At 40.4% G+C, this 72,089-nt stretch overlaps 1 protein-coding gene across 12 annotated transcripts; it reads left to right on the forward strand.

Annotated features, from left to right (window-relative positions):
• The first annotated feature begins 1,270 nt into the window (after positions 1-1,270).
• C2H10orf71 (chromosome 2 C10orf71 homolog) lies at positions 1,271-49,759 on the forward strand. Of its 12 annotated transcripts, XM_043988313.1 has the most exons (6): positions 2,985-3,125; positions 3,233-3,327; positions 4,858-5,185; positions 6,410-6,779; positions 37,892-38,001; positions 40,358-49,759. In XM_043988313.1, exon 6 carries the CDS (start codon positions 40,496-40,498, stop codon positions 44,927-44,929), a length of 4,434 nt encoding a protein of 1,477 aa, XP_043844248.1. In that variant the 5' UTR covers positions 2,985-3,125; positions 3,233-3,327; positions 4,858-5,185; positions 6,410-6,779; positions 37,892-38,001; positions 40,358-40,495; the 3' UTR covers positions 44,930-49,759. The 12 variants fall into 12 exon arrangements, 11 of the variants coding, with proteins under 11 accessions (XP_043844253.1, XP_043844252.1, XP_043844248.1 ...); XM_043988318.1 differs by lacking the exons at positions 2,985-3,125; positions 4,858-5,185 and adding an exon at positions 1,271-1,388 and having other exon boundaries at positions 37,892-37,969; XM_043988314.1 differs by lacking the exon at positions 6,410-6,779.
• Positions 49,760-72,089: the final 22,330 nt, after the last annotated feature.

A 72,089-nucleotide genomic window follows, 5' to 3' on the forward strand; every position in this document is an offset into this window, starting at 1 on the left:
GAATTAACCTGAGTAGCACTGCTTCCTCCATGAGAGCTGCTCAGAAAGATTAAGGTCTAATTCGGGCATGTTACCTGCAGTACTATGGTTTGATTTATGGGAATTTTATGTCTTATTTTCAGGCATGCAGAGAGTATCTTCTGTAACAGCTGGAGACTAGGTGTACTTATACTTAACACTTGCTGCCCTCTGAGGTCCATGATCTCCAGATTCACATGTATGGGTGGGTGGGGGGAACCAAAAACACTGTTTCCTCACAGAAATGTATCCCCAGCTTGTCTGTTATGGCTAACACATACATAGCACTTTTGTGCAGTGCACTTTACATATACCATCTCATTTGAGTCTCATGACAACCTTGTGAGTCTAATGCTCTTTACTATTCTCATTTTATAGATGAGAAAACTGAAACTAGAGATGTTAAGTGACTTGCCCAAGGTCACGCTATAAGTGTCTGAGGCAGGATTCAAACTCAGGTCTTCCTGTCTCCAGATCCAGCACTCTATCCACTATGCCTAACCATTTTTCATGGCATATCTTAAATGCTACCTTCTCCATAAAGCCTTCCCTGAGCCACCACCCACCCCCATTAAAAATGATACTCTTTCCTTGGGTTTTAACATGACAGTTTTCACTTCTTTCATTCGTGTACACTTTGAACTATAGCTATTCATGTGCCCCCCATTAGGTTGTCAGATCTATAAATGCAAGAACCATATCTCTATATCATCCCCATGTGCCTAACACAGTGTTCTGCACAAAGCCTACGCTTGATAAATTATTTTTAACTGAAGGTAATGGTTAAGTGTATTTGTTTAAAGTGTTAAGTTTCAGCATCATTACTGTCACGGGGTACTCGGCAACCAGGGAAAAGACTAATAAAAAAATCTGCCCAGTACATCAAGACATAAGTTATGGTCTTTCAAACTGTGAAATTAGTCCTTGATGTTTAGAAGATAAGAGACAGCCTTGGCTATCACAGTGCCCACAAGTCTACATTTAGAATTGTGTCTTCATCCACATTCTTTCCATACAGCTCAGAGGTTCCTGGATCCTGGAGAACTGCTCCTTCAGCTGGGTTATTCCCTTTGAAACATTCACAGCCAGGCTCCCATATAGAATCTAAGATTATCCATTCTCAATTGCAGTGGACAGACTCTGAGTATGATTTTATCACCAAGTTGCCCAGAACTGAGTTGCAACTGAAATGTTGCTGATGAGAAAGATTGCCATCTCCAGAGATACTCTATCTTTGGCATGGGGCAGGTAAATAAATTCTTGTTGAGAAATCTGATCCCACCTCAGTCAGCTGTGGTCAGTACTCATTGGTTCCTGTCCTGACTCTTGACAGTTGGAATACACTCTCTCAGAGAGCACCTCCTAGACAGGTTAGTGTCTTGTTCTCTCTCCCTCTCTCATATTATTCTTATTCTATCCACTCTGCTATGCTCCGGGCTTCTTTTACTATGGTGCTGGCTTTTCAATTTTCCTTTAACTCCTCACTCTTCCCCCGCCCCCCCCCCAAAAATGCCTCCTGTGTATTCCCTAAATCCCTAACCTCTGACTCTGTCACCTTCATGTAAACCCCATCCCTTCCAGTAGCAGGAGCTATGTAAAATACATACTTCCTGGTAACCTAAACAAGACATGAGGTCACATTCTCCACTTAAGAATGAGAATGAAGACATAGTGAAAGAGGAAGAATGAAGCTAATTAGCAAACACCAGTGGACCTGTCTCTCATTTTCCCTTATGGTCATCCGTTCTCCTAACTCCAACCTCAACTTAATTCTCTTAGATTGTTAGCCCCCAGAGGTTTTATTCTGTTTTATTTTTATTTTGTTTCCTCCTGGAGAAGGAGGAGAAGGGGATGTCAACAAGGAACATGGAAGGACTTGGTTTGTTCCTCCCTAAAACCATTTCCAAGACTTGGATGAACAGCTTAGCATTCAGATTTGTAAAGGCAACCAATGAACCCGTAATGGGCCTCTCTCCATTTCTTCCCAGTTTGAACTAATTCCCACCCCACCCCTCAATAAACCAGGCTTCTACAACATGATTCAGAAATGGGAAGATGGTTTGTTCAAATGGCGAGTGGAAATCAACACTACAGAACCTTCCTTCTCAGTCCTATGTATGGAAGATAGGCTCTTCCCTGCAAATCCAAAATATTTCTGGACCTTAGCCTCAAAAGTAAGAGGTGAAAAGGGAGGGGGCTGTGGGCGGGGTTGGGGGAGGGGAGAGTGCAGATTAAAATCTTAGTGAGACCTAAGAGGAAAAGCTCCTGAGAAAAGCTATGTGCTTTTCACAAGCCCCATGGACCAAAGCCAGTTCCCTCCATGAGGATCCTGAGATTCAAACCTTGTCCTATGCAAGGAAATTAGTTAAAGAGCAGCGGTTGGAATAATTGTTTCACTTACTGTTTCTGTTTTCCAGACGGTTGTCCTTGTTTATAACTGTGCTTCTAAAACTTAAGGTTATCTTGCTTCATTACATATCTCCCCTATTATTTCATAACCTATTGCAATTCTCAACCTGAAACCTAACCCCTCTGGCTTGTCTCCTCCCCTACAGCCCGTAGTGTTATTTTGCTCTGGGAAGACGGGAGAGAGTGGCCTCCTTACTCGAGGAATGCAGGATACATGTGTCCAGGGTTGATGATGAAATAGGCTATTTCTGAACCTCCACATCAACAGCCCCAACGTGGGTCGCCCAAAGCACATACTTGATCTGCTTTTTTATGGTGACTTAAATAAATATTTTTCTTTATCGTCTTGAGACATTGATCTTTATCGAGGTGTTACATAGTTGCACAGAAGGCTTTGAGTTGAGTTTTGAATCCAGGTTAGCAGCCGTCTCAACAGGCATCGTTATTTTTCACCCCCTTAGTTATCCATTGCCACGGCCAGATCTGAATGTAAAAATAGCTGATGAGTCTGTTTGTTTAATCTGTCTGTTACTTGACACCAAATGGTTGTTCTAGTGCGTACTGTTTGCTTCTTCTCCACCAAGAACTCTATTTGGTTTCCCCCTCGCTTGCTGTATATCTAAGTATATTTTAGTAACTTTGTATCTCTAGCTTGCTTTTTGTTTCATCTAGCTTGGCAGATCCGTGAGAATTCAAAGGTTTGACTTTTCAACTCACTTTCTTTTATTCATCTTCAAGCAACTGAGTTAAAGAGGAAAGCCCAGAATGTTTTGAATAATGGAAGGTCGTTGTTTTGCTATCCTAGTGACTGAGATGCTGTGAAATCCAGTAGCTTACTGGGATCCTGGGAAAGGGACAAAGAGCTGATTTGCCCTTGATTGGAAATGTGGAACTTAGAAGGTAAGATGAGAAGAATGGCTGAGGTTTGTTTTGGGGTGTTTTTTTTTTCAGTGACACTGAGTGGAAGCTGACGAGTCAGATATGAGCCTAGTGCCTGAGTACACTATTTAGGTCTGAGTGTGATCTGGTGTGGTGTGGACATCGTGTGTAGAATTGCATTTTGTGTTGATAGGTGCTGTGTGTCTTGGTACATATTTGCTTCTGGGCAAGGGTGCCTGCATTCAGACCCCTGTGAGATTATGGCCAGTTGTTTTCATTGGTCAAATGAGGCCACAGAATTAGAATCAGAAAATTTCAGAGCTGGAAGGGGCCTGGGAAATCAGTTTAAATCCATCATTGTACAAATGAGGCCCAGAGAGATTATGTGACTTGTCTGCTAGTAATGGTAAAGCAAAGACAAGTAACCAAGTTTCCTGAGCTCTCATCCAATGTTCTTTCCATGACACCAAGCTGCCTCCCATAGCTTAAGGCTAAAGAGGAAAAATACTATGATTTCCTGGCCTATTGTTTTACTGAGTATATGATTTACCAGCCTAGTCTAAAAAAATAATAATAAGGAAAATCATCCTTTGTGAATTACAGCCAATAACATAAGGCATTGAATGTGTTTCCACTGCTAAAACCCTTTCAGTCTGTCCCTGTCCTGTCATATTTACAGGGAGGGATTCCCCTACCTAAATTTCCCTCTTGGTGTTTTTTTACAGATAATCAGCAGTTATCGCTTTTTCTCCCGTTGGGAAGGGATTAAATGCTAAACAAAGAGCTCTTGAGTTGATATAAAAAACAAACATCTTGCATCAATAAAAATGATTTTTCAGGTTTTTTTAAGTCTTAAACTGTTATATGCAGGACTCAGATAAAAATAAATATGTGCAATTAATCAAAGTCTGATTTTTAAAAAAATGATCAACTCCATAAAATGAAGAGAACAAAAGATCCCTGATAAGAAAGTAGGACGCCATGAAATTTGCCCATTTTTGTACCAAACAGTTACAGGGAAGTGTCAAATCTTTTTTAAGGCCATATCATGGGCATACTCCAGGACATATGGATAACTGAACTGGGTCCAGGGTTTCTAGTGCAATAAAATCAGGGAATCTCAAGCTTGCCATTAGGAGGCACAAGGCTGGGTGAGCTCATGAACAAAAACCATTCCTGTGAGAAACACCCTTGTACAGCTGACACCATGAAGGAGAGTTAGATTTTGCTTATCAGAATGATTTATAAATAGATACTCTCTTAGGTGATGGGAGTCAGAAAGAGGATTCCACTTCTGGGCCTTTGGGATGATAGAAATTAAGCATCTCTTTAAATGGAGCCTTTAGAAAGCAAAGTGTCTCCTTTGGGCCTGAACTCGGAAATCCAACCGGGGCACCCTGTGCTAAACTTTGTGCCAGTAATAAGCAGAGGAAATTTAACACAATGGAAAGTTGAGGTGAGCACAGATAATTGAAGAGAAAGGAAGGGCCAAAGAGAAATCAAGTCATTCCATAAAGAATAATATGGCCAACTATAATGTCTTTTCACCAGGACACAGTGAAATGTGTTTGAATTCTCTGCTTCTTTGCTCCTGGTCATAAGGAAGTCATGAAGATCCTTGCAAAGGAAGATAAGCCCCTCGTCTTGAAATAGCCATATTCCAATCATGCATGCCAGAAATCTTGGAAATTGAAACCTTCGACTATGAACCAGGTCTGAGCTGTTTTCCTCATTGGCTCTTGGGATTTGGTTACAACGGCCCCAATGTTACATGAGTGGAGCAAAGAGCCTTAAGGAAAGTCTGCCCAGATGGAGGGCTGAACTTCAGATCCCGACCAAACTCCTCTTGGTTAACATGTGGCTGATCTTATCAAGGAGGGTAGGTAGTGAAAGGAGTGTGGGTTGGGGCTTCTTGAGGTTTTCGGATTAAACCCAAGTTTTCAGGGCCCCAGTGTTCAATAGGCTGTTGCCAAATGTCACATCCTCAGGGTTTTTCTATGTAGGATTTTTTGAAGGCCAAAAGAATAAAAAAGGGAAGAAAGAAAGAAAGAAAGAAAGAAAGAAAGAAAGAAAGAAAGAAAGAAAGAAAGAAAGAAAGAAAGAAAGAAAGAAAGAAAGAAAGAAAAAGGCAATCATACTTTCTGTGTAGATGTAAGGCATATCAAGTCCAAGGGATTGTCTTGAGGTGAATCAGTTTGTGCCAAGAGCAGCAAGAAGGGAGAGGGTGAGTGTGTGAGTCTATGTGCATGTGAGTGTGTGTGTGTGTGTATGTGTGTGTGTGTGTGTATTGGGGGTGGGGTGAGGGATGGGACAAACAGATGGATCAGGGTATATGAATCAAGCATGCCCATGTAAGGACTGTGTATTGAAAGGGTCCGTGTGGTCAGAGTATGCTGACTAGTATCATTGTCAGTTAGAAGCATTAGGCTGGCTGTCATTTTGTCAAGTTCATGAATGCTGAAGGTGTGAGAAAAAAATAGTTTATATGACAATGCTCTGTTGATATGGTGACACTCGTACTTCGTTGTATGAGTATGCATGAAGACTTTTATGAGAAAAATCTTCCTTATCACAATAGGAATCCTTGTGCCTCCCACGTCTGAGGTTATGAACATAATACTAGCGATGGATATGGTTTGAGTTTAATTCATAAGGCTCATCAGAAGTGACAATTATTGCACCTGAGATTATTTTTTGATCTGTGATTTCATTGGTATGGAGTTATTCTAGATGAATGAATTCCTCGTACAATGCAAGTCGGCACCTTCTCTGAAACTCATAGTCTTAGAGTTACCTAGAAGATTGAGAGGTTAAGGACTTACCCAGGTTCACACAGCCTTTATGTGTCAGAGGCAGTACTTGAATTGAGGCTTTCAATGGTCAACTGTCTATACACTATACTACATTGCCTGTCACTTGCACTTTAAATGAGAGACAGAGACAGAGACAGAGAGAGAGAGAGAGGCATCATTTCCACCTGCTTAAAGGGAAAGGGAAGTTTGTTAGAAACCAGAAAACGTAAAGTAGGACAATTAGCTTTACTTCCTCTTAGAGGTCCCAGGCTATTCCATTACCATAGGCACTTTTATGTGTTTCTCTCCAGGTCTGGTCTCCCTGATCACCTTGCTTCTCCAAGTTACCCTTTCTCCTTGCCTCCAGCAGCCAGAAACATTGCCCTGAGGGCAATGGAAAGCAACATGTTAGATTCTTTTTTGGATGGGATTTAAGCTCAAAGGTACCATATCTCACAGCCTTTAACTTGAAATTTAAGGAGGAAGAAGGAGGAAAAAAGGAAACTCTTCAATTTGCTTGAAAAGTCTCTGAAGAAGCTTTGGGAGGTTAATGTTGGATGCCGACCAAATGAATCTGTAGAGTCAGCATGGCATTATCTGCCAGTCCAGGGCTACAGTAGCTCCTTACTATGAGACCTGCCTCTGTCTGCCTGTCAGCTGTATTCTGGCTCTTCTGTTACAGTGAGTCCTGCTTCTATCTGTCATGTTTATTTTGGAATACTTGCTAGCTAGCCCACTTTGCCATCTCCTTCCCTGATGTATATGTTTCAACCCATCATTATTCTATTCCTTTTTCTTTGCCTCTTCTCTGTCCTATCTTAATACAAATTCTAATAAGAATCCCCAACAGAATCAGGAAGCCATAATATATAAATAACAATTGGCTGGAAAACTTTAAAGTTCGTTGAATTTGACCCACCAGCTCTTCAGATTCAGAATGCCATGCAGGTATTCAAAGGGCCTATAAAGTCCTTCTCTAGGTCAGACCATTTACTAGGGATTCAAGATAACAGCAAATAAGCAAATAAGAACAAGAAATAGTGCTGTGTGATGGAAAGAACACTGAGCTTGGTTGGAGTCAAGAGAAAGAAGGTCCAACCTTCTGTGTATTTCCTACTTGTGTGACCTTGAATAAAGTGCGCTCGCTCCCTCTGTGTGTGTGTGTGTCTCTGTTTCTCTCTCTTTGTCTCTCTCTCTCTCTCCTTCTGTGTCTTTCTGTCTCTCTGTCTCTCTCCATCTCAGTTTTCTCTCTTTTTTTGTCTCTCTCTGTCTCTTTTTGTCTCTCTCCCCCTTCTGTGTCTTTTGTCTCTCTCTGTCTCTCTCTCTCCATCTCAGTTTTCTCTCTCTTTTTGTCTCTCTGTCTCTTTTGGTCTCTCTCCCCCCTTCTGTGTCTTTTGTCTCTCTCTGTCTCTCTCCATCTCAGTTTTCTCATATGTAAAATTGGAGGAGAGAACTGAACTAGATGGTGTTTAGGGCTCCTTCCAGTTAAAACCATTCTTGACCATTGTGTGTGTGTGTATATATAATTTTATTCTTTGGTCTAGAAACACAATTTCATTTATTTTGGGAAACCCTAGTATGAAAAAAATCCCTCCATTGATATAGACTGTCGACTGGTCCATAATTCAGGGTTTTGGAGAGTTGCCTAGGATCACACAGATAGTCTGGATGTGTGTATGTTCATCTCTTAAAGCCAGGCCTTCCTGACTCCAAAGCCAATTCTATCTGCTCTTCCAAATAGCTTCTCTAAACCAAGAACTCATATTTATAAGACTTTAAGACTTAACACTTTCCCTCGAAGGCCCCTGTAAAGCAGGTAGTACAGATATTAACAACCCCATTTGACAGCTAGAGACTGAAAGATTCAGTGACTCACCCACAGAGCCTGGTATGGCCCCAGATCTCCTAGTGCTAAGCTCCACTGTCTCTCCAGCACCCCAAGCTGTCCTTTCACAGATCCTAGGAAAGTTTCAGGACACCTTTTGGAGCTTAAGGTTTACTCCCATCTGGACATTTTCCTTTATATCTAATGAAAATCCCTTGTGCTTTATTTTAAGCCTAGTTCCTCTCCTCTGTGCATATATAGGCAACAGCTGGTAGTCATCATTCACATTAACCTTTCGCATACTGGAACAGCATCCCTGGATTACTTCACGGGCAAGAGAGGATCGAAGACAATTAGTGTGGAAATGAATCTTAGACCTTACCTGGGGTAACCCCTCAATTTACAGATGAGAAAATTTAGGCCTAGAGAGAGAAGAAGGTGCTTTCCTGAGGCCACACAGTTGGAAAAAGATAGCGTCCAGAGTCCTATAGCTAGTAAGTGTCTGGAGATTCTCTTTGAACTCAGGTCTTCCTGACTCTAGGTCCAAGGCTCCAGAAAAGAAGCATCAAATTTGAGGCCAGCTGGCTGCATGCTACCCTCAAAACTCCAGAGTGCAGCCCAAATCAGATTAAAATATAATATGAGAAATGTTAAAGATAATAAATAAAAATAAAGAAGTGAAAGAAAGAAGGGAGGGAGGGAAGGAAGGAAGGAAGGAAGGAAGGAAGGAAGGAAGGAAGGAAGGAAGGAAGGAAGGAAGGAAGGAAGGAAGGAAGGAAGGAAGGAAGGAAGGAAGGAGGGAGGGAAGGAAGGAGGGAGGGAAGGAAGGAGGGAGGGAGGGAAGGAGGGAAGGAAGGAAGGAGGGAGGGAAGGAAGGAAGGAAGGAAGGAAGGAAGGAAGGAAGGAAGGAAGGAAGGAAGGAAGGAAGGAAGGAAGGAAGGAGGGAAGGAAGGAAGGAGGGAGGGAAGGAAGGAGGGAGGGAAGGAAGGAGGGAAGGAAGGAAGGAGGGAAGGAAGGAAGGAGGGAAGGAAGGAAGGAAGGAAGGAAGGAAGGAAGGAAGGAAGGAAGGAAGGAAGGAAGGAAGGAAGGAAGGAAGGAAGGAAGGAAGGAAGGAAGGAAGGAAGGAAGGAAGGAAGGAAGAAACTAGTAGGCAGGACTTCAGGTCAGCTTCCCTGACTAGAAGGCAGTATAGAACAGTGGAAAGAACACTGGCTCCGGACCCAGAAGGCCTAGGTTCAAATTCTGTTTCTCATCCCCTTTGTAACCTCAAGATTCATTTACTGTCCCTAGGTCTCAGCCCCCTCATCTTTAAAATGAAAGGACTGGACCTGATATAGTATGTATCAGAGGCAGCCCCTGAAGCCAGGTCTTTCTGATTCCAAAGCCCACCCTCCATGCCTTTATACCACACCAATTTGTAAATAATAACTCATTTAGAGAGTAGAATAATATTTATGGTGTAGAGCAAATACCAAAGTAGGACCATAGGTATAGAACTGCAGTAATCTAACCCATTATGAGTGAATGATGCAAAATTCCCTAGCTTCTTGCTGAGTCAATAGCAACTCTTTTACACTGACTTTAAAATCAGAAAAACACTGATAAGATCTATCACTTTGTGGCTACCTTAGCTCTTTACTATAAGACCTGCTTCTGTTTGCCTGACAGCTGTATTTTCATTTCTCTGTTCCAGTAAGTCCGGTAAGACCTATCTGTCATGTTTATGACCAATCAAGTCCTAATACCAACAAAATCTTCACTGAGATGTTTTTAGGTCAAATTTAGAGGGATAAAAACCCAGACGTGCAAGACTGTTCTACTCTTGTCCTTTCATTTTTCCCAATCCCCAAACTGAAAGGGTAAATTTACTTAAAAGAAAAAAGGCCTATCTCCTTCCATGATGCAATTCAACCTTACTGAAACTAATTTAACAAAATGTATTAAGTGACACTGTGTATGACACACTGTTCCAGGCACTGAGGGTTACCCAGGCAGAAATGAAAAACCCTCCCAGGTCTCAAGGACTTTTCTCTTCAAAGGAAGCAGGGGAGCTGGTGGTTAATTAGAGTTCAGAAGAAAAAGCAGGTAGTGAATTAAGGAAAAAAAATATTTGAAGTCACTTACTCATTTAGTGATGTTATATATTATATTTCACCTTAGCACCCAAAGCAGCCAAAACTCATGGGTCAAAAGATTTGAGAGCCCAAAGGGACCTTGGAAAGCAAAATAACTAATAATTATATAAATAACTGCCTTTTATATAATGATTGAGGCACTTAACCTCCATCTTCCTCAGTTTCCTCCTCTGTGGAATAATAGCACCTGTCTTCCCAGGATTGTGAGGATCAAATAAGATAATATTTGTAAAGCACTTGGCAAACCTGAAAGTGCTATATGTGAAAATATTATTAATATTACAGGGGCCCCCTGCTGTGTGATCATGAGCCAGTGTGTGTGTGTGAGAATAGGCCCTCTGCTGTGTGAGCATGTGACCACTCTCAACCAATCAGCTTGAAGCAGTGTGTGAGTCAGTTGATTTTGGTCAGTTGGGTTGGGAATGGGTGGGGGGAACCTCATGGGGTTGGCAGCTGAACCAGGAGTGGTCAAGGTAGTTAGGGTTTTCCTATTCTTTCAGAGACATTTGTTCTCTCTTTGTTAACCTCTAATATATTTCAATAAATATTTAATACCTAAACTGTTAAACTGTTGGCCTAGTTAGCTCTCCCCACAAGGGGACAGGTAGGGTGACCACACACATTTAGTTTTGCCCGTCACGGTTTTGGCCAGCCAGGTAGGAACCCAACCTGCAATCTTCTGATCTTCACATTGGGTAAGAAATTTTTTCCTATTTCAATGTGCCTGTCCCTTTGAGTTTTCAAAAGGATCTCTTCAACCTCCTAAGTACTTTAGTCTAGTTAATCAGACAAGCTGAGGTAGAGATCATGTCTAAACTTGGTCAGTTTGAATTTTAATATTCTATTCCTATTTTTATTTTTTACCTTTTTTTTGTTTTGTGGTAAGGAAAGTTTTGAATATCAAGGAGAGGATTAGAAATAGCATACCCCAGGACTCCCCATTAGGGAAGCTACTCATGAATTGGGATAAGGGAAAACTTACAGGGAAATCAAACATGACTAAGGGAAATCTTATTGGACTGTGTTTTATATGGCATAGCTTATTAGAGGAAGAATGGCCTGAACATGGGTCATTTAATCCCCAAAGATTGAGGCAATTACAAGGAATCCTATGCCACTGGCTGCCTAAACATTTACTTTATTGGAAAGCCTGGAGTAAATAGAGCAGAAAACTGATAAAAGGGGATACAAGAGAAGGGGGATCCAAGCACAAGTTTGAATCTGAGCCTGTTTCTCAAGCTAGAATGCCAAATAGCCCAACTGCTATTTCCTCTACAGAAAATTCACCTTTAGAGGAGACAGAAGAAAACAAAATTCTTCCCCCTCAAGAAATCCTCACCTATGATCAAAAGGGTACTATAGTAAAATTCAGACAATATATACCTTTTGGCTCCAAAGATTTGAGTTCATGGAAACAAAATATTCCTAAATTTGATGAAGATCCCACAACAGTTATCAGCTAGTTTAGAACAATTTTCAGAGGACATCAGCCCACTTGGGGTGATGTTACTGATCTCATGAAAATGATATTATCCCTAGGGGAAAGAGCTGATATATTAGCTGCAGCAATCTCCTTAGGAATATCAGGAAAAGTTACTATTCAATGGCCTTTAGAAGACCCTAACTAAGACCCCAAAATCCCTGAGCATTTTGATGAGTTTCAGGAAGCAAGGGAAACATTGTTTAAGGCAATGGAATCCTGTGCTAGCAAGACTGATAACTGGCAAAAATTTATAGATACAGTTCAGGAACCTAATGAAAGGCCTAATAGATTCTATGATAGATTGTGTAAGAGTGCCAAACAATATACTAGATTGGACCCATTAGATTCTAGAGATGCCCACTTTATCTCTAATCATTTTGTGCATCAATACTTGCCAGAAAAATGGAAATATTTTGAAAGGCAGTGTCCAGGTTGGAATGCCCTGAATACTGACAGAATTAAAGAAATCACAACATATATTTATAAAGGAAATCAAAGGGAAGAAAGGAACAGACAGAGTATTTTAGCTCCATTACAGGAAACCACGAGGCAACGAGGTCAGGCAGTTGAGAATCACTATCAACCCCCTAGATTTTGCTATTACTGCAATAGATGGGGCACATAATATGATACTGTAGGATTATGCAAAGGGAATGGAATCAGAATAGTTACAGATCTTTTCAGAGAGGTACAGAGAGGCAGAATGAAAACAGTTATAGGCCCCCTCAAAGGGGTACAGAGAAACAGAACCAAACTACTTATAGATCCTTTCAGAGAGAAACAGAGGACTGGTGGTGTAGGGGAGGGGAAAGGATGGTGGAATCTGAAGACTTTACCTTTCCTGACCCCGAGATCTTTAGCCCTCTTGTGCCAGTCCAATCACCTCCCCAAAATAATGAACCCCATGTAACACTTAAGGTTGCAGACACTTATTAGGTACTGGAGCCTCAAGATCAGTCCTAGTGAGCAAACCTGACCCTGAATGTACATCTCTTGGATCTCTAAATGTAGTTGGAGTCTCAGGGAAAACTCTAACAGTTGCAAAAATGAACCCCTCGCATGGTATCTATGGGACCATTAACAGTAGAACATTCATTGCTACTTAAGCCCAACTCTCCTGCAAATCTATTAGGTCATGACCTCCTTTTAAACTTACAGTAAGCATATCTTATTCTCCAGATGATGGCATCTCCCTGGAATTACCAGAGGACACTGTCTACTTGCTACCAATTTTGATCTCAGACACTCAGGAAACAGTGAGGGACACATTTGAAATCTCTTCTGACATTCCTGAGTCCCTGTGGGCTTCTTCCTCTTCTGATGTAGGCCCCCTTAAATCTGCTGTGCCTGTTACCATTAAGACCAAAGTTGGCCCACCACCATCTATTCCACAATATCCTTTATCTAAGGAAGCCATTGAGGGAATTACACCTATAACTGAGGCGTTGACAAACCAAGGTATCATTGTCCCATGCTATCATTCTCTGTGTAATACTCCCATTTTGCCAATTAAGAATCCCAAGCCTGGGCCTGATGGCAAATCCATTTATCGTTTTGTATAAGATCTGTGAGCAATTAACTCTTATGTTATAGCTAGACATCCCAAGAATCATCTGAGAAAAGACTTCCAAAGATTTAAATGGACATTGTCCTGTTTTCCTTTTCCCATTGGATAGACTATTTGTAATGTCCACCTACTAGTTTTTGTCAATGGGTCACTCAATTTCTTCCCTTCATATTGTTAGCTATAAGTATATGTAATGTTATTGCTTCATTTAAGGAAACTCTGTTTCTTAATGAAGCACAGTGGGGAGTGTGAGAATATTATTAATATTACAGGGACCCCCTGCTGTGTGAGTATGTGACCACTCTCAACCAATCAGCTTGAAGCAGTGTGTAAAGCAGTTGGTTTTGTCAGTTGGTTTGGGGAGTTGGTGGTTGGAACCTCGTGGGTTTGGCAGCTGAACCAGAAGTGGTTGAGGTAGTTAGGATTTGCTATTCTTCTATTCTTGTTCCCTCTTTGTTAACCTCTAATATATTTTAATAAATGTTTAATGCCTAAACTATTAAACTGTTGTCCTAGTTAGCTCTCCCCACAAGGGGACAGGTAGGGTGACCACACACATTGAGTTTTACCCGTCACATATATAAATGCTATTTAGTGTCATTTAATGATCATGATGATGACGACGACGATGATAATTTCCTCAACTAGACAGTAAGCTTATTGAGGACGGGACTCACTATTCATAAATATATTATCTCACTTGAACTGGTATTACAGGCAATATTATTCCAATTTTATAGAAGAGGGAAGTGAGGCAGACAGAAGTTACCCATGGTTACATAACTAGTAGAATACTAACTCAAGTCTTCGTGAGTAAGTCCTGTATACTACATGACTCTTTCCACTACACTGAACTCCCTCTAGTCTAACTCTCTCATTTAAAACATTAAGAAACTGAGGCACAAAGAGGGTTTTTGTCATCGATGTTGCAGATGTACAATGATTCTTTGTAATTGTGGAGATTGTAATGACCTAAGGAAATATAATAAGAGATGTTGGAAACTTACCGTTGTTATTTGTCCTTTGTTTTCAAAGAGGACCAATGGCATCATGGGGTAATGTCCTGACTTATTCATTAACTGGATTTAAGAGAGGCGGGGTTGCACAAAGTCGTCAGCCTCACTCTCTGAGCTTTCATAACAAGCACATTTTTCAGCTTAACACTTTAAAAAAGGCAAATTAGACTTAAAACGTTGGATTCTCTTTCTTGTTCCATATACAAACAAATCACTCCTCGCTTTTAAGTTTGTTTTACGATTGAAACCCCAGTCTTATTTTTCACAAGCAGAAAAAAGGGCAGTTTGGACCAAAACACTCACCATTTTTACATGACCTCATCAAACCTTCCCCTCTACCTCCTGCCCCCAGCCCCAGGTGACAGGCATATTGTAGCCTTCTTTCCCCTTTTCCAGGTAAGAAAGTGGCTCACCTGCTACAATATTATTGACTTACTGGAAGTGACAAGTTGCAGCCGAATCCACCCTGCTCCTCAGCTTTTTCCTGGAGAAACTGCTGGGCAGAAGCCACTGGAATCCCTGCCTGGGACATTTCGAAAGCATAGGGCAGCATCATGCCCTGGATCATCATAAACTACACAAAGGGAAAAAATACACATTTAAGGAACGTCATTACTGGCTATTCAAGGAAGGGCCTGGCTGGACCAGACTAGCAGCAATAAGTTCAGGAAGGACAACCTCTCTAGTTAAATTAATTTCCTCTCTAGTGTTTTGTTTTTTGTTTCCTTTAAGCAAACTTACTTCTTTTTTGTCTGGGGAATGGGAGAAATAGAAAGATGAGAAGAGCAGTTTTCAAATTCTTATTTCCAACTTCCCTAAAATTGGAATAAGGACTTTAGAGAAGACCTCCTCATACTCTCAGCTCTTAGAGGACATTGAGAGTGCCCTTTTGTCTGCCAAACACCTCATTTGGCACCTATTCGAGAGACATTTTAGCATGTTGCTAGGTGATGGAGTCGGTAAAATACGAGTTCAAATCCAGCCTTAGACATTTACTAGCTGTCTGACCCTAGGCAAGTCATTTAACTTTTGTCTGACTTAGTGTCTTCAAGTGTATAGTAATAAATCCTACCTCCCAGGTTTGTAAGAATCAAATGTAATAATGATGTAAAATGCTTAGCACAGTGCCTGGCACATAGTAGACACTTAATAAATGCTTGTTCTCTCCCTCTCCTCTTTCTGTATGACCCTAGGAAAGTGACTTAACTTCTCTGGGCCTCAGCATCCTCACCTGTAAAATGGGAAAGATAATTGAAGCACTTATACCATGGAGTTGTTCTGAGAATCATCTAGTATAAATCACTTTGTAAACCTTATCTAAGGACAGCTAGGGGCGCCAAAGTGCTTTGAGCGGTGGACCTGTAGTCAGGAAGATTCATCTTCATGATTTCAAATCTGGCCTCAGATACTTACTAGCTGTGTGACCCTGGGCAAGTCACTTAACCCTGTTTGCCTTAGTTTCCTCATCTTTAAAATGAGCTGGAGAAGAAAACGGTAAACTACTCCATTATCTCTGCCAAGACCCCAAATGGGGTAGCAAAGAGTTAGATATAGCTGAAATGACTCAACGACAACAAAATCTGACATAAGTATGTTATTATTTTTCATGTAAGTAAATATTACACACAATCATGCAGGCATTTGATTCAACAAATATATTAAGAAAAAGTATGGTAGAGTACAAGAAATGCTATACTGTATTTGGAGTCAGAGGTTGTTGTTATCCAACTGTTTTCAGTCATGTCCAACTCTTTGTGACCCTATTTGGGATTTTCCTGACAGAGATACTAGAGTGGTTCTCCAGTTCATTTAGCATAGGGGGAAACTGAGGCAAGCAAAGTTAAGGGACTTTCCCAAGGCCACGCAGCTACTAAGTATCTGAGGCAAGATTTAAATTCAGCTCTTCCTAACTCCAGGACTGGCACTCTATCTACTGCACCACCTAACTATCTCCAGAGTCAGAGAATCTGAATTCAAATCCTGGCTCTACTACGTCCTACCTGTATGACACTGGGAAAACTGCTTCATTTCTCTATTCCTCAGTTTCCTCATCTATAAAATGAGTGGGTTGGACTACACAGTTTAGACTAGGATACCTTAGCCTCAAGCTCTAAATCTATAAGCCTGTGTAACACCCGACAGAGCCTTATGCAAACTGCTAGAGATACAAAAATAAGATACTTCGATAAGTTATTACACTCACTTTTACAGAGCTTACAGTCTAGTACTTTAACTTTCCAACTTTTTTTCCATGTACTGTCTGACCTCAATATGCTTGAGTGAGGTAAGAACCCTCAGAATTCTACAATAGCATCAATCTATTCTAGGCCACATCGAGTTTTTGTGCCCAAGATTGATAATTCAGGCAATGAATTCTCTGTGACTTCAAGAATATCATTTCCTAATCTTCTGATAAGATTCTTGTCTAAATTTGTGCATAATAGCATTACTCCGTAATATCACAGAAGTGATTATGCCCTATGAATAAAAAGAACCTTCCTTCATATATAGTGCTTGGAATTGGAAGTAAATTCAACAAATGCTTTTAAGATGCCTACTATGGGAGCAGCTAGGTGGCGCAGTGAATAAAGCACCGGCCCTGGATTCAGGAGGACCTGAGTTCAAATTCGGCCTTGGACACTTGACATTTACTAGCTGTGTGACAGTCACTTAACCCTCATTGGGCAAGTCACTTAACCCTCATTGCCCCACAAAAAAACAAACAAAACAAAAATGCCTACTATATACCAGGAAATGTTTGGGACCCTGGGTATACAACAATCCCTAATCTCAAAGAGTTTGTATTCTATATTGGGGGAGGGAAAAGAAGGAGGGATACAAAATATACATAGATGAGTATACACAAAGACCAGGGAAAAAATCATTTCAAGACAAGGAAAGAATACTAACACCCAGAGACAATCAGCAAAGGCCTCACAAAAGAGGAGGGTGGGATTCCATGAGGATGAGAGGAGGAGATAGAACTCCCCAGAAATAGGAACCATCCTTTGTAAAGACAAGGGGGCAGCAGGTGGTCAATTTGACGAATGGAAAGTTTCTGAAAGTTAAAAGTCGCTTTTTTAAATAAATAGAAGTAGAGTTTTAGATGTCTGGTATGGGGATTGGTCCTCAGGAAATCATGCTGGTTCTTAACCGGTGGGACACTCAGTGGCTTAATATCAGAGCCTGGTGTGACCCTGCTAAGTGCCTTCATCACACAATCCCTGCCGTCCAACTAGGTCCTGGAGTCCTCAAACCCAAATCTTCTGTTCCTTTGACGGAGGCAACGGGTAATGGAGATTAAAATCACAGTTATCTAGTTGGTTTGGGTTTCTTCCTCTCACTTTCTATTTATTCCTTGTGGTGAAGGTGAACCTTGTTTGCTTACTGGCTTAGCAACTCTGCTTGGTAACAAAAGTCTAGGCCAAGGCTATTTGAGTTGTGTTTTGCATATAATATATCAGGAGAGGACCTCCTCACTGTCCTTAACAATCTGGCTTCACACTTTCTAGCTTTTCTAGGCTGAATACTCTCTATTCTCTTCACACTCTTCAATGTGGCCCCAACTGGCCTTCAGGCCCTTCCTCATGTGATGTTTCATCTCCCATCTCCATGGGATCTGTCCCCCATGTTTGGAATGCTTTCTCTACTTGCCTCCACCTCTTAGAGTCTCATCCCAAAGGTCAGTTCCCCATAGCAGCCAGTGCCTCCCCAATTGCTATTTATATTTTTATATTTATTTTATTTTTATATTTACTTTCAATTTAAATTATTTCTTTTATTTATATTTTATATTTACCCTGATACCTTGAGTGTGTGTACAATGTCCTTTTGGTCTTTCTCTCCCTAGAGCATGGGATAGTGCCTTGCAGGTAGCAGGTACTTAAGTAAATGCTTGTTGAATAAATGATACTATCTCTCTTTCCAGAAGTTAGTCTTCACCCCACATTAATTTTTGTGCCAGGTCTGTCCTCAAGCATATGTGAAGGGTAAAGCCAGGTATGCAAGGGAAATTTTTAAGTCAGTAAACAAATAACTACTATCAGCTGGGCTCAACTCTAGTTAGTCACTCTTCCTAGCTTCCTCCCAGACCTTACGTGTGGTGAAATTACTGTTGTGTCTTTTTGGGACCTGACCTAACACAGTCCATCAATTACCCACCACCATATGGTCCAATGAATTTCTTAATGACATGACTTCTCTATAATTCAGAATGGACACAAAGGACAATGGATAAGATACAGATTCCAGTCATTTCTACAATGTCTACAAACCACAGACACAGAATGTTAAGAAGAGTAAAGAAATTTAAGAGGTTAACTAGCTGATCATTCAACAAATGTATATTTAGCATATTCTATGTTCAAGGAATTATGCTAAGCCCCATAAACATGCTTTGGCAGGAGATAGAGAGGCACAAATGGGGTGTGGGTGGCCATCTAAACAACCAAATTACTACCACCAATTTCCCCCACAATTGTTTTTCTCCATAGCACGCCCATCCTAAAAACAGTTTTCCACCAGACTCCTCTTGGTTGGCAAGCAGTGGAGTTCACATCCTGCTCTATTTTGGGACCTGGCTCTGTGAAGACAGGAGAGGGAAAGACACGTTATGCCACATGTTTGGAAATGCTTGGCTCTGGTTAATGTAGCCTAGGTCCTTGAGCTCCCTCCTGTTTCTGCCTTGCCTATTTATACTGGGTACCAATTCCAGTGTCCTCTATAAGAAGTCAGAGGATGCATTAGCAAAGCATATTGATAAGCAGATGCTAAGTATGGTGATAAGCAGTACATATTGATAAGTATGTGGTAAGCACTGTATGGGAATGCATCTATTACCTTGGAAGTTTGAGCTCTTGGGAGGAAAGGGATCATATAGATCTGCCAACAATATTGAGCCCAGATTCTCTAATGTCTGTGCTCCTTCCTGGTTATAAGTTGGACATCTTTAGAAGTCACATTCATTCTGTCAAACCACTATAGCCTTTACTGCATGGAGACAGAAATTAAGGATCTGGCTCAAGAAATGATTAATCACATGGTAGTCAGGGTGCAATTATTAATTACTGTATTTTCATATGAATAGTTATGATATTAATGCTAACATAATGGTTGAAATATGTGCAAAAACACCATTTTAGATGACATGACATTTATTTGTACGGCAAATACAACTGGAAGGTGAAAGGCAGAACCTAGCTATGCCCCACACCCCACCCAATAGTCCCTTCCCTTCTCTTCTCCAAGCCTTCCTCACCTCAACAAATTGATCTCTATAACCAGGGCTGTGGCTGGCTGAATAGAAGAGAGAGTTAGCCTAGAATCTAATGACAACCTAAACACAAGAGAAGGAAAGACTCTTCTCTACCTGTGATGGAATCATTGTGACTAAGACTTGAATAGCTCTGTCCTAACAATATCTTCTCTTGGACCTATGAAAGGATATTGCACAAGACATCCTATTTTAGACATAGGTCAGCTCCTGGGTCAAAAAGATCTAGGAAAGTCTAATACTATAAGTGATACTTCTCTTGTACGGGAAAATACTATTCTTTGGCTCAGGAGGAATGAGTGTGTAAGCAACTCTGAACCTTGGCTAGAGCAGAGAATGGTGTCAAGTTAGAACCTGTGTCTTGAAATCATATAATGTAATTTGGTAGGATAGTTAAATTAGATGGTCAATTGCACTAACACTCAGAATCTACTCTCCAGTGTTGCTTGGGATTGTGCTCAGAGTTGAGGCCCACCCTTTGTACTCTGGTACAAACTGTCCCATGAAACAATCTCTGGTGCATCTGGGAAGCTATTTTGTCAACCATGTTCCAAAGGGTTGTCCAGGCAGTTTATATTGGTTCTCTGAGGTCATCTGTTATTATTGGAGAGACAGACTGGCATAGTAAATAAGAGTACTAAACCTTGAATTTGGTAAACCTGAGTTCAAATCCTGCCTCAGACACTTATTAGCAAGTTATTTAAACACTCTGAGTCTCAGTTTTCACATTTGTGAAATGGGAATATTAATAGCACCTCCTTCCCAGGGTTTTTGTGAGGATCAATATATAACATTGATAAAGTACTTTTAAATCTTAAAATATCATGTTAATAATGTTAGCTGTTACTGTTTATGTTCAAGCAAATGACATCACCTCTTTGTTCTCTTACGACAATCTCTGCCTCCTATTGCTATTGGCTAAGTATCTGACTCTTATCTTCTTTGGCCAGATATCTGACTCCCTTTCTGTTAAAGTAGAGACCCTCCTGTATTTCTCAGCTTCTCCTGTTTCTGGAAATATTCATCCACCTCCTTCATAATACTTAATCTATATCTTTTTTGGTTGTATGCTGGATCCCATGAAGTCCTCCTGGTTCCTAAAATGAAACAAGAGATGGAAGAGGGAAAATCTGTCACAAGTTTAAGAATGTGTCCTCGTTTGGCTCAGTAGAAGGGATCAGATTCTCTTATCCTATATAGGGTCACTGACACATGGCAGGTTGAATCATAGTCAGGCATCAGAACAATCATCCTGAATCTCAGAGAATGACTGGCCTGGGAGAGTGCTGTTACAATGACATCAACTTATACAGATGATTTGACACTTTGCCTGGGTTTGGGCGCAATGGAATCACCACAATTGGAGCTAGACAACAAAAGGGTTAGTCACCTGCTTAAGGGACTTAAAGAATAGAACACAGCCCTTTGTTTGCAAGCTCCTGATGGCTTCCCTTCATTAATTACCTAATTCCCCTACTTCCCATTTCTTGAGCAAAAGTTTGAGCTGTTGTGGTCATACAAGATGATGGTCTGCTAATCAATCACCCAGAAACTGATCAGTTTCAAATAAAACAATTATGGATGATTAGCTCACTGTCTATGCCCCACCTCCATGCATTTGCACAAACTATCTTCTGAACTTGAAATTCATTCTTTCTTAAAGTCCATCTCTCTGGAGGCAGCTAGGTGGCATAGTAGATAAAGCGCTGGCCCTGGATTCAGGAGGACCTGAGTTCAAATCCAGCTGTGTGACCCTGAGCAAGTCATTTAAGCCTCATTGTCTCTCAATAATAATAATTATTATTATTGTTGTTATTATTATTATTATTTTTAAAATAAAGTTCATCTCTCTTAATCCTTATCATCCTTTGAGGGTCAGCTCAAGTTGCCACCTTCTCTGTCAAGCCTTTCCTGAATCCCTTCCCCTCCCAGCTTCTGCAGTCAGACGCATCCCTCCCTCAGATTTTATGATATGTTATTTTTATATGTAAAGTCGCATGACCCCCACCAAAATAAGCTACTAGAAATTAAAACTGCAGTGATACATTTGGGACACCCTGTAATAAAAATTGTTAAGGGTAGAGAGAGTTGGGTTTTTTCCCTCTGTATCCCCAGTGCCTTTTACACACTAGGTGATTAATAAATGCTTGTTGATGTAGAAATTAAAACTGAAGAACTCTGTTAGTTCCGTGGAAAGGAGAACAAAGCTTAAATTCTAATGTCAATAATAATAACAATAGTATATGTATGTCTGTATAATACTTTAAGATTTACAATACTATATGTCATTTAATCCTCACAACAACCCTAGGAAATAAATGCTATTATTATCCCCATTTTACAGATGAGAACTGAGGTAGACAAAGGTTAAGTGACTTGAGTCTGGATCTGAATTCAGGTCCAGCACTCTAACCACTGCACCGTCTACTTGCCTTAAATTCTGATCACTAGATCAACTATTCACCAGATAATGGGATTTAGTTCTAAGGGGATCTTAGAGATAATCTATTCCAAGACTCTCATTTAACAAATGAGTAAATTAAGGTACAGTTTGGTAAAAAGTGCTTTTCCAAGGTCATACAGATGGTAGCTGAGATAAGATTTTTGACAATAATCCTCTAGCTAAACCTAATGCCCTTTCCACTACTTTGGGGAACCATCAGGACATTTAGGAAATATTCATTTTCATGATATTTATTTTGCGTTAAGAAAACCCAAATTAAATTGAATTATATATAAAAATCTAAAAGTTTATATATACATATATATTTATATTATATTTTATATATTTATAATTATACATAAAAGTCTAAAAACATACCTAGTTGTGATTTTTGTGTTATTAAAGTATTCTTTGTAGTTTTCCCTTAAAATAGATAGCTTCACATGAGAATCAATCAATTTACAAGAATTTATTAAACTCCTATTATGTTCCAGACACTGTGCTAGATGCTAGGTATTCAAAGACAAAAGCGAAATGGGCCCTGCCCCCAAGAAGCTTATATTCTACCAGGGGAGTCAATATATATGTACATTTAGATATGTAAATACATCCAAGGTGATAGAAGGGAAGGGACCAGGCACAAAGTATTATGCCTTGGCTGAGAAATTTACAATATGATTCCATTTACAAAATTGTGATTTATGCAACTTTCTAAGAATACACCGAGGACATAAAGAGATACACATGAATCCAAAATGCCCATCTTCCCTTAATAGACACCACTGTACCAAGATTATATAAATTGTATTAGCAATGCAGGAACCTTAAAAGGTTTGAAGCATTTACATCAGGTTTTCCCATCACCTCTCATTTAAGATTCACAAAGTCATTTCTTAGCTCAGCTCATTACTCTATGCTCTGTTCTTGATGGAAAAGGTGGCCAATATATACATCCACTTCGCAGGCAAGAAAAATGGAAGCATAAAGATGCTGAGGACTTGGTCCAAGATTCTATAGCCATCAGTGATGAAGGCGAGGCTGGGATCCAATCTAAACCATTGTACCCAACATCTACTTGGCCTAAAAATGGTGGGGGCTACAGGAAAGAGACAGTCATGGGCTGAACTGGGAACCTACTCTCCATACCTCAGTTTCCACAGCTGTCATATTTAGATCGGACCCTTCTTCAAGGAAGGCCCAGCCAGGACGTCATGAAAACAAATGGTGTCAAGTTAGAACCTACGTCTAGAAATCATGTAACATAATACAGTAGAATAGTTAGATGGTTAATTGCCCTCACACTCAGAATCTACTCCTGAAATAGACAATGAGATCAATTCTAATGTGATAATGCCTTCTGGCTTGATTTTTTAAAAACTGTCACCTCACCTGCCCTAGATTGTTCTTTATGTTTTCATTGCACTGAGGAGAAAAGATGTTCAATTAAAACAATTACATTTGTCCCTCAAAAATCTTTATTCTTTAAAACCACAAGAGAAACTTCGTTCAAATTCAGACCCCAAATCCAGTCCCATTGGCCTCTTGTGGACATGGAAGGCAAAGGGCTAGAGGAAGAATGGGTCATTGTAAATGACTCCTTTTGTTATTTGTGATTATTTTTTTTAATCTGGGCTTGTGATTTCATTAGTGTAAGGAACCATTAGTGCATAAGGTTCACTCTACCAAAGTAGGATGGCAATTCATTGAGAAGCACATGTCACAGGGCAGCTAGGTGGCGCAATGGATAGAGCACCAGCCCTGGATTCAGGAGGACCTGAGTTCAAATCTGGCATCAGACACTTAATGCTTACTAGCTATGTGGCCCTTGGCAAGTCACTTAACCCCAATTGCCTCACACACACACACACACACACACACACACACACAAAAAAGAAGCACATGTCATGATGGAGAGCTAGCACACTGGACTTGGAAGTCAATGTTTAAATCCTACCCCAAAACACAAATCTTTTAACCACTTTGGGCTTCTGTTACCTCATCTATAAAACGAGAGGGTTTGACTTGAAAGCCTCTAATATCCCTCCCAGCCTTAAACCTATGATCCTATCGACTGACCTATGCCTTATAATCTTAGAGGGTTGCTTTGGGGCACTCATGACTTATTCATAGACATATAACTAGAAGGTAACAATGGCAGAATTTGAATTCAAGTCTTCCTGCCTTCAATGGCAGCAGTCTTACTCACCTATCACAAGTGCCATGAAATCTAGTACTGAAGTTTAGGGAATGAAATGTTCCTTGCTGATCAAGAAGACAAGTCTCTTGCTGCCCTCGCTACATGCCTGACCAACCTGTTAGGAGAGAAAATGTTGGAGTCATAATTCACTTACTCAAAGGAAAAGTTTTCCTTTTATCTTCTGATTGAATTAGTGTCTCTTATCCCTTAATATAATACTGCATTTCTGAGCCTAAAACTTACCTCAACACAGCAGAGGGAGACAGGATCTAAAATCAGAGATGGGTTCAAATTCTGTTTCTGATGTTTACAATTTGTGTGACTTTGAGAAAGTCACTTAACTTTCCTGCACCTCTCTTCCTTATCTGTTAAATGAGGGCATTGTACTAGCTCTAGACCTATGAGAACAGAACATGGGACAAATGAAAACATAAAACCTCCCCGCTCCCAGGCTTCCCGTGACTTTGTTTATGTGTCCCATGTGTTAGTCCTCCGACAATACTGGAGATTTCATTTAGCTTCCTACCAGATGGAGAGCAAAATTTCAGCTTCTTCCTACTACATCGGCCTGACCTCTTTGTGTTCAGTTACTATGGGGCTCCAATTTTATGAAATGTGTACTCACATACCGTGGAAACTGTAGTCTTGGACCTACTTGTGCAGGAAATACACTGGTTTGATTTTTCGCTGTCACTAGTGACGAAGTGTTTTTGGTTTTCAAAAGGGGGGAAATGCCACAGTCAAACATTATGAACCGGGCAGTTCTGTGAGGCCCACATCAGCTTGGAGGCAGCCAGGTAGGGTGGTGGATAGAGCATTGGACCTGAAGTCAGTAAGACCTGAGTTCAAATTTGACCTCAGACCCTTGCTAGCTGTGTGACTCTGGGCAGGTTATTTATCCTCTGTCTGCCTCAGTTTCTTTATTTGTAAAATGGGGATAATAATAGCACCTGCCTCCCGGGGTTAATGTGAGGGTCGTATGAGATAATATTTATAATTCCCTTTGCAGACCATAAGTTATGATATAAATACTAGCTATTGTTATTGTCAGGGAGCATGCCAAGTTAAGGAGAAGTTCCAACAGCCCATGATATTTCTCACGTTGTAGCTAGTACCGTGAAGGTACAAATGTAATCATAGCTACCTGTGAAGTGAAGTGAAGTATATATGTTGTGTGGAGCTGATAGATATAAAAAGTTGACTCCAAAGGCCATGATCCTCATCCATGTGGACACTTAGTATTTGAGATGGCATCATTCAGTGTGATGGGAGAAGAATTCATTGGGGGAAAAAATGCTCTAAAAGAGTAAAAGTTCTACCATAATTGTGTAAAGAAAATGTTAGCAAATAGATATAGAGATGGAAAACCAAAGAAGTCATGTAATTCAACCCCCTCATTTTACAGATGCTGAGGCACAGAGAAGCTAAATCATCCAAGGTCCCATGAGTGTTTTAATCCAGTCAGCAAATCAACCACTGGGCCTGGAGTCAGAAAGACCCAAGTTTAAATGTGACCTTAGACACACACTGGCTGTGTGACCCTGCTCAAGTCACTTCACCCTGTTTGCCTCAGTTTCCTCATCTATAAAATGAGCTGGAGAAGGAAATGGCCAAACCACTCCAGTAAGTTTGCTAGGAAAACCCCATTTGGGGTCATGAAGAGTCAGACACGACTGAAAACAAACATAGACCAGAGACTTTGCTAAGTGCTGGGGATACAAAAAAAGGCAAAAAGATGGTCCCTGCTTTTAAGAAGCTCATGGTCTAATGGGAGACACGTAAACAACTGTGCATCGACAAGATGTGCACTGGATAAATGAGAGATATTTCATATCCAAACCTAGCATTCTTTCCTCTAAACTAAGGCTATAATAATAGCTAATGTTGAAAAAGCACTTTAAGGCTTGAAAAACACCTTAAACATATTCTCTAACTTGATTCTCACAAAAGCTCCATGAGGTAGGCATAATCATTATGCCCATTTTATAGATGAGGAAACTGAGTCTGAGAGAGGGGTGTAAAATCAGGTCTTCCTGACTCCAGCTTTGCCCTTCTATCCACCATGCCTCCTAGCTGCCTGATTTCACAGATAAATTGTTTTTATTTTGCTTAGTCCTCTAATGAGACCATGATCTCATTGATACTCTCTGCCAATGCATATCACCATCTCTACATGGTCGGAATTTTTACCCATTTTGTCCCATAAATACTCCACAGAAGACCTACCCAGTGGCCAGGAGTCATTCCTCTGAATCTTTTAATATCTTAGAGGTACCAGAGTAGCATGCTGTCTAGCCGTTGTCTCTCAGTCTTGCCACATAGTTGGCCAACCTCCCTTTCTATTCCTATGTGTCCTCAAGAACATCTTTTGTCCTGTTTCTCCTGTGTGAGTCATCCTTGGTGACATGTGGCGACCTATTTGCACTCACCATGTGCCTTTCCACTGCCCTTTTGGGTTATTTATCATTTTCATTAGCCTAAGATTATAGTGTTCCACTGGCACTCTCTGCCAATGCGGATGACAACCTCTACATACTTGGGATTCTTGCCCATGTTGTCCCAATCAGATGGAGCATCTTTTGTCCTGTTTCTTCTATATGAGTCATCCTTTACCTATTTGCATGCACCATGCATCTTTCCACTGCCATTTGGGTTATTTATCATTTTGATTATCCCAAGAGTATAGCTTTCCATGATTCATAGCTACATAACTCTGGTCCTCATTGATTGGCCAACAGTAGGTCCCAGCCCAGGTCTCATTTTGCCATTGTTTGGCCTCTTGATGGCTCAGAGTAGGATTAAATAGTAATTGTGTTTCTTTTTGGCTAAAAACCCTGCGGATCTATCTGCCCCCAACCCTTCCAGTTTATCTATTTTTTTGACTAGGTAAAAGATGCCTTTCTTTGCCTCCTTTCTTACCTATCCTTAATCACTGAATGGATGTTGCCTCAGACAGACTGAGACCTGTGAAAATCCTTAGCTTAAAAGGCCAAGGTTTCTCACTGCCCTCAGGGCCATTTCCAGTTGCCTGACTTTGCACAGCCCTTCCTCACTTAAATCCAATTCACTGCAAGTCATGATTTGTTTGGGGTTTTTTTGTTTATTTTTTATTTTTTGGTGAGGCAATGAGGGTTAAGTGACTTGCTCAGGGTCACCCTGCTAGTAAGTGTCAAGTGTCTGAGGCCCGATTTGAACTCAGGTCCTCCTGAATCCAGGACTGGTGCCACCTAGTTGCCCCTACTGCAAGTCATGATAATGCCTCCCTATGTCACAGTCCTCTTCAGAATGAAGAACAAACAACAGCTAAACAACACAGAGAAAATACTGGTGTTGACAAGAGGGTCCTATACAGCTCTAGGCCAGTTGGAATCAAGGAAGAGACTATTCAGCTTCTCTAATTCACTCCTTCCTCTCTGGCCAGCTCTTTATACTTCTTTGTCAATCACTTCACTGCCCACATCACAGACAATGCTCTGGAGGAACTTCTGACCTGGGACATCTAATACTTGTTTGGTGACTTCCTCTCCTGTATGTCATTTCAGGAAATCCCCCACCATGCTTCACCTCTCTCCCTCCTCTCCAGCCATCACCTTGGCCACAACTTCATCTCTTGATGCATCCCCCCTTTTTTTTACATTCTCTACCCCCTCCTGACTGTAGAGTATATCAATTCACTCCTCCATAGCCCCATGCACCATCCCTATAACTTTCCTGACCAAAATGTCCTTCCTTGGTATGCCTCTTCTATGTGTGATTTTCCTCCCATTAGAATGTAAGCATTTTGCAAGCAGGAATCTGCATTGTATTTGTATTGTATTCCCAGGACTAAACACAGAGCTTGTCACATAGTAGATACTTGATAAATATTTTTTCATTCACTCATTCATTCAGATGCAATCCATCCTTAGCCTCTCTTCTTATTCATTTCTGGGTCCAGTTAATCGTCCATCTGAAGCACCTATCCAAGATGCACATAATAATGAATCAGCCTGTCTTTCCAACACATGTCATAGCTTTGTTTAATGTCTACATTGTTCATTCACCTCAATTTTCCCAGTGCAATTGGTGAAATTTATGTCTTTTGTGTTGACATATAGTTCATTGTTACTAATAATAATAATAGTTAACATTTATATGGAACTTTAAGATTTACAAAGCATCTCACATATGCTATATCATTGGATCCTCATAACAATCCCATGTGATATAGGCACTATGATAATCCCCATTTTACAGATGAGACAACTGAGGCTGTAATATGTTAAGTGATTTGCCCAAATACAAAGCTAATGTTTCTATGGCTAGATTTGAATTCAGATCTTCAAGACTCTATATACTATACCACCTGGAGTCTTTATAGTATTCTGGACCTCAGGGCATTTAGAAAGATGTCATTTCCTAATAAGAGCATTTGAATAAACTGTTTCTTTACAGGGAATCTTTTTTATTTGAATTTGGCACAAAATATCCTTCATGACTTTGGTGAACATCTTGAGCAAACATATATCTCTGTTTCTTGATATCAATATCAGCATGTTATTGAACAGCATTACCTCTGGAGCCCCATCCATCATAGAATATTATATAATTTAATGTTTCAGTGGAAGACGTCTTTCCTGAACTGTAAAGTCTTCATTTTTCTCCATTGAATGAAATATCTTCTGAAAAATCAATAGATAATAAACAAAAAATGGATCTTATTTTCTTCACATTCTCATTCAGTTGTGTAACAATAAAGACATAGGATATCATCTATGAAATAATTCCTGTTCTCATCTCATCTTTTCATTAAATTCACCCTTGGTGTATGCACAAACCAGGTTCACATATAGACTTTATAGAGATAAGAAAATAGGGTCGTGGGTCTATATAGTTGCTGATGTCATCTCAATTACCATCTGAAAAACACTGCTATGATATTCTCCATCCTTTTGTAATCTTCCCCTCTTTTGAAATAATCTGAGAATTGCTTCCCAAATGAGTTTAAAATGGTATTGTCTCCATTACTGGTTTCTACCGAGCCCCTCTTTGGAGACAGGTAGGTGGCACAGGGTTTGTAGTCAGGAAGACCTGAGTTTAAATCCTTTTTCAGACACTTACTAGCTCTATGAACCAGGGCAAGTCATTTAACCTGTTTGCCCCAGTTTCCTCAACTGTAAAATGGGGATAAATAGTACTAACCTCTCAGAGTTCTTTTGAGGATCAAATAAGATAATATTTGTAAAGCATTTAGCACAGTCCCTGGCCCATAGTATGTGATTAATAAATTTGCTTCTTTCCTTCTTCTTAAGTGCATTTCAACTTCTTCCTATAATATATTAAACACCAAGAAGGTAGAGTTCAAATGTAGTAGTTCCATTATCATTACAGGTGAGACTAGATTACTATAATAACACCAACAAATCTGTTGTATTTCACTTCTGTTTGGTGCCCTCTTTCGAGTTTCATCTATACATGCTCCTGGATAATCTGGTTAGCTAGATTTCACATAAAGTTCTCTGTAGACATTCTTCTCAACTATTTTTGTTGCTTTCTTTTTTTTTTTAAGTGAGTCAATTGGGTTAAGTGACTTGCCCAGGGAGTAAGTGTTAAGTGCCTGAGGCTGGATTTGAACTCAGGTACTCCTGATTCCAGGACCAGTGCTCCATCCACTGCACCACCTAGCTGCCCCTATTTTTGTTGCTTTCTGAGGTAATACTCCTCATAGTCTTTAATCATTATCCTCCATATTGTTTTATAAATGTGCCTATAGTCTAAATCATCATTGCCTTTAGCTATCATATCTCTGATTGCCAAGGAGACAACCAGCTGAAGTTGTTTCTGGGTAATTCAAATAGCCTATGGTGACTTTTTTTTTTTTTTTGCTTAGCTATATCCTCTAAGACATAATGATAGAGTCAAGGCCCTTACTTTTATTTTTCTAAATTAACAATCTATTTAAATAGGTCAGATTTATCAAGAATGGGCTGTCATCACCTTTATCCTTTCTTTCAATGTGGTGTTCATTTTGACTTTTTCTATAGTCAGTGGACGCTCTAACTACACACATGCAACTAATTCTTCTACCTCTGTGATCTCTCTCTAAAATAGATTTTATTTTTTTTTGTGGGGCAATGAGGGTTAAGTGACTTGCCCAGGGTCACACAGCTAGTAAGTGTCATTTGTCTGAAGCTGGATTTGAACTCATGTCCTCCTGAATCCAAGGCCAGTGCTTTATCCACTGCACCACCTAGCTGCCCCCTAATTTCAATTTTTGTGAGTTTTTAGTACTTACCATGCCCAATACCTATTGACTATTTTCTTGAGCAAGTATCCATGCTTTATAAATATGAATCTTCTGAACAGTATACAGACCTTCAGCCTCTTTCATTTCTTGGCCTCAAACTACATTTTCCAACAAAGTTTTTGCCATTATTCCCATACTCCATTTTCATATTGAAGCCACCATGTATCAGTATATGTGCCTGCTTGATTTGGAGGCTCCTCCAAATTAGATTTCACAGAGCTTCTCTACTTCTTCATCCTCTGCCACATGTATTACCAGCAGAAGCTCTCTTTATGATGGTCCATTCATGTATGTTCGTAGTGAGCACTACAAAAGAAAAAGGCAGAGGATCCCATGAAAGTAGGTTTCTGGTTGTCTTTAGATACGGTGAAGAAACAAATTCTGGTTTCCCTCTCTCAGGAGAGCCTACAGGGTATAGTTGTATTCAGCTATGATTTCTTTACTTCGGATTTCATTTATAGGGAGAAAACCAATAAGAAAGATTTGGTTGCTCTAGTTGTATGTCAACCTATTAATTGTTAGAAAAAGATCAGATACTTGGATTGTTAAGAATTTAACAGATAATTGTAGACGACCTAAGAATTGTGTGATTATTGGCACCTTCTGCCTGCTGTTACTTTCACTCCAAACCCAACACTACTCAGGAATGAAGAGCTGTTTGTGTTTTTATCAACACCTATTTTATGGGTTGGGGGGGGGGGGGAGAAGGAAGGAATTATCACCAGGTTTACATTATGTATGCATATATCTATATGTTTTCCTCATCCCAATGCCATTGTATGCAATGGTGAGAGGAATGTTAAGATGAAACACAAAAGCTTTTCATTTTTATCCATGTACATACATAAGGTTGAACCTTCTGGGTTGGATTATGGGAGGAAAAGGATCAGAGTTATTTAGGATGAGTAGACATGGATCGGCTGTAATCTACATGGTGGGGGACAGAACACCTTCATAAATGAGATTCCAGATTCATTGAAGTATGCAAGGATACACATAAAAATGAACATAGCTAATTCCCACAATGGGAGGAATAATTAGCAAATTCATGCTTCAAAATTGTTGCCCTCCTCCCCTTTTTTAAATTAGTCATAGAAAAACACAATTGTTTGGCCTAAGCTATTCTATAATGGATGGCTTAATTTGTGTTGATATATAAATACCAATATGTTTTCATTTCTGCAAGTGTGTTTGAATTTTACACTCTTCACTGTCCTAACAGGGCCCCAGAAACTGCCAAAATTCCATGTCTTTACAACTGTAATTAAGGCATAAGGTCTTATTTAAACTTATGGTTATCCTTCATGATGGAAGTGGAAGAAAAATGATAATTTATCACTTTGTTACTTGCTATTTCCCTATTAATGTTAACTAATACTCTCTCTCTCTCTCTCTCTCTCTCTCTCTCTCTCTCTCTCTCTCTCTCTCTCTCTCTCTCTCCATGCCTGTCATTTCATCAGTATAGGAAGTGCCTAGTGAGGAATATCCTCTACCAAATCAGACGAGTACCTTCAATATATAACTTTAGTTGCCTAGGGCACTAAAAGGTTAAGTGACTTATCCACTGTCTTGTGACCAACATGTTTCAGAGGTAGGTCCTGAACACAGGCCTTCCTGATTCTGGGACCAGCTCTCTACCCAGTTCTCCATGCTGCTTTTCAGTGTTATCTTTAACAATAACAAACATACATTGTTGTGAATGGACATTGGGTTGATCTAATGGGATGATTAGATTTGACCAAGTTGTGTGGGGACCAAAGTAACATCATATCACAAGTTCAGTCTTCCAGTTCAAATTGACAGTAAGGTCTCTTTATTTCTAGAGTGATAGAAACAAACAAACAAAAACAATTAAGAAGTAAAACATGGGGGCAGGTAGGTGGTGCAATGGATAAAACACTGGCCCTAGATTCAGGATAACCTGAGTTTAAATCCAGCCTCAGACATTTGACACTTACTAGCTGTGTGACCCTGGGCAAGTCACTTAACCCTCATTGCCCCAAAATAAAAAAAAAAAAACCAATTAAGAAGTAGATTGACAGGAAGAACTCTCAACTTTCAGTCAGAAGATTAGAGATTAAATCCTAATTCAGCCACTTACTAGTTGCTTTACCACACTAAATTTAAACCTGTGAAATGAGGAGAATTATATTTGTACTATCTAACTTGGGTTATTGGTTAGGAGAATGCTTGGCAAACAGTCAAATACTACATAAGCATGAGTTGTATTTTTTTAATTTAAATTCCTCTAATATGAAATTTATGTTAATTTAGACAGATAGTAGACTAACTTACCTCTTTACTATAAAAAAGGATTGATATATATGAATTTATGATGAAGTAGGAGAGAACTATTGAACTCTAAGAAAAACCCTTTTAAAGGAGTTAGAAGCAAATATAAATTTATAGCCAAATAATTTAAAGATATAGCAATAGCTGATATTTATGTCAGCTATTATTATAAATTATAAATATATATAACACATATATTATGTTTGCAAAACACCTTACACATTTTGTTCCATTTAAACCCCAACAAAAACCCTATAATGTAGTTCCTAGTATCCTCACTTTACAGATAAGGGGAAGGGAATAAGCATATTATGTGCCAGACAGTGTACTAAGTGTTTAAAAATATTAATTTGTGAGGGCAGCTAGGTGGCACAGTGGATAAACACCAGCCCTGGATTCAGGAGGACCTGGGTTCAAATGTGGCCCCAGAAACTTGACATTTACTAGCTATGTGACCTTGAGCAAGTCATTTAACCCTCATTGCCCCCCCCCCAAAAATATATATATATATAAACTTGTTTGGTCTTCACAACACCCTTTCAAAGTAGGTGCTATCGTTATTCCCATGTTACAGTTGAGGAAAGTGAGGCACAAACAGGTTAAGTTACTTGCTTAGGGTCACACAGCTAGTGTCACAAGCAGGATTTGGTGTGTGTGTGTGTGTGTGTGTGTATGTGTGGCAATTGGGTTTAAGTGACTTGCCCAAAGTCACAAGGCTAGTAAGTGTCAAGTGTCTGAGGCCGGATTTGAACTCAGGTACTCCTGGCTCCAGGGCCAGTGCTCTGTCCACGGCACCACCTAGCTGCCCCTACACAGGCAGGATTTGAACCGAGGTATGTCTAACTTTAGTCCCAGTAGGATTCCATCTTCTATGCCAAACTATATCCTGAAGTTTACTTTTATGTATTCATCAGAGCTGGTCTCCAGATTTGTACCATGCCCAATCAATATTCTGTTATCCTCCTACTGGTTTCTTGAAAGTGATAAAACTATATTCCTTTCCAAATATTCTTTGATCCAGTTATTTCAATGATTCAAACAGGCCTTCCTCCAGTTAGTTGGAAGTAACCAAGATTCTAAATGAAGAATACGAACGTCCTTTAGGCAATGAATTTTGTGGGATCCCAATAAGAGTAAGTGTATTTTTAGGGACTTTTCATTCACTGGGTAACCCCATCAATTCTATTCCAGGCCTTTAAAATTTCAGGACCAGTAGTATTTGTCCTAGGAATGGACACACAGGTCTCTGCTCCAAATCAAAGTGAAAGTCCTAATTATTTTCACAAAATAAAAGCCATCATATACTTATTTTCATTCAACTACAAACACAGCAAGCACCCAAGGTGTGCAGAGTGCGATGCTAAACACTAGAGAAGATTCACAATACAGTAAGTACCCTCCCAGAGCAGAAGAATAAGACAGATACTGACAATAAGATACACAACATTTTATAAGTGCATTAGAGAGGTAAAAAAAAAAGAGTATCACCTGAGGCTATTAGATTGTAAACTCCTTGAGGTCAGGGACTGCCATTTACCTCTTTTTGTATCCTCAGTGCTTACTTAATAAATGTTTATTGACTCACTGATTGCCTTGAGGGAAAGTAATTAGGATATCTGGGTAAGTTTCATGGAGGGGGGATGCCATCTGAGCTGTGCTAGATTCAGCAGTTCAAAGACTATTGATATTCCAATAAGTAGAACAAAGTGAGTTCAGATATGGAGATAGGAAAATTCAGTATGCTGAAAGTAGTTCATTTACCTAGAGCATAAAGTCTATAGAAAAGAGAAATCTCAAATAAATTCAGAAAGGTAAAGTAGCATTGGATTACAGAGAGCCTTGAATGTCAAAGAATCAGGAACCTCACCTAATGAGAAATCCCTAATTCTCAATGGAGGAATCCCCCCCATTGAAGATTTTTGAAGAAAAAATATAAATGACTGGAAGTGATGTGGATTGATTGCAAGTAGGAGAAAGTGTAGATGGAAGTGACAACCAGGGGACTAGTGCAAAGGTCCAAGCAGATGGTGGTAAATGGGGTTCTGTACTAGGGTAGTAGCAAAGGAAATTGATATCAGGGAGATGGAATCAAGAGGAATAGATGAAGAGGAGAGAAGAAGCAAGAGGTGGGGGGAGGACAGGACAGGAAAGGACAGGAGAAGGAAGAGGAGAGAAGGGTCAAAAATAATGTCAAACATTTCATAGGCTCAAAGGAACTAAAACTGAAAGGGACCTTAGTGATCACACACACCAGTCTCTGACACAAGGTAAACTACTGGCAGAGCCAGAAAACAGAGTCCAGAGAAGGAAGAGTTTTAAGGAAAGATGAGTTTCATTCAGGAGCACACTGAATTTAAGGTTCTAGCGGGAATGTGCAGGTAGAGAGATAGATCCTAAAGCTAGTATTCTGTCATTTCGCTGAGGTGCCTTTGTGGTCATTGGACTGAGTCGATATTCTGAGCCATATAAATTGAGTGGAACTCTCTCTCTCCTCATCTCCCCTTCCTGATTTCTCTGACTTCTTTCGAATCCCAGCCAAAAACCTACCTCCTGCGAGAAGTCTGTCCAAATCCTTCTTAATTCTAATGCTGTCTTCTATTAATTATCTCCAGTTTATCCTGTATACTTCTTATTGGTACCTTGTTGTTTATTTGTGTCTCCTTCATTACACTGAGTGCTTCTTGAGAACATGGACTGTCTTTTGCCTTTTTTTTTTTTGTATTCCCAGCACTTAGCACAGTGCCTAATACATCAAAAGCACTTTAAAAATTGCTTATTGACTAACTATTGCCTGACTGACAAATCCTGGATCACGGCATCATGGGATGGTAAAGATAGAAAGCCTCTTTGATTTTACAGATGAGAAAGTGATGTCCAAAGTCCCAAGGTTACACAGTAAGTGGAAAACTGTGACACAGATCTGGCTTGATACCCACTGTTCTTTCTGCCACACCGCTTTGGATCGGCTATGTTGTGATCCAGAATGGTACAGGATACTGAATTAACCAGGGTGATGATGTTTGGCATGACCCAATTTTTTCAAAAACATGCACTTCTTCAAGTACACTTACCATGTAATATAGTGTGTCCAGGTTGTGTGTGTGTATATACAATTCCTCTACTAGACTATAAGCTACATCAGGTCAAGGTCAATGCTTTAATCTAAACTTTGTTTCTCCCCCAGCACCCTCTGTACACCAAAACAATCTTCAAGACAAAGTTCAAATACCACCTTTCCTGATCTCCACCACTGCTAGTGCCTTCCCTCCCTAATTACCTTGTATTTATTACCTATTCATTTATTATCTATTTATTTCTTATATACTTGTCTATGGATATTTTGTTTCCTCTGTTAGAATGTAGGATCCTTGTAAGTAGGTGAATAATACATAGTAGGTGCTTAATAAATGCTTCCTTATTGATTGAAAGACAATAAACGTATCTTCAGTAAATGAACTTCACTCAACTCTTATTTTAAAGATAGTGGAAAGACAGGCTTATCTTGGTGTTTTATATGTGTGTATATATGTATATATACATGTACATACACATACATATATATACACGTGCACATGTATATATACCTATATATGTGTTTTACATAGGTATGTGTGTGTATGTATGTGTGTGTATACATATACATACATATATATATATATATATATATATATATATATATATATATATATTCTCTCCAATGAAACCTATGATCATCTTACAATATACTTGTTGTGTGCCTCTCTTTATTGCAGAAAAATTGGGGTGGCAAAAATAATCCTTTGGCTAACTGTGTGATTAAAGGAATGGTATATAGTAGTGGGTTAATATTCGCACATCTCTGTGATTCTCTGCAGAAACATGTTCCACAAATGTAGGCTATTAGAATTTTTCATAGGGGGCAGCTAGGTGGCTCAGTGGATGAAGTACCAGCCCTGGATTCAGGAGGACCTGAGTTCAAATCTAGCCTCAAACCCTTGACACTTATTAGCTGTGTGATCCTGGGCAAGTCACTTAACCCCCATTGCCCTGCAAAAAATAAAATAAAGTAAAAACACATTTAAAAAAAAAAGAATTATTCATATTGTCAATAAACCAACTTAAGCTAGATTCTTACCCAGTAACTTCCATCCACAAAAAGACTTGGACATCCATTCGTTCCCTTGACAGTTTATGTTTAAAATTTCCATAGTGGGTTTATTTTAATTAGTTTACACTTCATTCGGAACACTTCTGAAGGTCTCTTGGGCAGTTTTTTGGTTCCTTTACTGTCAGAGTGGTTACTAGATTCTTCTGCCAACAATAAATTAAATACTGTGCTATTGCTTTGTAAGTGGACTCAGGTTTGGCTGCACTGACTTTCCCTAACTTTAACTGGAAAAGAAGCTTCATTGTTTATGCACATGGGAAAATGGCCTTGGGTCAGATTTTGTTCACTAAAATAATTGGAGATTGTTTTGATTTAATTTGACACTGTTCTCATTAAGAATTCAAAATGCTTCAAACTGTCTCCTGAATCATTATTGTACGGTGAATAAATGAAGAAAGTCAGGATTCACAAAACTTCAGAGTTGGAAGGGACCTGAGAGGTCCAATTCCCAAATAAGAATCCTCTCTACCACTTCCCCAACATATCCACTCTTTTCCTAATGGTGTCTTTTTAGTGAGGGGAAATCTTCTACTCCCAAAGTATCCCATTCCACTTTGGTATAGTTCTTATATGTTAAGATTTTTCTCCTTATGTCACAATTAAATCTGCTCCTTGGCAATCTACCCATTGCTCCTATTTCTGTTCTTAAAGGCCAATCTAAACAAGAAGTCAGTGTGGCACAGTGGAACATACCTTGACTGTCAAAGAACCTGGGTTCAAATTCCACCTTTGATGTTTACTATTTGTGCAACCTTGGACAAGTCACTTGACCTCTATGGGCCTTGGTCTCCTCTTTTTTAAGACAAAGGGGTTGGGCTAAACAGCCTCTTTTCTTCCTTCTGCTCTATGTCTAAGATTTCTCTTCCATATGACTTGAAGACAACAATCATACCTCTTTCTCTCCTTATTCTCTCCATCTACTCACAGTATTCTTTTCTCCAAGTTAAGCCTCTTTTAGTCTTTCAATGGATTCTCAGTGTGGAAAAGACATTTGTTTGGGCTCTGACTTTGATAGGGATTTGGCAAAACTCAATGAAGATAAAAAATGTTGAAGGTCAAATACATGATAGAAAAAAATATCCTCCTGGTCAGTTGAATTCCATTGAATTTTTTTTTTTTACTCTTTATAGATGGACAGCAATGAAACTAAATACAAGTTCTCCAAGAAATTCTAAACACTCAGAAGGCCAGATAAAATTACATGAAAGGTATGCACCTACAGAATTCACACCCATAACAGGTAAAGTTCCTGAGGACACTTTGATAATGGTTTTTCTATAGTCTGCAATTATTCTGAATAGGATGCTTAGTATTTGGCTATTCTATACTGTTTTATTACAAAGGGAGGTAAGGGAGTCACTTTCATGACATAACAATTTACAGCCCACACTAGATCCTCTAAGTAAGTGGAATGAAGAACTGAGAAAATTAATGAATAACTCAAGAAAGTGGGAGAGAGGAGGGAAAACTGTTTTCTCTCTTTTTTCCCTTGAAATACTTGCATAGGGGCAGCTAGGTGATACAGTGGATAGAGCACCAGCCCTGGAGTCAGTAGGACCTGAGTTCAAATCCGGCCTCAGACACTTGACACTTACTAGCTGTGTGACCTTGGGCAAGTCACTTAACCCAATTGCCTCACCAAAAAAAAAAAGAAAGAAAGAAAGAAATGCTTGGGTAACTGATTCAGTTCTTCATGACACTTTTACCACTTTAGAATTGTTAAATAGGCCTAACAGGCATTTCATTAAGGAGTTTAAATTTACAGCAGAATTCTAATGTTAGGCTCTCCAAGTAATGCTGTTTTCAACAGGTTAAAATAGTACTTTGAGTTGGAGGAAATTGTGCCTTATTTAGTTAAGTTATTGGCAATATTGACATTACTGACAAATATCCCTAGCACCGAGAATTACTTAACTTGTCCAGTATGGATAGGTGGGACAAAGGTGGCCCAGAATGGAGCCTAGATGGGGCTAGGTATTTATCTCATGACCCAGATGATCAAGTATCTTGAAACTGAGAGTTACAGAGTAGGAACCAAAGAGAAATGGTTCCACCATTGGAGAAAAGAAGCCATGAAGTAGGAACAAGAAGATGGTATACACTTCAACCATCCTGATGCCTAGTCCCCAGTCAGCATTCCTAATATCTGCATAATGGACCTTGGGCCAAATAAATGTCAATAAGTGAGAATAGAATCATAACATATTCAAATAGAATCATAGACCAGCATGGTCAAGCTGGAAGGGATAACCTTAAGGACCACCTAGTCCAGCTCCTCCATTCCACAGATGAGTAAACTAAGACCCAAAAAGATTAAATGACATTCAAGGTCACATAACTAGGAAATTATGAAATTTACCTATTAAAACACCTTCTAGAATTTAAAGCATTCTTTGCCATTGTTATTTTCATTATCAATAGAGTTGGAATGGTAATCTAGGTCTTTTATCTCCTTGCCCAATGCTCCTTTTCCTTGCATCTTGTGTCTCTTATCAGATCAAACCCATGGTGTCAGTGGAGAGAATGCAGAACATTGGAGTCAGGAAGACTGGTTTTGAATCCCATGTCAGACACTTACTAACTGTGTGATCCTGGGCAGGTCACTTAAGCTCTCTCTACCTTGGTTTCTTTATCACAGATATTAACTCTGAGGTGTCTTTCAACTCAATCTAAGACCATCTAAACATATTTCTGGCCCCATCAAAACTCTAATAATGTCCCTCAAAACCAAACAATGAATAAGGAACATATTCTCTTACCCCTCACCCTGTTATCATACCTGTTATTATTTATTATTATCTTTTATGATATTACATATTATTATACTTGTTATTACTATATTATTTATTATATCTTTTGTTTTTAGGAATTCAAAGCACCCCACCAAATTTAAGTTATTCCAAACTCCAGATGAGACAACCTATAGGAAAATCATTCCTAAAATGAACAGTGACAACATACTTCCGTCAAAATTCTGTTCTCCAGCCTAGGAGGTTGATGCTTGCTAGCCTAGATAAGGTTGGATGTGAGGAAAACAGGTTGTGCTAAGCTTGGAGTCAGAAGAGACCTATATTTGAATACAACCTCTTAATACTGATATGATTATTGGCACAGTCACTTAATAATAACCAATGTTCATTTAGGATTCTAAAATTTGTAAAGCACTTTAAATATATCAAATTCTTTCAGGTTCACAACAATATCATGAAATAAATACTTTAGGTATTATTATCACCATTTTTCAAATGGAGAAACTGGATTTCATTGAAATTAAGTGTTCACACTACAAGTAAGTGTCAGAGGTAGAATCTGAACTCAGGTCTTCTCAACTCCCTAACACAGAACTCTATCCATTATTTCACATTCCTTCTCCAACTTAACCTCTCTGATCCTTCTCTCCCTAACATATAAAAATAAGATAATGGTGTCTAAATTACAGGGTCATTGTTGGGATCAAATGAGGTAAGGGTTACAAGGCTCTTTGCAAACCTTAAAGTGCTTGTATAAATGTCAACTGTCATACATAGTCTCTATAGGCTTGTGATTTTCTTGCTGATTTATTTTATATTAATACCTCTGCTAATTCTTTTTTACAGAGAAAAAAAGGTCCCATTTTGTGGTTGCATTGGGTGAACTAAATGAGCACATTTTGGAGGAAGATCATCTAAAAAAAATCATTGAGCAGAAATCGACTTTACAGGGAGAAAGAATTTAATTTTGTGAATCACCTCTTCATGCCTGTCCAGACAATGCAAGGGAGTAAGAAATACACAGATGGACTCAGTGACTCTTCAAGCATCGGGAGTGTCTTGGATGATGCAGATAGAGAAGTCAGCAGTCTCACAGACCGGGCCTTTAGAAGTTTGTGCATTTCAGAGGACACATCCTTCAATGACTCTAATCTTGTCATTTCACCAGATTTTGCCCAGCAGTGTTTTGGTAGTTTTCAACAGGGAATAGGCAGTCATGCCATCAGGAAAAGCAATCTCTGCAACAGGATACAAGCACATGGAAGTGAGCACACAGGCTGGGCATCTACATTCCAACAGTTGCCCAAGTATGTCCAAGGAGAGGAAAGATGCCCCAAAAGCAACACACCACCACAAGTTAACACACGGAGAAAACTGGAGATCCCAGTTTCTGGTTTGAGGAGTAGCAAACCTCTTTCCAAAGTATCTTCTTTAATTAAATCTTTTGATAGGACAGAAAATTCAAGTTCTGACAGTGTGCCTCCCACCAGCAAACAGTCTGCTCTGAAAACCCCTCTAAAATGTGTACCCCTCCCAGGAGTTGGTGTGAATTTCTGCATGGATTCAGCCTTTTTAACTGTCAGGAAGGTCCCGGCCGAAGTTTCCAACACCTATCAAAATACCAGTTGGCCTGGTGGCAGGCAGGAGACACCAAATTCACCAAGTACTGATGACTTAACATCTAGTGCTGATGGTTTTCAATCAGCCCCTGTAGATGCTTCCAAGCCATTTGAATCAAATATCCACCTTCCACCAACAAAGACAGTGAAGGGTAAGACTGGAAAAACTAATGAACGGGCAAGCAAAGGGAATTTTCTTCATAGTGAAAACAGTGCTTTTGAGTCATGGAATGCACATCACAAGAAACTGCTTGAGAGGAAGGAATCTGGTGAACTGGTGCCAGAAATCAAAGCTCCCCTAAACTATGAGGAAAACCCACCACCACTAAGAGAGCTCCATCCAAGCAGACATGAAACATCACCCAGCCACACCAGAGTACCCATGAACCCAGAAGAAAAAGCTCTGGCAGCAGGGGCTCCATCCACTTCTCTATCCCAATTGTCTAATGTTCAACCAACTTCAGAATCGCAAAGCTTTGCCTTCGAGGAGAAGGCCCCCAATTCAGAGTCCAAGGCTCAAGTAGAAACTTCACGAGCCCCATGGAGGAGATCAAAAATCAGCAAAGGAGGAAAAGAGAGAGCACATGAGCCTTCGAATGAAAAGAAGACCGATGAGAAAGGTCTGCCTTTGTATAAAAGGCCAGAGCCTACAGTAGAGTTTCTCGAAAATGATGTAATAGAAGAACAAGTGAACTCAAATGAATGCTACGACCCTCCTTTTAACATCAGTAAGCTTTTGACACCTGTCATACCCACAAAGCATGTCCTAGATTCATTAGAAAATCAGTCTGAGTTGGCAACACCCCCTCCCCCAGAAAAGTCAGTGGGATCAAATGAGAATGAGGGACTTAATGAATATCAGTCTCGAGACAGTTATAAGTCAAAAGTGCCTAGTCTGTTGTTCAACCTCAAGGATGTCCGAAAGCGAGTCAAGAGTACCTACAGTGCCTCCCCTCTCCTAAAAACCCATGATGAGAAAACAAAAGGTAGGGATCATGTCAAGCAAGAAAATATAAGCAATGGCACCTTTATATCTAATGGATCTGAAGAAATTCCCCCACACATGTCAACCAAGGACAAACTGAACCACCAACCCTATGTCAATACCAAGGAGAAAGACCATAAAGGAGAGGTGAATGGAGACTTCACAGATAATTACCTAACTCTTAGCTCACCTCAGACTATAGAAGAAGCCTCCTTCTATGTCAATGGGGAGGCTTCAGAACAGAATAATCTCAAGAATGAAGCCTTAGTTGTCAAAGATCCTAGGAACAGTGATATGGAACCTCAGCAGTATCAACACCAAGCAAACGAACACAATTTCAAGAAAAGTCGGCCTCCCCTCTCCTTGAAGCTTTGCAGTAGAGAATTACCAGATGGAAAAGTTGAAGAGAAACTGAGTATGCACCCCCTTGAAAATGGATTGCCAAGATCCATTTCCCAAGAGACTGACTACGAAAGAGATTCAGAATTGCAGCATGTAAATTTCAACCAGAAAATCTCACCAGGTCCACTTTCCCCAGAGGAAGAAGATGTGTTCTATAGTGACACCCAGTCTGATTTCATGCCAAACCTTAAAAGCAAGGCCAAAATAAGCACGAGTTCTTCAGACCAATCTTTTGCCTCCTTTGAGGATCAGCAGAGAACATGGTTTACAGAAAGTCAAAGGGAAGATAGAAGGGGTAGTGTGAGCCTAGAGGAAAGTCAGAAGAGTGAGAAGAAAGAAAAGGGTCTAAGAAAGGATGATTTGCAATACTATGCTTTAAGCAATGGCTTCACTAGTGTTGAAGACGGTAACAAGGAGGAGATGTCTCAGAGAGAGGGTGAAAGCATGTCTAGAGATACAGTGATGATTGAGTCAAAAGAAAAAGAAGCCAATTCCAAAGATGTTTGGTTAGGAGAAAATACTTCTCTTCCTGATACCAAAGATCCTCCAGTATCACCTTCCCCCAATTCAAACAAGCACATTATGTTTACAATCAAAGACAATACCTTCAAATCATCTCCAGTGATCAAGCCCATCATACTTCCCCTACTGAGGACTTCATCCTTAGAAAATGCTCATAACAATAGCCAGAGAGAAGTGGAGAGTCAATTGGCAGAACATAGAGAGAACACTCACCTCTACCAGCTGGAATCCCAAGATATACCAAATACCCCAAAAATTAGCCAGCTCCCTACATCAAGCAGTCAACCTGGTGCCTACAAGAAAACCTACAGGAGCGTGAGTGATAGTGGACAGATTTTTGGATCAGTAAAGATGGAAAATGTCCAGCCAACACCAGAAGCCAACCTTCTTGAAGATGACAGCAACTCCCCATTCTTCCCATTAATAAAAGATAGTGATGGTGTGAGGCCCCCTCAAAATTTATTAAAGAAAGTTGTGGGAAATGATCTTGAAAATGATTACAGGAATAAAGAGAAACCTCTCCCCTTCCGAGGCAGACCCAGCATCATTTTGCCAAATGAAGATTCTGAGGAACAACTACCAGCAAGCCAGTTAGGAGGGGCCCATTCAGAAGAGAAAACTCAATGTTCCAGAAACCCCTTGCTATCCACTCCCAGGGAAGGGTCATTGGTGAAAAATATAATCCCTAATGAGATGATGAACTCACCTATAGCCAGCTCCACAGTAGACAGCAGTGTTTATTCCCCTGTAGCCAGCACCATAATGGATCATGCATCACAGGGCCCTCTAGACTCAGGTATATCACAAGGAGATTTGTCAAACTCAGCTATAACAAGCCCCTTGTCCAGCATGTGTTCCAGCATAACCAGCCTAGGATCAGAGAGAAAAGCTGGTGCCAAAACAACAAGGGAAGATATTACACATGCTGTGGTACCAAGTATAGGAGGTAACCCCCAATTCGATTCATCTGCTGAAGAAACCATGGCTTTGTCTACACGGGATGCATTGTTGGAGGAGACTAGCAATTGGGCAGCTCCCTATGAGAGACCATGGTCCACCGTTCACATGGAAAAATCAATGAACAAACCCCCAGCTGTCCCACCAAAAACCGAAAAAGCCCTAAGACGAGCAAAGAAATTGGCAAACAAAAGGAAAAAGATGGACTTGCAGCAAGAAAAATTGTCTGAAATCCAGGAGGAAAGCCCTCAGGTGGAAGATGAAGATGTGATTTGGAAGAGACCTTTATCCCCTGTAGAGATTCCACAATCCAACTTCCCCCGTGTCCGTTCCCTTCCACCTCCTGTTCACAGGCACTCAGTGGCTACACTCTCTGAGCCCATTAGGAGGAGGCCTAGTGGTGCTCAGTCAGTAATCCCTATGTCCTCCTATCCTGCCACTCAGAAGAAAGTCCTCCAAGATCCTTATTCTGGAGAGTACTTTGTGTTTGACCTACCAGTCCAGGTGCGAATAAAGACATTCTATGACCCGGAAACGGGCAAGTATGTCAAAGTATCGATCCCTTCTTCTGAAAGGGGCTCCCCTGAAATCCCCTCTTCAGAAATTTTAAATTCTCCTTATGTGGTGTATCCTGGCCTCCACCCTCTACCAGTGACTTCTTTAACACCTCTGAGGTCCTCCTCACAGCTCTCAGCACCCACTTTTCTAAGGCAGGTGCCTCAAGCCAGGCAGTCAGCTGACCACTGGCTCCAGAGCTTCAGAGATGCCAAGCACCCACGTCCTCACTCATATGCTGGGCCTGTACGTAATCCTTCAAGACATCACCCAGAGGAAGGTCCACAGAATTTAGAAAAAGACATAAGTGAAGCTCAAAATTTGGACATTATTTCCACTGATGATTTAGAAGACTTTGCTTCAGAAGGGATCTCTTGAAAATTGAAGTTATTAGCAACCCTCTCCTCTTCTGTCATCCTCCCCTTCCCCCAAAAAAATTAAGCACACCCCTCTCCCAGAATAATGTTACATATATTCAGGTATCTCCTTAAAGACACTTATTTTAAAATGGCACCTATTACAAAATTTAACACTGGGTTGTTTAGTTTTTAAGAACAATCCAATTGAAGGATTCTGTCTTCTCCAAGTTGGATTACCCTCCCAACTCAAAAAATCTACTACTGTTTGGGTGAATGCAAAATGGCCAGTCTGTGAGAAGGGTAGTGATTGCATGAAAGAACCCCTCCCCATCACCACCTCTCCCCTCTTTCCCTTCTCCTCTCCCATCCACCCCCTCCCCCTGCTGCCACCCTCACTGCTGCTACTGCTGCTAATGCCACCAAACAGAGAAGATTCATCACCAAGAAATCTTCTCATTCAGGGTTGAAGTCGCCAAGGGGGAGATCTGATGCACCACTTGGAGAATGTCTGTTTACATATCCTCCCCCATTCTCTCCCCCTGCTAAAAAAAAACGAGGCAACTTCCAACTCTGCCCAGGGATGTTGTGTGGACACTCCCAAGTGGGTTGGTTGAGAGTATTCCTTAAATTGCAAACAGTCAGATATTTTTCACACTTCCTTCCCTCCCCGCCCCCCCCCCCCAAAAAAGACAAAAACAAAAAAATGAAACTTTGTGATTATTCTGCTGTGGTTTATAGTACAAAAAATAGTAAATGAGTCCTCTATCACAGCACCAATTCCATGTAGACAAAGAGCTCGCCCACTGGTTCCCAGTTCACGTCTACTCTCCTCACCATCTCAGCTGAATCCCAGGTATCTGGGAAACTCTCTACTAAAGACACAAACTGGAAGACAGTTTAAACATTTATTTGGGTAAAAAGAGGTATTGTTTATATAATGAAACATTCTTCTACAGGTCATCCTCTGAGTTTTAAAAAACAGATTTTTTTTAAATGGGGCAAAAAAAAAAAAAGTTGATAGATGTTACTCTTATTTTTGGCCTAGTGTCATTTATTGAGAAAAGTAATGGAATGAAGCTGCCAGCTGCAAGCTGCTGCTGTCCCTGCTGCTGTTTTAGGGCCATGGACAACCTGTTCTTCTGATACCCCTAATCACTTGATAACAACTCCCATTGGCCCTTGGCTCATGATATGAGTCTGCCACATACATATGGCCCCGTGAAAACCTCATGAGGTCGTACAGATAGAATTCCATGCTGTGCATGGTACAATGATCATTGAGCGGTTCAGCTTTGAAACATCTCAGGTCCACCTCCTAGCACAGGTCTGTTCATTTATTTCCCAAGCTTTGATTGAGGTCAGAACCACTGGACTGCTCGGCAAGGCATAACTGCTTTATTGAGACACCTGCTATTGACTGTACAGTGACTTCCCAGAAAACTTCCCTATTTTGCATGAGATTTAGTAGTAAATATCTGAATCAAAGCAGAGAGAGAGAGAGAGAGAGAGAGAGAGAGAGAGAGAGAGAGAGAGAGAGAGAGAGAGAGAGAGAGAGAGAAAGGGAGAGAGAAAGAGAGGAAGAGAGAGATTGTGGCTCAAACACCTGTATCTTTGAGGGCAGTTAGGATTTGTGAGTAAATATATACATGCATAAAAAAATGCTATGGATATGAAGAACCTTAGTCTGGCTTTCCTTTCTTCCAAGCATCGAAATGTGGATTAAACAAATGAACAAATTCCACCCAAACCATACTTTTTATTTAACTAAGTGTGACTCTGGCAGGCAACATTCTCCCAGAAGCTGCCTTCCTGTCTTTATGGAACTAAGATTTCTGAAACAAGGAGATGTTTTCAGCTATTTGGTAAATCCACCCATATGAAAATAGGAAATCCGCCCACATGAAAATAGGAAATAAGAAGAGACACAGATACAAGTAGACTAATGAACATCTATAGCTATATTCCTTAAGATCTCACAGATCTTATCAGAGAATCCTTTTCCCAGGTACTCTAGGTGACTTGAAGCTTTCCACAGCAACCCCCAGCATCAATTATGTTTCTAAACATTAGATCTAAAAACAGATTTTTTTAAAATGCATACACATACACAAACACTTTACAATATAGTTGCTACAATTAAGTTGCTTCATTGAAACTAGCTGCCTCAATCTCAGTTTGAATTTAAGTCTTGTGTGAAATTTTGGTTGTTACTTTTTTTCCTAAGCATAAACAGGCACACAAGAAGCTGCATTAAATGAGGAATGGTACCTAGATGATTTGGCAGACTTTTTTCCACAATTAAGAGCAATATCCAGAACTAAAGATACCATTTGAACCAAATTTCTTGTCTTTAAAAATATTTTTGTTTGTTTTCTGTGGGGCAATGGGGGTTAAGTGACTTGCCCAAGGTCATACAGCTAGTAAGTGTCAAGGATCTGAGGCTGGATTTGAACTCAGGTACTCCTGAATCCAAGGCCAGTGTTTTATCCACTGCGCCACCTAGCTGCCCTAAAAATATTTTTGAGACTAGTTCTTGCTATCTGGTCCAGGGTAGAAGTGTAGCAAATAGCCTCATCCCACTATTGATTGGTAGGCAAGCTCTGCTTTTAACCTAGACCAGTTGACCCCACCTTAAGCAGCCTTGTGCCCTCCTCCCCCATTCCCAGGGGTCCACCATATTGGCACCAGTCTGCTACAATATGAAGTAGCAATCTACATTGGTGGAAGAGCCTCCTACACTAATATGATCATATATCCTTGAAATATAGATATATGTATATGTGTTCATTCATACCCAAGGTGTTTGAAAAAAGACACAACAGTCTAGAACTTAAGTGCCTTTTCTCTTGAGCTAAAGTGATCCATTAGCCCTAGTCTCTCCCAGTGGGCATGGATTAAAGGGATAAGCCATGACATTAGATCAACCCCACTCCAATTTTTCATCCTTGCTCTAAAATGATGCCTGGCAGGAATATATCTAAGGTACAAAGTCTACCAGCCCAAACAAAGCGTGCTCTCCGAGTGCCCACATCATAATGCTGTTGCTTCCTTGATTCATAAATTAGTAAGTAAATGGTCATTCCTAAAGAACAACAGTGCAACAATTTGGAACAAATCAGTAAAACAGGAAATTGTTATTGAATTGGCTTCCATTGGGAGGCAGCACTGTGTGGTGGGAAGAGCACTTGGTTTGGATATAGAAGACCTACATCTAAATCCAATTATCTGTCACTCATCAGCTGCTCAGTCTTGAGTAATTGATTTCATCTCTTGGTGCATCTGTTTCCTCGTCTACAAAATGGAAGGAATGTCCTCCTGTAAGTTCTCCTACAAGCCCTAAAAGCCTGTGATCTCATTTAACTTATCATCATGACATAATTTTTTTATTATTATATTAAGTTGGTTTCTAATAGGTCTTGCATGTTTATAAAATAGTTAAAGAATCATAGATTTAGAGACAGAAAGGAATTTAAAGTCATCTAGCCCAGTTTCCTTCATTTGATGGATAAGGAAACTGAAGTCCAAAATGATTTTCTTAAATTATTATAGGCAATTAGCCAGGATTTGAACTGCCTCCCGGCTTCCTCAGAAGAAATGCCTGGCCCCTCCCAATAATATGTACACTACTCTTTTTGTCTGGAACAAAATTATAATTAGAGTCATCTCCATATTGAATGAGTTTGGAGGTAGTGGATTTTTCATCATTAAATATTTTCTTTTTCTTTTTTTTCGAGACAATTAGAGTTAAGTGACTTGCCCTGGGTCACACAGCTAGTAAGTATCTAAGGCTGGATTTGAAGTCGGGTCCTCCTGACTCCAGGGCCAGGGCTCTATCCACTGTACCACCTAGCTGCCTCATTTTCAAGTAAATGTGAGATGACTATTTGTCACATATGAAGTACAGGAGCTATTTACATCCAAGTTGGACAAGATGGCCTCTGAGAAGTTCTCTAACCAGAGGACTCTGAGAGTCTATGATATTTTTTTTTGTCCAGGAGAGTGGCTGAGTCTAAACTTAATCAATATCTTTACAGGCTAAAGAAATAGAGGATTATATAAATCACCTAAATGATTTTCATTTGGAGGGGGAAATAGTGGCCAGGGGCTGGGGGAGACAATAGCATGAATTATTCAGAAGGTATGCTTATATTCATCACTTTTACTGAATAGATGCTAAACTCTTCTTTTCACTACCCTCGTGCAGATATAGCAATACTCAGGTGTTTAATCAAGGATAACTCATTTTTATAGTTTCCCTTCCTTCTGGGAACCCTAAGTGATTATAAGGCAAAATGTCATTCCTCACATCTCAATAAGAGAGAAAAGACAGCTCTCCCATAAATGGCTCAAAGAGGTCATTGAGTAACAACTCAATGGAAGAGTTAAGAATAGAACCAAGGTCTCTTCACTCAAGGCCAATGGGTGACAACTTAATTGCTTTTGAAATAACCTTCATAGTTTGGTGCAAAAACTTCAAGCTAATAATTCTAGATTGGCTTTATATAGAGATACAGATGTATATACATTTGCATATATGTGTACATATATAAAACCTTTGTGTACACATATAAAACCAATGTGTGCATATTTACATCTGTATGTATATATGTATTTCCAATGATAACCTTCAAACATTAGGACCAAAGGAACTTGTGTTGTATTTTCATCCAAGAAAATAAAGCATTTGGTGTATTTGATCAGAAAAGTGAATATGGCTAAAATTCTTAACTGTGGGCTATTTTAGGGAAAAAAAAGTCATGTTGTACCATTTTAACAATTTTTAAATGTACAGGTCTTCTAAGGTGTTTTCTCTTGTATCAGTTTAATTAGTTTAAGATTTACAGATGATTTAAGGGTTTTCATAAAGTGACAGAAATTAAAGAACAGACCTAACCATCATGGTGATATCAGAGTTCCAGTGTATTTTCACAAATTTTCATTCTCATCAATCAATGATCACAAGAGTGCTTTGGAGGCAGGAGATTCCAGGCACCCGTGGTTTCTTCAACATGGCCGACTCACCATATGGGAACTCCCTTTGCAGAATCAGATCAACAACCTATCTATAAATTATAGCTGAGTCGCCCAGGAGCATTGAAAGATTAAGTGACATACCTATGGTCACAGATCTACTATTCTTGAGAGAAAAGGGAGAAAAGGATTGAAACCAGGTATTCTTGACTTCAAGGCCCACACCACTTATACTATACCATGCTATTACACACACACACACACACACACACACACACACACACTTTAAGATATGAAACAGGAAGTAGCAAAAGGAGAAGTGCAAGGAAGATACATTCCATCCATGTCAACAAGCACTTGCTAAGTACCTACTGTGTGTGCCCAGTATTATGAGGAATGCAGAGATTGGCAAGACAGGTTCCTTCCCTTTAAGGAGATCCCAATCTAATGAAGTCAGTTTGTGTTCCAGTATTTCTCACCAAACTTTTAAAGTTGATATTTTGCTCTCTGGAGTCACAATAGAAAAACTACCTGATATCACAGCATTATTTCTCTTAGCATGGAGATAGAAATTTAAAATCCATTTATAATTGCAGATAATATCATGCAACTGGCACATGACTATCCAGATTTTTTTGATTTTTTGATTTTATTCTAAACTTAAGAAATAAAACAGACATTTCCAAAATGTAGTAAAATAGCAGGGGAAAATGATTGCACATGAAACTGCAAATTCATTTAGTATAACTTGTTCTCCCTTTTAAATACATATTAAAGTTATCATGTAACTTTCCTTTTTTTGCCTCCCTCCCCACCTAGAGATGGCTACCATTAGACACAAATATGTATGTGTATATGTGTGTGTGTAAAATCATTCTATACATACTCCATTTATCAGTTCTTTCTCTGGATGCAGATAACAGCATCTTCCACATGACCTAGATATTGAGAGAGAGAGATCACAAAAAAATTCTAAGAACATCTATCAGACTATCCAGACTGAGGATATTTTAAGTTGATACAAGGTTGGGCACCATACCTATGCCATAGGAAGAATGATAGGTCTTGGTTCCCTAAACAAAGGGCACAAATCCCATGTATCCTCTGCTCCGTGTTGTTCCTCCTTCTGACACCTGATAAGCAATTTCCCTGACCCTAGTGATCATTTAGTCTAAAGGCAATGTTGACCAGAAGGCCCCCCATTTATTCCTGAGACCCAATCTTAATTTTGTTTTAGTAATGTTCTCCCAACCTAGATGTGTGTTTTAGAGAGCTTCTTTGCTTCTCCGTCACTGGCTTAAGGCCATCTCCTCCCCAGCCCCTCAGGGAATCACTTCTTCCAAAAGGCCTAGACAGGACGTGAACTACATGTAGCATTTGAGAAAAGGTATTTAAGTCTTAGAGTGATTTTTAGGGCATCTAGGTGGTGCAGTGGATAAAGCGCCGGCCCTGGATTCAGGAGGACCTGAGTTCAAATTTGACCTCAGACACTTGACACTTACTAGCTGTATGACCCTGGGCAAGTCACTTAATCCTCATTGCCATGCCAAAAAAAAATAGAGTGATTTTCAAATGCCTTGGACAATAATGAACACATTTAAATAAATATGTCTTCCTCTATATTGCAAGGATTTATGATAACCTTGGAGTAGGGATACCCTCTACCAATGTAGACTGCCTTTCTTCCATTCTGTAGTTAACTTTCATAAGTTGATATTTTTTTTAAGTGAGACAATTGGGGTTAAGTGACTTGCCCAGGGTCACACAGCTAGTAAGTGTTAAGTGTCCGAGGCTGGATTTGAACTCAGGTCCTCTTGAATCCAGGGCAGGTGCTCTGTCCACTGTGCCACCTAGCTGCCCCATAAGTTGTTATTTTTTAAAATTCATATAGAGGGTTGCTGAGCCTCACTCTGAACTTGGGTTTGTCCTCATATGCAACTTTATTTAAATCCTTTCCACTTGGAGATGCCAAGAGGGAAGAATGCAGACTCTGAAAAAATAAATTGCAGAGAATATTGTCCACATGAATTGGTAGAGGGAGTTCTTATTAAGGAGATCCCTAAGTCCATGAAAACACAATTTTGATAAAAACACAACCCCCACACCAAACTCTATTAAAATGCTGCATGAATTAATATAACTAGTAAATACCCCTATTGTAAACCAAATATAATTTATTTGGATTTTTACAGGTATTATTTTACCTGTACAATACACTAATCAGATACAATCACTAGTAGCCTAATTAAAGTCATGGATACCCTCCCTCCTGGTAAACTCTTTATTCCCAGTTATGTTAATTGCTCTCATGAAAGTCCTTCTCCACTTCTTTACTCTGGTGTGAAGTGAACCTGGATTCTCCGGCCAGAAGAGTGTGAATTGTTACAGGATTATTGGAACCTAGCTCTAGAGCTGGAGAAGGGACTTCAGAGATCGTCCAGTTAAGCTCATTTTACAGACGAAGAAATTAAGGCCCAGAGAGTTTAAGTAACTCACTAAAGGTTGCACAGTTTCAGAGGCAGGATTTGAATATGAACCTTCTGATTTCAGAGTCTGCATTCTTCCCTCTTGGTCCTGGAATCAAGAAGAGGTAAGTTCAAATCTAGCCTCAAATACTTACTAGCTGTGTGAACCTGTACAAGTTACTTAGTAGTCTGCCTCAGTTTTCTTACCTGTAATATGTATATATACATGTATACAAACACATATACATATATATATATCCCATTACAAGATAAGGTATATTAACTTAGTTAATGATAATGTTTTATATATGTAAATATACTATAGATACTTAATATAGTATATATTATAAATGCATATAGCATGTATGTTTATATTCACATGGTATATGCACACACATATATATTGTGGGAGTATGTGCATATCAATCATTAATACATACACACACACAAAGTACTTAAATGAAAAGTAGTTTGCAAAGGAGACCAATTAGAACCAGCAAAGGCTTCATGAAGAACATGAAGGTTGAGCTGCTACATCTTAAAGAGAGGTACTTTATTAGGAAGAGGTGGAAGGAAGGAAGGAAGGAAGGAAGGAAGGAAGGAAGGAAGGAAGGAAGGAAGGAAGGAAGGAAGGAAGGAAGGAAGGAAGGAAGGAAGGAAGGAAGGAAGGAAGGAAGGAAGGAAGGAAGGAAGGAAGGAAGGAAGGAAGGAAGGAAGGAAGGAAAAGAGATCTGAGTTCAAGTCCTGCTGTAATACATCCTGACTGTGTGACCCTGGACAAGTCTCAGTGATGTAAGTAACTCTCCAAGACTGCAAGTTATTTCAGTGAAAGTGCTAACCTCACTTATTAAGGGAATTTCTTTGTTTTGTTTTGTTTTTTTAGTGAGGCAATTGGGGTTAAGTGACTTGCCCAGGGTAACACAGCTAGTAAGTGTTAAGTGTCTGAGGTCGGATTTGAACTCAGGTCCTCCTGACTCCAGGGCCAGTGCTCTATCCACTGTGCCACCTAGCTGCCCCAAGGGAATTTCTACATCCTTTTGTTTTCTGTTTTAATGAAATCACAGGTCTAGTCCCTGACCACAAAACTAATAAGTGTCAGAGGCAGGATTCTGTAAAGTTTTGCTCCAGGTGTAAGTATCCAGGAGACATATTCTGCAGTGGAATGGTAAATTAAAAACTCACCTTAATTTTACCTTGATTTCAGTTTTCTCATCTGGGAGGATGCCCACTCTTTGAGGTAGGCCCTTCTACTTTCACACAGGTCTATTACCAAACTTACCCTACCACCAAGCTTAAATCAGCCTCTTTCCAGCCCATTCCTCCTGATTCTGTCCTGTGGTCAAACATAACAAGTCTAATGACAGGCACACAGCACCCCTTCCCAGGTAGCATTCCCTACCTGGTTCTTCACTCCAAGCTAACCATTTCCCATTTCCTCCAACCATAAACAAAGTACAAAGGGACCAATTTCCCCTCCTAGATTAATGGGCAGAGTAAGCTAAACCCCTCAATGAGGAGGAACTGAAGACCACAACATCTTCTCTGAGAGGCCCTTAAAAAGATGGTGACTTCAGGGGCAGCTAGGTGGTGCAGTGGACAAAGCACCAGCCTTAAATTCAGGAAGACCTGAGTTCAAATCCAGCCTCAGAAACTTGACACTAGCTGTGTGACCTTGGGCAAGTCACTTAACCCTAACAACCCACCTCCAAAAAAAAATAAGACGGTGACTTCTCTCATTGGCTGGCCTACAAAGAATTGGCTCAAAGCACAGAGGCTGAACCGATTCTAGAGGCACTTCAATATTGTTTTCAGTGGATAGTTTTATTTCTCATGCATACATTCTCTTATTCCATCTGTGAGGGTCAGGTACCCAGGGACTGAAAGACATAAGCTCTTTGCTTTAAAAAAAAAATCAAATAAGGACCTGCTGACTTGAAGATTTCCATCGCTGCTCTCATTGAAGCACTGGCATCTTAGAAAGTGTTTTATGTTAAAGCAGCCTTTCTACTCTTTTAGCAGTATTTCTTAACATGGTTTGGTCTGGATTGCATTTTAAGGAACGGATGCTTTACCTCACATAGCAAATGTTCCTTGTACTTTAGACACTTGACTGGCTTAATGACTGACTCCAAGTTTATAATATGTTCCAGTAATATTATTTTTTGTTATCTAAGGAAACATAATCAGAAAGTTTTACTGTGTTGAGAAATGTCCAGAGAAATGAAAGAATCTGCTTACTCGACTCCCTCTACTTCTCCTCCAGACTCATAGTATTTATTTGGGGGATGATGAGGTAGGTAGAAGAGCAGCAAGAAAAGTCTTGCCCCATATAGTAATGTATGCATGATTTGTTTTAAACCTCAAAGTGCTGTATGAATATCAAGCCCCCTTCCCCCCCCAAAAAAAAATCTGATCTTACTGACTGTCAAAGGAGGATGTTGAAAGGCAAGGGTTCACCCAAGTAAGCCTGAGCAAAAGCTTTGAATAGCACCAGGAATCAAAGACGACTGGAGCAAAATGATCAACTAAGTCTCTAAGATGCCCATGTAATGGAAGAGAGCCAAGAGTCAATCAACTCGAGTAAAGATTTTCTTAAAAGGTTATGGCCAATTAAAAGTTAACTTTATCTCTTTGGCATTTCTAACACTTGTGAGATTTAAGATCAAAGCCTTGGGGTCATTTTTATCAATCCGTTTTCTTTATCACACAGGAATCGATGAAGGGATCCGCCATTCTGGATCAGTAAGAGCTTAGCTTCAGAGGTAGAAGGGATCCTAGAGACCCTTCTATCCTCCTTTTTTGCGGGGCAATGAAGGTTTAGTGACTTGCCCAGGGTCACACAGCTAGTAAGTGTCAAGTGTCTGAGGCTGGATCTGAACTCAGGTCCTCCTGAATCCAGGGCCGGTGCTTTATCCACTGTGCCACCTGGCTGCCCCTCTATCCTCCTTTGATGATTTTTAAAGTGAAGAAACTGAGGCACAGAGAGGTTAAGGGACTTCTCCTGGATAATAAGAGTAGATTTCAAGCTGAAAGGGACTTCAGAGAATATCAAGTTTAATCTTTCATTCTATAGATAAGGAAAATTGAGTCTCAGAGAGGGGGAGTGATTGGCCCAGTGTCAAGTGCCTGAATCAATATTTGAACCCAGGTCTTCCAAACTCAAAATCCAATTCCCTACCATTATACTTTCTTCTCTCAAGGAAGAGCATGGTGAAGTGGAAATGACTGGGACCTAACAAGAACATGAACATGATATCTGTTTGGTGTTTTTTGATTGTTTGTTTTTGGTTTTGTGGGGCAATGAGGGTTAAGTGACTTGCCCAGGGTCACACAGCTAGTAAGTGTCAAGTGTCTGAGGCAGGATTTGAAATCAGGTCCTCCTGAATCCAGGGCCAGTGCTTTATCTACTGCACCACCTAGCTGCCCCAGTGAACATGATATCTTAAAGTGCATCAGAGGTGAGAAGGGGAAGACTAGAAATTGTACCCTAAACTTTACATCAGATTTCCAGAAGTTTAGAGAAATGATGAGCATGATCCAATGGCCTGAGATTCTAAACAGGAAGCTGATTCAAGAAAGAGGAGAGTCTAACTGATAAATGGTCAAAGGATGTGAACAGGCACTTTTCAGACAAAGAAATTAAAGCTAGTTTTAGTCATAAGAAAAAATGCTCTAAATAACTCTTGATCAGAGAAATACAAATTAAAACAATTCTGAGGTACCACCTTACTACCTTATCAGAGTGGATAATATAATGAAAAAGGAAAATGTTGGGTGTTGGAGGGGATGTGGTAAAACTGGGACACTAATGCTCTGTTGGTGGAGCTGTGAACTGATCCAACCATTCTGGAAAGCAATTTGGAAGTATGCCCAAAGGGCTATAAAAATATGCATACCCTTTAAAAAAAATGTGCGGGGCAGCTAGATGATGCAGTGGATAGAACACCGGCCCTGGAGTCAGGAGGTCCTGAGTTCAAATCTGGCCTCAGACACTTAATACTTACTAGCTGTGTGACCCTAGGCAAGTCACTTAACCCCAATTGCCTCAGCAAAAAAAAAAAAAAAAAAAATGTGCATACCCTTGATCCAGGAATACCACTGCTATGTCTATATCCCAAAGATATCCCAAAAAAGGAGGGAAAGGACCTATTTGCACAAAAATATTTCTAGCAGCTCTTTTTGTGATAGCTAAGAATTGGAAATCAAAGGAATAGCCATCAATTGGGAAAAGGCTAAACAAGCTGTGGTATATGACTGTAATGGAATATTATGCTATAAGAAATGACAAGCAGGATGATTTCAGAAAGGCCTGGAAAGATTTATATGAACTGATGTACATAGTGAAGTGAGCAGAACTAGAAGAATGTTGTACACAGTGACAGCAATATTATTTGATAAAGAACTGTGAATGAATTGACTTTTCTCAGCAATACAATGATCCAAGACAATCCCAGAAGACTAATGAAGCATACTATTTATGTGCAGAAAAAGAACTGATATTGATTGAATACAGACTAAAGAATGCTATTTTCCCACTTTCTTTCATTTTTTTCCTTTTGTTCATATCTTCTTGTACAAAATGACTAATATGGAAATGTTTTATGTAATTGTATATGTGTGTGTGTGTGTATATATATATATATATATATATATATGATTGTGTTCAGTCTTAGGGAGGGGAAAGGGGAGAGAAGGGAAGGATAGAAGTTGGAACTCAAAACTTTAAATAAAAATATTTTAAAATTGAAAGAAAGAAAAGAGAAAGAGGGGGTCTTTCAAGAATTAAATTCTAATCATGAAATTGAGAATAATCCTGTTAAGAAATTAAAGGGGAAACTCTCCGATAAGCTCAGGTTAAAAGGGGACACTCACAAAGACTATAAGGGGCCTGTGGCACAGTGAAAGAGTCCTAGATTTTGGATTCCAGATGTTGTTGCTGTTGTTGAGTCATTTCAATTTTGTCTGACCCAATTTGGAGTTTTCTTGGCAAAGATACTGGAATGGTTTGCCATTTTCTTCTCCAGCTCATTTTACAGATGATGAAACTGAGGCAAACAGGACCAAATGACTTGCCCAGGGTCACACAGTTAATAAGAGTCTGAGACCAAATTTGCACTCAGGAAGCTGAGTCCTCCTGACTCTATACACTATGGTGCCACCTAGCAGCCACTACTACCTGCAAAATGAGGAGATTGGATCCTACGACCTCCAAGATCCCTGCAAGGGATCCAAATCTTTGAGCATAAAAGCGTCCAGAAAAGCTGGGCATGGTGATCCAGACCTATAATCCCTGTTGCTGGGGAAGCTAGATCTTATAGATCACTTGAGCTTAGGAATTCTGAACTATAGTGGGCTAAGCCAAACAAGTGTCCATATTAAGTCCCATGCTAATACGGTGAGCCCCCACCAGGTTACTTAAGGAGGGTCAAACCAGCCATTGTAATAAACAGAGTATATCAAAGCTCTTATGCTGATCAGCTGTAGGATCACTCTCATGAGTGGCCACTACACTTTTTGTCTATGCAATATAGGAGGCCTGGTCTCAAAAAGCAAAGAGTGGGGGCAGCTAGGTGGCGCAGTGGATAGAGCACTGGCCCTGGATTCAGGAGGACCTGAGTTCAAATCCGGCCTCAGACACTTGACACTTATTAGCTGTGTGACCCTGGGCAAGTCACTTAACCCCAATTGCCTCACCAAAACAAACAAACAAACAAAAAAAGCAAAAAGTGCCAAGAAAATTAAGGCCCCTAAACAGCTGAGGCTTCTGAAAAGTGCTAAGAACAACAACAGGGACTTTTTAAGCTGTGTTGTCCCTACCCCCAAAAAAAACCCCAAATCAAGAAAAGGGTGGACCTATTGTACAGAGTTAGGGCTTAGGGTAGGGAAGGGGCAGACTAACAGTGTAAATAGGAGCATCCATAAGAAAAGTTTGCTGAGGAGTACCAGGACAATATCAAGTTCAGGGCAGGGATTTTATCCGGGAATTTTGCTTAGGAAGCAAGGAAAAGCTGAGGGGCTGGGCCAGAGGGAGGTCATCATCATGGAACTCCTATAATCATCACCAGGAGATTTGAGCCAGAATCCAGGCACAAATGAGTCACAATTAAGCAGGAAACATGTCTGGAGAAGAGCTCGCAACAACAGCTGGTATGAGATAACTGTTAGGTCAACATTCTGAATTCTGTCTGCACTTTTGTGGGTACTCCACCCATGTTGATCCTCACTTTTTAAACAGACCTATAGCTGGGATGGCAGCTGGACCCACAAAGAGAGAATTTGTTTTCCTGAGTAGATAGTATGAGATCACCTAGATTATCTAAATGATTTCATGTCATTGAATTAAATGGCACCCCAGGGCACTGAAAAAACTTGCAGATGTGATTACTGGACTTTTATTAATCTTTGAGAAGTCTTAGAAAATATAGGAAGTGCCAAAAAGACAGGATATAGACAAATGTTGTCCTGATATTCAAAAAGGGGCGGGGGGCGGAATAGGATGTATCACACATTTTAGACCAGCAAATGTAAGGCTGATATCTGGGAAAAGTCTAGAATGGTTATTAAATATATGGCTTCAATCAATCAATAAGCATTTTTATTAAGCACCTACTTTGTACTAGGCACTGTTCTAAGTGTTGGGGATACAAAAAGAAGCAAAAACAGTCCCTGTCCTCAATGAGCTTGCTCTCTAATGGTTTGTAAGCATTTCAAAAGTAAAGGTGTTGGACATGGAAGCACATACTTCTAATTCCTGCTATTGGAGAAGGCTTAGGCTAGTGAATATTTGGCCTCAAGAGTTCTGAGCTGCAAGTAGGGCTAAAACCAAGTGTCCTCACTCATTCTGGTACCAAGATGGCGAACTCCTGGGAACAGGGGGACTACCAAACTTCCTGAGGAGGGATGAACCAGCTCAGGTTGGAAATGAAGCAGGTCAAATCTTCCCTTGCTAATCATCAGCGGGATCAGGTTTATGAGTAGTTACTGTGATTCCAGACTAAGCAAGGGGGAGGGGGTAGGAAGGGAGAGAGAGAGAGAGAATATAAAGTGAAGTAGTAATCATGAGAAGCTGATATAAGCTCATAAAGAATAAACCATACTCAGGGCAGCTAGGTAGCGCAATGGATAAAGCACCGGCCATGGATTCAGGAGGACCTGAGTTCAAATCCAGTCTCAGACACTTGACACTTACTAGCTGTGAGACCCTGGGCAAGTCACTTAACCCTCATTGCCCCACAACAAAAAGAATAAACCATACTCAACTTCACTAATTTCTTCTTTGATTGGGCTGGTAGATCAGGTTAAATGATGTAGACTTAATCCATTTTGGCAACAGCAAGGCATTTGACATGTCTCATGACATCCTTATGAGCAAGATGGAGATATAGGCTGATTGATGATAGAGGTCTATGACTTCTGCCCTCGGGATGCTCTAAGTGAAGAAAATTGGCCTCAGAAGGGTCTACCAGGTAACAACAAACAATTGTACATGGGGACACTCCTATTGACATTAGCCAGTTCCAGGTACTCATACTGATAATAGCCAGTGTTCTCTATGTACAGACCACCTCCCAGGTTGGTGTGAACATGGATAGGCAATTTGACTAGGTAAATACATACAAATGAAGCTCCCTAATTGCCCTCTCTGGGTGAGAAGTATCACTATACTAATAGTGACTCAAAAACACCAGGCACTTGGGAGATACTGGATGCTGGGGCCATGAAGGCCTGCAGCATCCAAGATCCTTCTCCTTCCTCTCTCACTATCACATCACACTGATTCAGCTGAAATCTGGAGCCAGAATAGAAACACCACTGACCTTTCATCACCCTTTCCCTGCCTTCAATCGGGGGTTCTTAACCCTGTTTGTGTTGTGGGCCCCTGTGGTAGCCTAGTGAAGCCTGTGGACACATTCTCAAAATAATGTTTTTAAATAAATAAAAGAAATGTAAACTTTCAACTAGATGTTAGTGAACATAAAGGTTTAATTTTTTCCCATGCCATTTCACAGAACCCCCTGAAATCTATCTACAGAAGCCAGGTTAAGAACCCCTATCTTAGATATACCAGTTAATTAAACTCCAGCCAATTTAGAAGTCCAGGTAGATACCCACATACACAATATCTATACCCCCTCTTCCTCCCTTCCCTGTGGAGGCATTGTTTGACATACTATAGGCAAATGATAGGACATTCAGATGCATTTGTAAGCAAACCCAAAGAATATTGATTAATGTTGATTAATGTCATGGAATCATAGAATCGGGGTTAGAAAGGAATTCAAAGATCATCAAGTTCAATCTGTAACTGAATGAGAGTCCCCAATACAACATATTCATAAAGGGCTCAAAGGCTATTCCTAACTGTCAAAGAGCTCTATCCCTCCAACGTCCACTGATGTCCCATTGGTGTCCTATGTAAGGAAGGCAAATAGACAACTGTAAAAGAACTTTCTACAGTGGAGGGCCCAATACCATCCTAGTTTAAAAGTGTAGAAGTGGGCAAATCCATACAAATTCCTACATTACAAAAACCTGAAGAAAATCAGAAAGATATGAAAGTGTATACATCTTGGAGGCTGACCTAGAAGTTTATAATATTCATCAGTGACTATGCAACAAATGTGTATGATCAAGGCATGAAAGGACACAGGGTTCTGTATAGACTTATACTTCAACAAGACATTGGAACAAAGAAGGAAAGGGAAGGGAAGGGAAGGGAAGGGAAGGGAAGGGAAGGGAAGGGAAGGGAAGGGAAGGGAAGGGAAGGGAAGGGAAGGGAAGGGAAGGGAAGGGAAGGGAAGGGAAGGGAAGGGAAGGGAAGGGAAGGGAAGGGAAGGGAAGGGAAGGGAAGGGTGCATGAGAATTCAGATAGGGGAATTCTGAAGAGTTTGAATAAGAGGACCTAAAGAGTGGTGATTAGTAGATCCATGTCAACCTGGAGAGAAATTGTTGGGGTTCTGACCTTGGTCCTGTCCCATTCAACATTTCTATTAGCAACTCACATGAAGACATATGACACACATGATACATCTGTGAAATTTGTTGAGGACACAAGGCTGGAAATCATCACAATGAGTGACAAAATCAATGCATATAAATATCTCACCAAGCTAAAACAATAGACAGACACCAAGATAAAATTTAATAGAGATTAGTGTAAGGTTCTGCACTTTTGGTTTTTAAAAAATCAATTACACAAATAAAAGATAGAGGAAACATGACTAGACCACAGCTCATGAGAAAAAGACCTTGGGGTTTTGGTTGACCACAGGCTCAACATGAGTTCTCATTAGTACCCTTCACATGATTTGTTCCAGCAAATCTGACCTATCATATGTTCCCCATCTCCCACCTCTACCTTTTACACAGGTAGTCTATGGTTGAAATAGGATGTCTCCCTATCTCTATCTCTTAGAATCCCTAGCTTTCTTCAAATCACAACTCAAGGATTTTCTCCTCCTTTTCCCAGTCTGCCTAGTGCTCTCTTCCTCTCAAATATATTACGTTGTAGATACTTAGTTTTTCTCTATGCACATGCCATATCCACCAACTCCAAGCCCATTATGAGTTGTAAGCTCCCTAGAGGAAGGGATTGTCCAATTTTAAACCTTCCCTCTGTTGGTCATTTCCAATTCATCCTGTAGATGGCTTGTTTGTACATAATTAGTCCATAAGTGGACCCTCTTTTTTATCTAAACCCTACATTTCTCTGTGCACCTCCATCTTGCTTTTCCTATGGAATTTCTCACTTGCAACATGTCACAGCCTCCTTGCACCCACCATATGTTTTCCATTGCCCTTGTTGTGATCCTCAACTTCAATCCTTCAGGGATTAGGATATTCTATGTCTTGACATCATACTCCATCACTAAAAGAATATTGGTGTTAAGATTAGCCTTTGTTTCAAGGGGAAGTTTGAAGTCTTTGAATGAACTGTGCAATTTCCCAAGAATAATCCAGTCCACTGTCTTCCCTCTTAATCTAAGTTAAGAGTTTATCTATCCGCACTTAACACTTACTAACTGTGTGACCCTGGGCAAGTCACTTAACCCCAATTGCCTGACCTAAAAAAAAAAAAAAGAGTTTATCGATCTGGCGACCTATCATAGTCTAAACAAGAGGCATTTTTCTCTACTTGTTCCACTCCTCCCCAGAAAGTTAAGACAAAGTCCTTTGAGACATTATGGATCTCATTTAGGAAGTTCTACAATGGTCCAGAACTTGACATAATCAATACAATTTCGTCTACTGACAGGGATATCTGGAAGACCTCACCCCTCATGGGGAGCCTTCTTCAGTTGGGACTCTGCACTGAACATCCTCCATGATGCTCACCACCTTTGGTGAGCACATATCTCCCAGTTTGATGCCTCACATACTGAAAAATTTTAATCATGGCCAGCAGCAGCAGCAGTAGCAATAGATATTTACTAAAGAGCCTATAGCCTACTAGGAAATGACTCCTCGTTGCTTACAAGACCAGCCTTAGTGCCCATTCCTTCCCAAACTAACCATTTGCTCCACCCAGACCAGTCTCTTCTGGTATGCTCCCCAAAGTGTCATGTTCATTCCTACCTTTATGGACACCATTGCCCCTGCCCAAAACGGTCTCCCTCTACTTAGGGAGGGAACTACTTAGGTATTTCCTTGGTACTGGAAATAGTGGGTACTATGTCCTGTGCTTCAGGGCATCAGCTATGTAAACTCAGCCTGGACAGGACTTTTAACACAAAATATTAGAGGAAAACAGAGATCCATTTCTTCACTTTAAAATAGGGGGCCCATTACTCAGATATTGATTATGCACAAATAATCAACATACAGGCCTAAAAGACAAGTCAAACTTGTATCTACAAAATACTCATTGTCCCTTTCTTCCTACAAACTTCAGTCTCTTTTCTGAGCAAACGGCCAGCTGTCAGAAAGCCTCCCATAGCGATCCACCGCTGGGATGCTCCAGCTAGATCTGATGCTGTGGATGCCGACGATGATGTGCTGCCAGGGCTCTGATGAATAAGTACAAATGGGTAATTCAGAAGAATTTAAGTGCATCTTTTATGTTTATCATAGAAATGTTGCCTCCATGCTATGCCATAGGTAAAAAGAACATGGAACTCTTGAGTAAATTGAACCGTAATGCTTTTGCAAGCTAGCCGTTATTTCCAAACAGAATTTGGATTTATCTCTTAGAGTATAAATCATCTGTGGGCTAATCAGACCTTCCCAGGAAGGCGCAACACTTCTCTGGTGGCTGTGTAAAAGGATGTTGTGAAGATTAAATGAGATAAAAGATACCAAAGTGCCTTTTAAATGATGAAACGTGGCATACATTGTGGTGGTGGAAAGAGCACCAGACTGGGTGGTGACCAGCTACCTGGGTTTGAGTCCAAGTTATGCCACTTATTAGTCATACAAACATAGACTGAATTTGGAAGAAAGTTTAGAGATCGTCCAACTAGGCACCCTTCCATTTTACAGATGAGGAAACTGAGGCCGGGAAGGTGAGTTAAGTAGTAAATGGCAGAAGGCAGAATTGAAATCAGGCCCATTGGCTCCAAAGCCACAGTTCTTTCCAATGCAACCTTGGGGCTGCTTTCTGAGCTTCAGTTTTCTCATCTATTAAATGGGAATAACTAATGTCTCTACCCCCAATCCCTCAGGATTGTTCAGATAATCAGATTGTTTTTGTTTGTTTTGGGGGGTTTGGGTTTTTTTTTTTTGCAGGGCAGTGAGGGTTAAGTGACTTGCCCAGGGTCACACAGCTAGTAAGTGTCAAGTGTCGGAGGTCGGATTTGAACTCAGGTCCTCCTGAATCCAGGGCCAGTGCTTTATCCACTGTGCCACCTAGCTGCCCCAAATAATCAGATTTTTAAAAGCACTATGTGAAAGGAAGCTATCGTTATACAAATACTATGCAAAGTGGTAGGTGGCACAGTGGATACAGCATGGGCCTGGAGTCAGGAAGACTCATTTTTCTAGTTCAAATCTGGCCTCGGACACTTACTAGCTGTGTGACCCTCGGCAAGCCACTTAGCCCTGTTTGCCTCAGTTTCCTCATCTGTAAAACAAGCTGGAGAAAGAAATGGCAAACCACTCCGTTATCTTTGCTAAAAAAAAAGGGGGGGTAGGATGGGTCATGAAGAGGTGGACACAACTGAAACAATTCAACAACAATGCAAAACGCAGAAATCAATTATAGTTTCAAATATTTTTTTCCTAATTGCTTTCATTGGTAGAGGGAATTCCCAATAAGGAAAGTTCTTCTCCCAATGCAGGTAGCCACTCCCCCCGCCTCCCGCCCCCCCCCCACCATAACTTGTAGTTTTAGAGAGTTTGAGTGAAAATGAAGTGACTTGCCTTGTAGGACATAGCCCATACATGGCACAGATGGGTATGTGCCCAAGGCTTCCTGACTCTCTCCACTATTCCATGCTCTCTCTTTGGTTCCCCATGGGGTACTTTAATAGTGAAGTGCTTTTCAGCTAAATGTTTGTTGAATTTAATTGGCCACAGAGAGGTAAAACATCACAAATTATGGAGCTGGGGGGTTCTAAACCTGCTTCTGTCAATGAGTGACCTTGGGCAACCTTTCTGAACTTCAGTATCTTCATCTATAAACTGTCACCCGGGAGGTTAAATTAACCTCAAGGAACAGAGTCCCTACATTATTAAGCATAGAGGAAGACGGGGCCTCTAAAATCCCTTCCAATTCTAAATCTCTAATCCCATGATCCTCTAAGTAAGACTCCATAGTCATAAACAAGAAAGAGATAAGTAAAAGAGGAAGAAAGGCAAATCTGGGTCTCTGTGACTTCACAGCAGGAGATCCATCCCTCTACTGAATGGGAGACAATGCTGTACAATGGGTAACTGCAGGGATCTAAAGCAGGCAATAAAAAGGATTGGACATCTAAATGGATGAGAGATTAAAATGCTAGACTCATTTAGCCAGGGAGGAAGAAGCATTAAAGGAGACTTGATGGACATCTCATATCTAGAAATAGGAAGGGCATAATGAACAGCAATCAGTCCCCTTTTTTTTTTTACAATGACTCATGCTATAAAGATGGCTTATTCATTAGATCATAGAATTAAAGCTGATAGGGGTTTTAAAGGACTGCAAGTTATAATTCCTGCTTTTTATAGTTGAGGAAACTGAGGCCTAAAGATTTTACCCAAGCTTACACAGGTAGTAAATGAGTAGGATTTAAAACCAGATTCTCTGACTCCAAACTCTATGTTCTTAAAGCTGCAATTTTTGCATGAAGAAGTATCATAAATGACATCTTCAGTTCAATGGGGGCCTGTGATAGTGAGCTCTGCCACAATGCAGGCAACAGTGTGAGAAACTCACCTGTCCTGTGGCTACCTAGGAGAGGAAGCTCCCATCTAATAGCTTCCTATTTTAAGTAAATATTCTTGGAAACTAAGCATTCACCTCAGTTTTTTTTCTACGTTGCTGGAAGACCTACTTGATGTCAGTGTTTCTCTAAATTTTGGCACCTTGGGACAAAGCCCTCATTGCTCCATCCTGTTTTGCAACTGGTACGGAGTAATTAAACAACCCTAATAATGACAGCAGTGTTCTTCCCTGTTATACACCCTAAACATATACACATACAGAAACACACATGTGTACATTCACACACACACATATACACATCTCCACAGAGAGGGGACACTATCCTTTCCAATCCTTTGATGCAATGCTTAATATCACAATTCCAGAGGCAGATGACTTCTGCAGAGCAGACTGGGCAAATGCCAGGGTATTAAGCAGAATTTCCAAAAGTGCCAATTCCTTATTGACCCTCTCCTCCCTCTTCCTCCACTAGGGTGACATGTAAGAAATGGAGGAAACCTCAGGGCACTTCCCATATAAGGAGAGGGAGCAGAAAAACCTGGGAGATGTGATAATAATATTACCAACAAAAATAATAATACCTGGTATTTATAAACGGCCTCTTTCGTGGAGTCTAACAGGTTTTATAGCCATTATCTAATTACTGCAATCTCCACCGGGTCCTCAGGCAGGAGGAAGAAAACAAAGGACTCTAGTGAGAATGGTAAAATCCTGAAATCTTGTGGAAGCCCCCAACTTTCCAATCACACTCTGCACAAAGAGACACCTGCCTCTCTCAGCTCTTTCTCTCTGTCTTGGTTGAGCTTATTTTAATCAACTGGCAGCTTCCTCTGAGCTCCCGAGAGTCAAAGCACCAGGAACCCCCACCTCACCTGTCTCTGCGCAGATCTCCCTTTGGTCCAGTTCACGGGAATGGTCCAGGTGAGCTGGACATGAGCCTAATGAGCTGAACTTATGAGCCTAAGTGGACCTTCTCTCCCACCCAAAGGTTTCATTAAGGGTGGATTCAGAGGTAATTGTTTAATATGGCAAACCCTGGGTTGTGTAGAGCTGGAGGGAGAGAGGGGAGGGAAGGGAGGGAGGGAGAAAGAGAGAGAGAGAGAGAGAGAGAGAGAGAGAGAGAGAGAGAGAGAGAGAGAGAGAGAGAGAGAGAGAGAGGAGAGGGGGAGGGAGGGGAGAGATAGACATTCTACTGTACCTAGGGGAGAACTACTAAATTTGCCACTGTTGCATTTAGAAAGCTATGGTGTCTTACAGGGAAAGTGAATGCATAAGTTTAATAAAGGATAATTCTTAAGCAGAGGGACTTGAAAGGGATTCGAATTCAGATGACAAAGCAAATACAACTTAATTAGAAAAAAAAGTTACTCCGTCCCTTCACCAACTCAAATACATAAAGTAAGAGATGTGTGGGTAGTAAAAATGCCCCCAGTACATATCTAGCTACAGGTAACAGAGGAGTGTGGAAGGGAGGACTTCAGGGGATGCACAGAGGTCATACATGCTGAGCTGACTTGCTAGAGAATCTCGGGCAAAGAATCTTACCTTCCAATGCTATAGTTTCCTTATATGTGAAATGGGTCTAATATTCTCTGTTGTGCATAAGTGTGTAGGTAAAATTTGTTTCTGTGGGTTTTAGCAGAGCTGTAACTAGAAATTTTGTGCCTGAGCCAAGGAAATCCGGATAAGAACTTAACTGGAGGAAGAAAGCAAACCCTAGCATACTGCAAAGTTTCTGTGTTGCTTGAGGTCTGGCTGCACCCCCATGTTACCATGATTTGAATTTCAGAAACTTGGGATAAAGTGCCAGTTGCCCCATCCCAGTCATGGTCTAAGAAGCTGATGATGCAATAGAGTACTGGGTTTGGAATCCGGAAGGCTTGAGTTCAAATCCAGTTTTAGCAATTAACTGTCTGATCCTAGACAAGTCACTTAACCTCTGGTTGACTCAGTTTTCTCCACTGTAAGATAAAGATATCAGCACCTACCTCACCTTGCTGGGTTGCTGTAAGGAACAAATGAGATATTTATAAAAAGTATTTAGCACCGTGCCTGGCATATAGTAGGTGCTATATAAATGCATATTCCCTTCTGTGCGTCTAAACGACATAGGACTGCAATGCTTCAATAAGTCCATCTCTTCTACCTCACAATAAAACAAAGGGTCACCTGCCTCATTTATTGTTTATGAATCCCTTGAGGGCAAGCACCATTTCTTATTGCAATGCTATAAGCCCTGTACCCAACTCCATAGCTTCCTGCACATAGTAGGTGCCAAATAAATGTTCGTTAAATTGAACTGGACACCTACTACGGGAGGCATCATGCCAAATACAGGAAGGGCAGCAGAGCCAAAGATGATCTACAGGGTAGCCAGTGGGAGAGATTCTGTTCTCATCTTGGACACCTACCTCCACTCTCACCTCCTGTACTCATCCCACTGAGTAAACAAAGATGACTCTCCCCCATAAAGAGGGATTCAAAGCAATGCTATTCCTAATTGCTGGCAGTAAAACTGCTAAATAAGGAACAGAGACAGAATGATAAATCTGCAGGAGGGATACCCAGCAGAACAATTAGACTTGAAAGATGAACATTTGTGCTCAGACATCACCACCCAGCATGCATGTATTATTAATAAAATAGACATTGAGTTTGGTCGATAATCAAAGTAGAAAGGAAGTCCTTTGCCTCTCCGCAACCCCTCCTTACTCCACCCTGAGCCAAACCTTTCACCCTCAAGGTCTTTTGTCTTTTACTCAGACTACAAATCCAGAGCTGACTACTTTCAATATTGAGGGGCCATGAGGAGTCTGGGGCCGAAAATAACTAGAGTGTCTGTCTGCATATATATCCTGGGTAATCATTCAGTTCAGTTCTCCCATTTCCTGGGTTTAGATGCCTCCCAAACTAAACTCTAACTAGGATGGGGCAACTGACAATTTGCCTCAGGACACCAAAACATAGCGAGTACAAAAAATAATACATAGAGCTTCCTCAATGACACTGTAGTATGTAATTACCCCTCTGACTCTACCAAATTTGTTTGAAATATTTCCCTGTATCATTTCCTTACCATGTGTGACAAAATTCATTTTATGGTATGTCCCAGGAACCAAAATTCTTAGTTGCAGTTCTGTTCCCCAAAGACCCTGGACCCCAATTTGTTCTAGGACTTACCTTATAAGATTCTTGAGGGGGGAAGCTAGATGGTGCAGTGGTTAAAGCACTGGCCCTGGATTCAAGAGTACCTGAGTTCAAATCCGGCCTCAGACACTTGACACTTACTAGCTTTGTGACCCCGGGCAAGTCACTTAACCACCATTGCCTGCAAAAAAACAAAACAAAACAAAATAACATTCTTGAAAAGGAAGAGTATTTTAAAAGGCAAACAAACAAAACACAATGAAATACCTACTAATTCCTTCTTCCTACCTAAAGTCACTGGATGAATGAGGATTCTTTAGCTCCAAGTCCTTGGAGTTCAGGTTTGATTGACCTGTCCATTTCCATATACTAATGAACTGTTCCAACCCCAAGAAATGAACAAGTGGAGATGGGAAGGAAGAAGACAAAGAGAAAATGATACACATGTAGAGATAGAGACAACAGACAGTGAGAAAGAAAGAGAACGAGAATCAGAAAGACAGACACATTGAGAGAGACAGAGAGGTAGAGAGGGAGAAAAAGAAAGGAAAGAATGGGGAGAAGAGGGAGAGGAAGAAAGAGGGGGAGAGAGGGAGTCAGATAGAGTGAGAGAGAAGAAAGAAGAGAGGAGAAAGAGAGAGGGAGAGGGAGAAGGAAGAGGAGGAGGAGGAGGAGGAGGAGGAGGAGGAGGAGGAGGAGGAGAAGGAGAAGAAGAAGAAGAAGAAGGAGAAGAAGAAGAAGAAGAAGAAGAAGAAGAAGAAGAAGAAGAAGAAGAAGAAGAAGAAGAAGAAGAAGAAGAAAGAAGAGAGATTGGGCGGGGGGGGGGGGCAGGAAATCACTAGACAAATATTCTCTAAGTCACAATGTACCTGGCTCAGAGGGAGACATGAATGCACAGAAAACAAAATAGACATTTACAAGATGAAATATCATTTTATCACTGAATTGATTTTGAATCTCATCCCCTTGGAGGAAATGCTTGAGTAAAGAGTAATTTGTTTCCGAGCGTGTTCTTCCCACCCAGTCCCTTAATCCTCTAGGAGTGTGATGATGCAAATATATACTGTGCCAAGAGAGAGGAATACTCCTAAAAATAAACAGGACGTACCAATGAAAAGGCTTAAAAATCAACAATAAACATCTGCCATATTTCAGACTTTCTCCCCTTCTCACATGCATCCCTCCATCCCCCCCAAAAAAACTTTTTTTGCTGCGATGTTGGAAGTTCCCACATACAGAAATGAGGGAGACCAGGGAAGATTTCTCAGAGGAGATTGGGGCTGCTTCAACTGGCAAAAGATCCTTTTTCACAAGCAAAGCTGCAAATACACCCCATACAACGACTTTCCTAAGACCTCATTAGGTGACCCAGTGGTCTGACCTTGAACAACCACGTGACATTGTTCCATTCCCGGGAATGGAGAGTTTGTAATGACAAGACAAACACTGGCATGAGGACTGGCACCATAATGTTCTCTATACAATGTAAGAGGTGTAGACATTAATGAGAGAGAGAAATGAAGAGAGGATAGGAATAATTGATGGCCGTATAGATGATGAAAATCATGTAGAGAAGCAGGACCACAAACCAGTCAGGAATACCCATCAAGAATAAGTAATGTTGGGGCAGCTAGATGGTGCAGTGGATACAGCACTGGCCTTGGAGTCAGGAGTACCTGAGTTCAAATCCAGCCTCAGACACTTAACACTTACTAGCTGTGTGACCCTGGGCAAGTCACTTAACCCCAATTGCCTCACTAAAAAAAAAAAAAAAAGAATAAGTAATGTTATCGATAAAGGGTTCTTGGGATGGATCTAAGTTTATGGAGCCAAAAAGGCTTAGGAGTCTAAACCATGAAGAAAGACACACCCTACCTCTCCCCTTCCTAAAGTTCTTCCCCCTATTGAACCAAATGCTCAGGCAGACAGACATGGAGCCTCAAAATTGTCGTTGTCATGTCCCACTCCTTCATTTACTGTATTCTTCTATTGTAATCTCACAGCGACCAAGTTTTCTGGATTTCTTCTCCTTATGAAATTGTACAATGAATGTACACACCAGGAGCGAACTGGAGCTAGCTTGAATCAGTTGAGAAAGGGATGATTGTTAAATTTTCATTGTGAGGATTCCTTGGAAATCAGCAAATATTACAAGTCAGGGCTTGGTTTATCATTTTGTTTATTTCTAGGTTTAAGAAAGTGATAGAGGGGGCAGCTAGGTGGTGCAATGGATAAAGCATCAGCCCTGGATTCAGGAGGACCTGAGTTCAAATCTGACTTCAGACACTTGACACTTACTAGCTGTGTGACCCTGGGCAAGTCACTTAACCCTCACTGCCCTGCACACACACAAAAAAAAGTGATAGAGAAAATAGTAATAATGCAGAATGAACTTTTAAAATGTTGTGCATGCAGTTGGTGGGGCAGGGCAGCCCAATGAACTCAGGTCCTCCTGAATCCAGGGCTGTACCACCTAGCTCCCACTGTACCACCTAGCTGCCCCACATGCAGAGAGCCAGTTGTTAAACATTTAGATCATAGGATTTCTGAGTCAGACAGACATGGATTTGAATCTCGCTTCAGATTCTTACTACCTTTGTGACCCTGGAAATAATGTTACTACCTACCTCACAGGATTGTTAGGAAAGAAAAACAAGATGACATATGTGAAGTGCTTAGCAAACCTAAAAGTTCTGTGTAAAATAAGTAACCTGAGGGGCGGCTAGGTGGCGCAGTGGATAGAGCACCGGCCCTGGAGTCAGGAGTACCTGAGTTCAAATCAGGCCTCAGACACTTAACACTTAATAGCTGTGTGACCCTGGGCAAGTCACTTAACCCCAATTGCCTCACAAAAAAAAATAAATAAATAAGTAACCAGAGGTCCAAAAGGGGTGGGGGTGGGCCAGGCTATGGCTTACCCCAAATCATACACTTAGTTAAGGACAGATTTAAACCCAGGTTTTCTGACTACAAATCCAGTGTGCTCTCTTTACCTCTATGATCATTTTCAGATCTAAATAAAGTCTCTGAAGCCTATAATTTTTGGAATCAATTCAGAAGCTTCCTATCCTCACAATTAAAGGTTTAAGGTTGCTGAGGGAAGGTTTGATTAAGGCAGAATTAATATTTATCAAGTACATTTGGAGAAGCGCGTTCTTTTGAATTCAATTCAGACCAAAAAAATATTATTAAGTACCCACTAAATGTCAAGGACTATGTTAGCCACTGAGGCC

This window comes from Dromiciops gliroides, chromosome 2 (genome assembly GCF_019393635.1).
Source record: "Dromiciops gliroides isolate mDroGli1 chromosome 2, mDroGli1.pri, whole genome shotgun sequence".
In the NCBI taxonomy this organism is placed as follows: domain Eukaryota; kingdom Metazoa; phylum Chordata; class Mammalia; order Microbiotheria; family Microbiotheriidae; genus Dromiciops; species Dromiciops gliroides.

What these genes read in the sequence shown, in the direction of transcription:
- C2H10orf71 (XM_043988318.1), top strand. Translation starts at nt 40,496, where the DNA reads ATGCCTGTCCAGACAATGCAAGGGAGTAAGAAATACACAGATGGACTC.